This window comes from Pleurodeles waltl, chromosome 1_2, assembly GCF_031143425.1.
Source record: "Pleurodeles waltl isolate 20211129_DDA chromosome 1_2, aPleWal1.hap1.20221129, whole genome shotgun sequence".
NCBI classification, from domain to species: domain Eukaryota; kingdom Metazoa; phylum Chordata; class Amphibia; order Caudata; family Salamandridae; genus Pleurodeles; species Pleurodeles waltl.
In genome coordinates, this window is record NC_090437.1 from 1232691016 (window position 1) to 1232763104 (window position 72089).

Consider the following 72089-nt stretch of genomic DNA (forward strand, 5'->3'; position numbering starts at 1 on the left):
TATCCTAATGAGACTACTGGATTTTGAGCGGCCAGATCGTTCACAGTGTGGGGGACTAAGTCTGACCCATGGTGGAGGACCCTTGTCACTCTAAATCCGGGTTTTGCTCTGGCTAACTAGCAGTGCCTCATCTCTCCCGAATGGAAGAGACAATTGGGCAGCCGAGCGCATGACATCTTAGCACTTCCCAGGGAAGTCGTGGTCACTCAGGTCACAACCGGTTCTCTCATACACAGTACGGTCTCATATATAAATGACAGAGGTAGTTTAAGTTTTAAAGATTGGTTTAATAAAACGACTGCATTTTAGATATCAAAGCGTGAGCTACAATAACCAGAACTACACAACACAGTAGGATTAAAATAGTAAGGATGAGAGTGAAGCACAAGAATAAGGCTATCATAGTGCCGCTAGATTATTTTCTCTCAAAGTTATATTTTGAGCACAGCATATGAAGCTCTAAGCCTGCCTTTCAGGTTCCCCCGGGAGGACATCAACCCTCATACCTGAGCAAAGGCCTGTAATCTGCATCAGCATCTGCAACGGGGCAGTCAGCATCTAGTTGTAGGTTCGTGGCTGGAATCTCCCTCTGACCTGTACTAGGACTAGGAAGTGTTTTTATAACTAACACGCAGATGTTCTAAGAAAATGTCCTTACGTAAGGATGTGTATTTTCTATGAATACCGGAGACTAAACTTCTACCACGTTTACCGGCAATGTACCAGACTGTAGCCTTGACTGAAGCACAGGGCGATCAAGAATGCATTATTTGAGAACACAGCGCTGAACTAAGCTAAACAGTGTGATAGAAGAAATTAAAACAAGACCGTAAAACTGGTTATTGTAAAATAACAGTGCAAGGCTGAATAAAATGTATCTAGGGCAAAGTGCACAGCGGCCTAGTATGTTAAACTAATGTGCATGAAGCTATATTAAAAATGGCTACACTACAAAAGTACCTCACACCCTAAATAATGCAGATATTCAGACGTAATTTTTTTCTTTGCTTTGGACCACCAGGGAAAACCTCCCATGTGCCAGGGAGTGGGATTTTGTTTTTGTAAAATAAAAAAACTAAGGCTCATATTTATACTTTTTTAGCGCCGCATTTGCACCGCTTTTTGACGCAAAAACGGCACAAACTTCCAAGAATACAATTGCATTTTGTAAGTTTGTGCCGTTTTTGCGTCAATCAGACATACATTTTAGATAATATTTCTTAGTTACCCATCAAGATAAATCAATACCCGGAACATGACTTTGCGATGGCATTTTAGGACTACAGTTTATATGAAGTGTTAAAGAAGTGCACTTGCATAGAGTCAAACCTTGAATGATGGGCGGGAGAAGAAACAATGCGGTTATAATTTATTTGTCTCACACCACAAAGAAAACATAAGAGCATTCTTCAAAAAACACACACAAGGTTGAAAACAGGAAAACACTGGAATTCAAAAATCAGCAAGACAGTGGTGATTTGGGTTTTCCACTTTAAGCTGTGCAGTACAACACAAATAAAGGAACTCTGTGATGCACCTAGATTGGAACCATTTTCCTAGTGTAATATATCAATAATCTTTCAACTACACTGTAATTGCCTGCTGACGTGTCTGTGCCTCTATGTGTCAGTATATTATATATGTCTTTATTGTGGACAATTTTCACCCAAGTAAGGAATAACTGAGTTCCCTTTATGAATTTTGCACCATTACTTAATTTGTAAATAAAAACATGCCGATGCCCAAAGCTCTCCTCAGAAACACGCTGCTCCATTTAAATGTGCAAGCAGAAAATACTGAGGCAGCCTAATCCTGAAGCCATCTTGGGTTTCTTTAATCCATTTACAGCCACTCCCTGCCACTTCAGCTCACTCTTGCAGCTTTCTCCCTCTGTGACGCTTTTTTTTTTTCTTTTCTGTCGTCTATCTCATATGTGTCTTTTGCTCGCAGTAAATGCTTGAGGCAGAAAAATAAGCGCCAGCCCTCCAAAATAAGTGCTGGTGCCCCGCACCGGAAACTACCGGCTCAAATTAAGCACTGCTTTGCACGCTTTACGTAGCTTCCCCTGACTAAGTGGGGACAGTGGGTTTACTGTTACGAGCTCATGTCTTGATTAGCTATGCTCCTCTGGCACCATCCAGTAAGATTGAAACACGTGTCAGGGGTCGCTCTAGCCCATGTAGGCTCGGATTTTATTTGACTAGTCCTTAAGCTGAAAATAGTTTTCTTGGAATAGTATTCACTTAAGTTATTTGTCATTTTCTGACACCCCATGACTAGTATTTTACTTATTCAAATGCTGAAAATGAACTTGAGGTTAAAGCTTCACTGCCTTTATTCAAAGGTAATTCTTCTTGATGTGCGCCAACAAGAACGAAACACGTGTCAGGAGTTTCTGTGTTCTTGGTAGGCAGGGAAGGTATTTTGCCAATCTTGTTTTTTCAGAAGTGTTTGCTGTACCTTTCTAGCTAAATATGGGTAAAAGTTTACTAATCATATGTCGCAGACTCAGCTAGAATACATAGAATATATAATTGCTTGTAGATTTTAGAGTGATGTAGAGTGAATATTGGCGTGCTGTGAACACTCTCTACCTAAATTGGGAATTTGACTGGGCTGATTCCTTTGATTTATCCTAATGTGGTTAGGAGTTAGTGTCTAATACCCTCACTGAATCATTTACACCAGTGGTTCCCAACCTGTGGTCCGGGGAACGCTGGGGGCCTGTGATGCCTTCTCAGGGGGTCCGCGACTGCATAGAAAATTAAAAACTATTAACAGATTAGGTCCCCAACTTTCAATAATGACTCAGTGGGGGGTCCCCGCATTCCAATAATGATTCAGTGGGGGTCCCCGGGTTCCAGTAATGATAACGTGGGGGTCCAAAGAAGTCAAAAGGTTGGGAATCAATGGTTTCAACCATGGCTGAATTCATGCCAGGTTTCCAGGCTAATCATTGGCAATACATGTTAGTTTGATTAAGATAAACTGTGAGTTTTACTTTAGTGGATATCAACAAAATCTGCTATAGATCTTGTCCTCCTAGACTCATGTTGGTCAATTCTACTTCAAAATATGTCATTTTAACGTAGTAAATCCAAAAGGACTGTTTATTTCCTACAGAGGAGATGGCTTGTGCTCCTTCCGGTTATCACTTAAGCAAAGATTGGCTTTGTTTGAAGTTTAGAATTGACCCTTCCTTTGTACCATCCCTTTGAAAGATTTGCTAAAATCATCTCCTCATAGCCAGCATGTCACATGTGCTGTTCTTTGAAACTGATTCCAGAGCAGAGTCTGTCCCAGCAGGGGAGCGTGCATGCCCATGAATTTGTTGGGCTGTTCCCCTCTCAGGATTGCTATGAATGGCATGATGCCCATCTGTATCTTTTTTTCATGGATTTGATGTAATTTCCTAAGGTCATGCGGTTTGTAATGGGATAATGACACGGAATACCCAAATCACATAACATAAATATTTACATACACATTATACAGCTGATGTGTGATTTGCAATCAATGCATTACGGAAGCTTTAAGACTTTGCTGCCTTCCTTGAAAAGTATTGGAAATCTTCTAGGTTCCTGCTTCACGGAAGGTCTCCAGCTGTTGGCCATCTCTGTTCGCTTGAAGTCTTCATATTTGTCAGACATATCTGTTGGGAACGTTGGGTCTTGCGTTGTTCTCATTCATGGGTCTAAAATACAGAGAAGAGATAAGTGTATGATCTACCATGATCACAAGCACAATCAATCCATCATGTGATCCATGGAAAATTGAAAGGCGACCAGGCCGTAGTAGGAAGCACAAGAAGACCTTCAGGTTTGGCATTTCAAGCCCTATGCTAAGTTGAGCCAGCCTACTCAGTGCAAGGGTGGATTTGCCGGTGTGTCCCACCCCAAAGAATGTTTTGATGTAATGGTGAACATGATGCATCATACAGCACATCTTGCATGATAAATTGCCACTTTTTGTGGCTTAACGCCGCCTTGTAAACATGGGCCCCTCCAACGCCGTTTTCTGTGGCAGAGGTGCGTGCAATGGGTGTTGCTGTGGGTGTTCCACGATAACACCAATTGCTTTTGAGGCTGCCCCAGATTTACAAGAATATGTAAATATGTGGCATCACCAAAAACTAACACCACCCCAGGGGTGGCATTAGTAGGGTGCAACGAGGAAGAATACTTTTATTTCTCCTTGTTCTGCTTTTTCTATGTGTGCTGCATTCTGCACATATACAGAAAGCAAAAGGAAATTGCCATGAATAATTGTTTATGTGCAGGAAGGTGTTCCTTCCTGCACATAAACAATCATTCAATATTGACAGTTTGCTATGTCAATGCGTGCTGCATTTTGCAGCACACATAGAAGCATCAAATCTCCATTGTAGATTGTTTATGTGCAGGAAGTGGCACCTTCCTGCACATAAGTTATCATTCCTTTCACTGCAGACACGGATGCCTGCATTGGAGCTGGCAGCTAAATTTAGCACCAGCGCTAGGGGAAACACAGGGGTGCGCCGTATTTGTGTAAATAAGGTTCATTCCTGCGTTTCAGGAGCGCCATGCTGCGCCACTTCTGTGTAAATATGCCCCATAATTTGCCAAAAAATGACATCAGGGTTTTGGGAGTTAAGGAACATGACACAAGGACTTGAACAGTCAGGGAGGTTTTAGTGTAGAGGCATGGCACAAAGGATCAACTTATGGAATATTGAGCTATGTAATGTACTTTTGTACCAATATTTGTAACAACCACTGCAAAAAAAGATTGTTTAATATTGGTCAGTCACTGAAAATATCATCTTTGCATGGGCTGGTCACTGCAAATGTTAGTTTTGTACTGGTCAATCAGTAGAAAACTGTCCTACAGCAATGCAAACTTTCTGGTCATAGCCGGAAAGGATTGCTCAGCAAGAGAGGAGTATTGGGTAATCTGTTAGTGATTTTTATCATCCTTTGCAGCTGGTCAGAGGGGTTAGTGGTGCCTCTAGCCTCTGGACACAGAATATTAAGGCTGAATTCACCCCAGCCATTCTTATTCCTTATTTGTGAAAGGAGATCAGAGAATTGTGCCACCATCAACCCCTGGCCCAGTGCATAATTGCAGTGGGCGTGTTCCAGAGAAGATGGGACCAGTTTGACCGAGGAGAGCTGCCTACCCTGTGCACCTAGCTGTACATGTAAAGAACAGAAAGTACAATGGAAAGGCTCTGAGTCTAGGGGGTAGACCAGAAACAATGAAATGCAATCCAAACACCAACTACAACTCTACAATATTCTGGCCAGATTTACTAAGGTTTCTACAGTTGCAACATATTGGTATTTTCTTTCCAACACAAAAAGCATTATGTGCTGTTTTGCATTAAGGGGGTATTACTGGAGTGTTTCTTTGCAGGAGCAATGCAAACACCCACAGATTTTGAAACGAAACCTGATTTACTTAGATACCCACACCAACCCTTGCATCCATATTTTCAGTTCTCAAACAATCCACATGCTCCATGTGTGTTGAGGTGCACTGCACACCCCCATTGCATGAGATCCTTCTCAGATCTGTCTAGATGGAAGGGTGCACTGCGAGTTGGAATCCCGTGCTAGACAGAGCACGCTCGCCTCTGCCCCATGATGTGAGGCTGTGCATCACAGAAGGCAGCCTGCAGCATGTGCACAGGGGGTGACAGCAGAAGCAGCAGGACAGACTACGAGGATATGGCTCCGCACTGTGTTTGCCCCCATTGGTTGCTGTACTGCACTGCATGACAAATTAGTAAAACTCCCCCCAGTCACATTCCCAGTCACTCTGTCATTAAGAATGGAAAGGAGAAGTGCTTCAGCAATCTAAAGTGAAACAATATGTCAGTCGCATTACTTCTAAATAACTGAATGATCCTTATATCTGTAAACAATGTACAATTTCACTTTAATGCTATGCATGCAAAAGCAAGCTTCTACAATGTGTAATTTCTTTCCTTCATACACATTTAACCAGCATTGGCAAAGCCAATAGGTCTAGCCTGGATGGGGTGGAAAACAGGAAGCTCGTCTGTCACGGAAATAAACGGTGACAAGGGTGCATGGGAGGCGGAGAAGAAACAGGGACAATAGGGTGGGTGGTAGAAGAAACATGGATGGAGGGGGGGGTTAACAGGAAGAAGAAACATAGGTAAAAAAAAGTGCTATGATGCAGCCAGCGTAGACTGCGTCTTAGCACTTTTATTCAGAACAAGTAGTATGTGTGCCATAGCGCGAGCAGCTGATGGACAGCAGGGGGACACTAATCAAGCATAATTAACCTGTCCTTGGTCTCTGTGCCACGGAAAGAAAAGGAAGTGGTACATTGCAAGCGCTGCCGAATTAGAGGTCAGCAAAGAAGAATAACAATGATGCAAATACATGGCCAGCAATGGTTGGGTTCGAATCCCATTACTAAACACAAGAGTCTTCCAAGCAAGAGAGCATTTGCTAGCGCGTGCAGACCTAAAAACAGAGCAAAATCTGCTGGTACTGTGACTCATTTCTAAAGTATTTACATATGCGTACCTGCTTTGGAAATTTTTTAGTATATGCAGGCTGTTTGAGGCCCCCAAAGCTACAAAAAATGGCTTGTCCACAGGTAGTAGTTGTTTTTAATGTATATTGAATTAATAAACAGCTGTTGTTCTGCTCATCTCTAAATAATGCAAACAGTGCCACCATGTGGCAGCTGCCATAAGTGCCAGTGTTGACAATGAAGTGCGGTGCCGAAACACTATATACCCCAGCTCAGATTAAACACTCGCCCTGCAGCACTAGATTAGGGTGACTAGAATTTTAAAGTGAAAAACCTGGACATTTCACAAAAATAGAAGAAGGACTACAATTTTACTTCAGCCAAGTGCTCAGAATGACAGCGCTGATCAGCACAAAATTACAGAAGAACATAAAAAAAAAAAAAACATTTCAAGCTAGTATAAAGCCTGTTTATTAAATTGCTTTCTCATACCACCGGATAACTATCTCTACTTTATAAAACAAAACCAAAAAAACCTAACCACCGTTTACAGGCGACCCTCTCTAAAAACCAGCACATGAGCTAAATTTCCCAAATCTGCCGGGGTAGCTGGTGAAAAACCGGGACTGTCGTGGCAAGTCCGGGACGCCTGGTCACCCTACACTAGATGCCACTGAGTGGGGTAGGGGCTAAAGAGAATGACGGCTGCCTCAGGTATTTTAAAACCAGCGTACCAGCTTACTTGGGAAATGCCTAAAGCACCTTTTTCATCGCTGTCAATTGCACCCCTCTTACCATGCACAGGCAAACATGACAAGCAACTGCTTGAGCATTCTTTCTGCCAGGAATACAGTCCAAATCAAATCGAAAATCGAGAATCAAGCACCCTGGGCTCCACACGTGCTAAACAATTTGTGGTGTTGCACGTTTAATCAATGTGAGGCAATATTTAGGCCCATATTTATACTTTTTTAGCGCCGCATTTGCGTAATTTTTTGACACAAAAACGGCGCAAACTTGCAAAATGCAATTGTATTAGGTACGTTTGCGCCGTTTTTTCGTCAAAAAGCGGTGCAAATGCGGCGCTAAAGAGGTATAAATATGGGCCTTAGGGCCATATGTACGAACACATTTTCCCATAGACACAGAATGGGCAAAACTGCTTGCTACATCTGGCCCTTAGTGTGGTAATAATTCACAACTCTTCTAGTATCGAAATAAATGACTTGATGTGCACTACAGCCCCGTAGCTTCCCGTCAAGACTTTTCCTAAAGCAGAATATTGCCTTTTCGCCATGCACAAAATGTGGGACACAACCCCCAATTTGAACCCTCACTTACTACACAAACTCCTTACTAAATCATACTGAAACAACGATCCATTTTTAGACAAACTGTGCACTGTATTTTCTTCAGGACCGTTACAGATTCAGTCTTTGTGTCAAAATATCTGAGAAATGTGGCATAATATTAGTAGTGCATTTGACATTATTGTAATTGCTTTCTGATGGAAAACCCGTTCCACAGTAATGGTACATTCAAACAATACTTGATTTGATTAATTGTCAACACCGGCACTTAGTCTGCCACGTGGTGGCGCTGTATGTCAAATCTAGAGGCAAGCACACCAGTAATTGTTTTTTAATTCAATGTAAATTAAAAATGACTAAAACGTGGCGCCACAGCCATCCTTATAGCTTTAGGGGCCTGGAATAGTCAAAGTTGTCCCATTTACGGAGTGTGATGGTTAGTTGTTCTGTTGTTGCTGTAATTGGCAGAGCTGACAGCAGAAAAGGGCGGTTCAAGCGGAAATGGCCTCTTGACGAGGTCCCTGGCACTTACTATTTAGTTAGTAGCCTCGCTTTAGATTAAAAAACTCACATAATCAACCTGTACAGAAGGGTTATTACCCCGATATCTATTACAACACTTAATAGCTATAGAAAAAAACGTTATGAAACTATATTCCCCATAACACCTAGTGATATCATCACTTTATCAAAAATTGGAAAAACGTGTTGTATACTGACCTCTTTGCATAGTGATGTTTGCACCGTTTTCTTCTTATTAAAACTAAGTGAAAATTAAAACAAAAAAATGTGGTGAGTTACAGAATTACATATGTTGCAAACAGTGCTCACAAAGGGCCAAATGTACAAAGGGTTTTAGTGTTCACAAACCCTCTGTATGGGTAAATCAGAGGGTTTGCAAAGGTTAAAGCCCTCGTTCAAATATACTTTGTCCATTTAATGGTTCAGAAAATGTTTTTTGTATGTGTTAAATGGGTTTAGGAAACGATCCCAAGGCCCATATTTATACTTTTTAGCGCGCCATTTGCGCCGCTTTTTTAGGCAAAAGCAGCGCAAACGTACAAAACACAATTGTATTTTGTAAGTTTGCCCCGCTTTTCCGTCAAAAAGCGACGCAAATGCGGCACTAAAAAAATATAAATATGGGCCCAAATGTTTATTTGGAAGGGACCCTTTCCAAAATGCTGATTACTTATAGTATGTATTAATGTTTTGCGAACAAAATACATTTGCAGGGCATCAATATTTTACTGGCAGCTCAAAAAAGGTGGTAACACATTCGCAAACGGGAAGGGGTCACCAAGAAACCCCTTCAAATTTGAAAACATTGAAACAAACTTGTTCAAGGGAACGGTTATTATTTCTAAAAAAACGTTTCTGTATAAAAAACGGGCTGCTTTAAAAAAAAAAATAATACGATTGCTTAATTTAAAAGCAATCACAGATCTGGTGGTCTGCTGGCCTCAGCAGGCCACCATCCTTGTGATGGCAGTGAATTGTAGTGGGCATCGATTTACGCCCTGCCTCATTAGTATTTGTGAAGTTGGTTGAATTACGAATAGGTTGACCAGACGTCCCGGATTTCCCCGGACAGTCCCGGTTTTTAGAGGACTGTCTCGGTGTCCCAACGCTTTTCTTCATTTTAAATATATGTCCCAGTTTTGGGGACAAAGGTCAGTTTATTAAATAAATGTCCCTGTTTTTGGGACAAAGGTCAGATTATCTAGGTAAGCATAAGTTAAAGACGCCTACAAAGTATGAAATAATTAAAGTAATGTATCTGTTACTGTCAGGCAACACAGTCCCCTGACTGCTCCCGGAAGAGAGACAGAGTGGGGTGGGGAGCAGAGAGAGGTTGGTGGGGGTGGGTTGGGGGCGAGGGGGGATGTCAAGCCATAGCTAATTTTATATATGTAGTCTTGTAAATGTGTGTAAGTATGTGTGTGTTTATATAATATATGTATATATATATATATATATATATATACACACAATAAACACACATGTATAGGCACACATTCACAAAGCTACGCAAAAAAAGGTGACAGGCCAGATCTAAAAGTGAGTGTAAAGTCGTTAGTCCTTCTTTTATGCTTGACCTGTCCCGGTTTTTGTTCCTGAAAATCTGGTCACCCTAATTACGAACCACTACTATTCGGTATTTAGTGAACTGACCTGTTAATATGTAGGTCGGGTCACAAAACACCAATGCAGTTGGTAAAAGCTGATGTGCAAATTTTGACCATTTTTACCAAATGCATTCTGTATTGTATGACGAAGTGTGGCCCAAGTGACAGGTAACACAGGAATTGACATAAGCCCACAAAGTATTTTGAGAGGACAATTCATCCTACTTACTCTTACCTATCAATAATGACACCTTGAATCTTAAAGTGGCTTCAGCTTAATGTCTCTGCTTGACATTATTTGGTGTTCTGAGCCGTCATTCACACTGGTTTGGACTCTCAACTTCCTATTACAACGTTTACTCCTAAAGTCTTTTAAAGACCCCCTTTATTCATTTGACTTAACGATACAGAGTTATGTGCTGTTAGATAGCTCCTTCAGAGCAATCACCACAGGGGGGCTTACTGCAAGCTTAGGGGAGATTGGAAGAACCAAAGATGTAAGACAGAAAGGAACAAATGAGGCAGAAGCCAGTCATAATGCTTGGAGGTGGAGGAGACCATGAAACAGAGAATAAATTAGTCTATAACTATGGCTGAGCTAAGGATTACAGGCGATGCATTACACCATTCTGTTCTAAGAGTAGAAAATCTATAATCATGAGCACCTTGGACAACTGAAAAGGAGCAAAGGGGAACACACCAGTGCAAGAGGATTTAAGTATTCTGCCCGGATGCTTAATGGGCAATTAAAGATCTGAAGCCTTGTGTTAGTCTAGCAAAGCCATTTAAGCTTGATCCCATCTGCTACTTCAAAAGTATAGAATCAATAGAATTGATTGTGTCTGGCTGTGGTGAGGCAATCATGTGTACCCAACTCACCGGAGCAAACGGTGACACAGAGGTTGACAAGGCCGATGGTCAGGGCTGTATGTTCCTGACAGTGCCAATTGTATCAGTAATTTATTCAGATACTTTCATGGCTTGACATGAGTTGTGAATATGGACTAGCGAGCCGTGTCCGTCAGCAAAATCAAGACATCTGGGCAGCAAGTAGCTCATTTTTTAAATGCAATGGCTGGGCACAATCTTTTTTTCCTGATTTGATGATCCTGACAGATCTTTTTGTGTGATTGGAGGGCTTCATGGGGTCTTGTGGTTTAGATCCAGAGATCCACAGCATGGTGCCTTGGCTTTCATCTATCTGGAAGATTCAGCAGGCCAACCAAGTGCCACTCATTTTTTGGAATGATTCTATTAGATTTTGTGCTGTAGGCTGGGACAATAGATTATTCAGGATTATCTAACAGATTACATACTTCCTTTTCCTTTGTGGGATGTGCTAGGCTGAAAAAAGAAAATAAAAGAAGTAGGCTTATTCAGGAAGTCTGTTGTTTGATGTTGGGTTGACAGTGAAAAGTGTTCTTGACATATTTACACACTGTTTTGTTTTACAAATTTACATTCTAATAGTTCCAATTTTCATTTAATATGCATTTGTTTATTTTGTATATCAGTAATTTAAGTTGTCAGGAGATCAAGTTTCATTAACTATATTAGATCAAATTCCTATTTCGAATATACATTACATACAAAAAGTTCTAGCACTTTTGATAGAATGGACTCCACCAGAATGCCTTCGAGACGTCAGGGACTTCACACGCGTGATATGGCCCTGCCCACAGATCCAACGGGTCTTGGAAATGTCGTTCACACACTAGCGAACCCATGAATCAAAAACTCAGTAAAGACCCCAGGCTTACTCTGTCACATATAACTGCAAACCTATATGCTAACGGATAGGGAATGGCTCTAATTAATTATGGTGAAGAGGGACATAGCTAGAGCCTGGAGGAGCAGACATGCCCCAAGCCTTGAGTGTTGGTCAAGGATTGGACCTCAAAATGACACTGTAGCTACCCATCAACAAAGCTCAAGGGTGTGCCTACAAGCACTTAAAAACCTGGGGTAAATGCATGTGAAATAGAATCATAGTAGGGAATGACAGGTAAGCGTGATTAGTGTCTGACGTACTGGTGGTACGGATAACATTGATGTGGGATATGGGTGTACGGGCTGAAACATGGTGAAAAATGCTAAACACAGGCATCAAATGTTTCTGCGTTTGTCATAAGATGAAGATAAGTGATGAGAACTCAACAAAGTTGTTTTATTAAAGAAATGCTTCATTAGGTAGATTTTAGGATTTAGGTCTAGTCTCTTTAAGGGTTGTGGTTTTGTAGCTTTACATTTTCGCTTTTCTGTTATTTTTAATAATTGTCTTTTTCTTTCAATTTAAGTCTGTGTGTTTTTTGTTTGACTATGTCTTATGAGACTCAGAGGTGAGATTTGGAGTGGATTAAGTACTCCTTGTCCAGTGGCCATCAATTCAATCTTTAAAAATGCCAATGTAGGCCGTGCAGTGTTTCGGTGGTTAATTTAGATTTTAGTTTTAGTTTGTTTATGTGCAAGTTTACAATTCTTGTTGGGGATGGTTTTGTTTCCCATGCAAAAGAGAAACACAAAGATCCCCAACACCAGTGCATGATTTTGGACACATGGCAGTATACTCCAACCACTAAATGTGGGCTCAGAAACATGGCATCTTCCACTTTCTCATGCTACAGTGAGGCGTGGGGAGTTTCTTATAGCCATAGAACCCGCCGTAGCGGGCTCTACCGGCTATTAAAGGCCCGCTACCCTTGTTAAATGCCCTCGCCTTCGGCTCGGGCATTTAACGTGGGTAGCGGGCCTTTAATAGCCGGTAGAGCCCGCTACGGCGGGTTCTAAGGCTATTAGAACATTCTGCCACTCAGGGCAGAATGTTCTATTAAAAAAAAAGAAAATTCACGGAGCCCGAGGGGATTTAAATCCCCTCGGGCTCCGTGAGGCTTTGTTCACAGCTGTTGCTGTGAACAAAGCGAACATTGGAATGTTGGCGCTGCAGGCTTTTTACCGGCCAGTAAAAGCCCGCAGCACTCCATTGTTTTCAGTGGAGCCCCCAGCATTCCAATGTTCTAATTATGTATAAACAGTGGCTTTTCACCAATCCCCCCACTAGATCTGAATACAAGCAACAGTTAAAATAAAAGTGCAGCATGTGTGGCACTGCAGCTGCTCTCAATGGCTCATGTTAATGCTATTTTCTTTTACTTTTCCAGGGACCCATTAATCCTTCACAATTCCCTGCAGTTCTTCCATCACTTCGTATCTGAGTAGGGTAGCAGGGAAAACGGAGAAAAGTTGCCAAGGGCCTCAGGGTCTGAAGTTGGCTTTTTCAGTAAGAGAGTGGGAATAGACACCTTCCAGTGTACTGACACAGTGCCAGTATCTAGGGAGCAGTTGGACAGGTGTTATGGGAGCATCAACAGGTGCTAATGTCACTTCTTTCCTGAAACCTGTTGAGCAGGGGCACTGGAACCAGAAGGCCTTCATCATAAGCACCTTCTGGAAAGACAGGTGCGACCTTCACTAATTGAGGATGTAAATAGAGGTGGGTGAGCCACTGAAAGCTTGAGCCAGGCTAGAGCCTGAGGCCTGGCTTTGGCTCATCTCAAGGTCTTGCTGGAACTTCGAGACCATGATGAGCCAAGCCGAGCTTTCATGTGGCTTCTGCCTGCCTCCCTCCCTCTATCCAGGATGTGGGTTGCTGTCAGAGCTGCCAACTGTGGAACGTGAGAACCTTGTTAAAGTCTCGGCGTTCGATCAACATCCTGTGATTCTGGGCAAACCACTTAATCTCCCCATGCCTATAAACAATGCATGTGACCTTGTGTGATGTCATTGGTACTCATGTAAAGCATTTAGGCTTTGGTCGAGCTGGCATTATATTTAAAAACTACAGAAAAATGTACTGAGGTAACAACAAAGCTTTATCATAAGGAAAGACAAATAGATATTCATTTACTAGCTGATTTGTACAAAGTGAATTGGAACATTTGGATAAATCTCAGCTTCCCCGCGTAAATTCCATGGTCTTAAGCAAATAATTTATTTCACTAAACTCTTTCTTCTTTATTATCGTGTCTGCAAGCATTTTCAGATATTTTTAGGGCTCAGCTCATGCATGGGCTCTAAGGTCCGAGGCAGATCTTTGGCTCGGCTCTCCCTGTTACTTGGTTTGCTCGCCCACCTGTAGAATGGATGTGGTAACACAGGAACAGTAGGAAAATCCATTATATCAGGACTGTATTCTTCCTCCACTGAATCCCTGAAGTTAGCAAAGTTTTGCCAAAATGTTTAGGCATCATCATACCTTTCTTGTGGGAGTGGAGAAGGGACGGTGTACAGAAATTGTTAAATTCATTCAAAATCCTAAACATTTGTTAAGATACACCACCATTTCTTTAATTGTCTTTTCTAATTTTTGGGGTCTGGATGTTTAAGTCTCTTATGATGGTTTTATTGAGCATTTTTAGCCTAAAAGTAGGATCACTGATGGGAAGTGTTACCATTGTTAGCAGTGTTAGGTGGGGTGGACAGGATTTATTACATTTATACGCATCATTAAGAATTTTAATGTCAACATGCTTCCTAACTGGCTTAAGTTATGACTGACAAAGGATCATGAGTCAGTATGCTATTAACAGATGCCCTGCTCTTTGTGTAGATCTGTGTAGGAAAGTACCCTCTTTCTTGGCATGGTTACCCCCATTCTCTGCCTGTTGTCAGTGTGTTTGACTGTGTCTACTGGGATCCTGCTAACCAGGACCCCAGTAGATATGCTCTCTCCTGTAAACTGTACCTTTCATCTCCCACAATTGGCACACTTGTCCCCCCCATGTAAGTCCCTAGTATATGGTATCTAGGTACCCATGACATTTGGGTTCCAGGGGATCCCTATGGGCTGCACCAGTTATTCTGCCACCAATAGGGAGCCCATGCAAAGGGTTCTGCAGGCCTGCCATTGCAGCCTGCATGAAACGGGTGCATGCACACATTTTCACCACAGGTCACTGCACAAGGTCACTGTAAGTCACCCCTATGGTAGGCCCTCTCAGCCCAGAAGGCATGGTGCAGGTGCCTGTGCGTGAGGGCACCTGTGCACTAGCAGAGGTGCCTCACAAACTCCAGATCCATTTTCCTAGACTTTGTGAGTGTGGGGATGCCATTTTACGCGTGTACTGGACCTAGATCACTACCTATGTCCAGCTACATAATGGTAATTCCGAAACTGAGCATGTTTGGTAGCAAACATGTCAGAATCATACCCCAACACTGTTGCACGTATTGGAAGTATGATTCCATGCACTCTGGGGGCTCCTTAGACGACCCCAGCATTGCTACAACCAATCTTGCAGGGTTTTCTGGGCAGCCCAAGCTACTGCCACCTCTCGGACAGGTTTATGCCTTCCTGCTGCTTGATCTGATCAAACCCAGGAAGGCAGAACAAAGGATTTCCTTTGGGAGAGGGAGGTAACACCCTCTCCCTTTGGAAATAGGTGTGATTGGCTTGGGAGGGGTAGCCTCCCCAAGCCACTGGTATGGTTTGAAGAGCACATTTGGTGCCCTCCATGCATAAACCAGTTCACATGGGTTCAGGGACCCCCAGTCCCTGCTCTGGCGTGAAACTGGACAATGGAAAGGGGAGTGACCACTCCCCTGGCCATCATCACCACGGGGTGGAGCTCAGAGCTCCTTCAGAGGGTCCCTGGGTTCTTCCATCCTGTTTCCAAGGTTGGCAGGGAACTCTGGGAGCATCTGAGTGGCCAGGCCAGGCAGGTGATGTCAGAGCCCCCTCCTGATAGGTGCTTACCTGGCTAGGTGACCAATCCCCCTTTCAGGGCTATTTAGGGTCTCTTTCTTGGGTTGGTCCTCAGATTCGGCTTGCTAGACTCCAGCAGGATTCCTCTGAAACCTCCATTTCAACTTCTGGCTACTGGAACTGCGACTGGACCCTCCAGGAACCGACAACGCTGCAATCAACGAAGAAGACTCTTCTGCAACTTTGATTCCACGACTCCTGCCAGCTTTGCAACATTTCCCCGGCTGTGCATCCTCAGAAGATAGGAACTCTTCAGCCTGCACAAGAAGAAGAAAGAATCTCCCTTGGAGTGAAGGAGTTACTCTCCTGCAATCGCAGGCACCTACAGCAAATGATGACCGGCTGCTTGGATCTCCCCTCATCTTGAGCTGCGTGGATCCTGCACCACAGGTGGTGGTCCGGAGTAGTCCTCTTGATTCTCTCTGCCAGCTATCCACTTTTGGTGGTGGTAAGCCTTTGACTTCCCAAGCAGGACAGTACCCCCATGCACACCGTCTTTTGCAGCTGTCAAGGCTTGTTGGCATCTCCTCCAGGGGATCTTCAGGCTAAGTGCAACTCCAACCCCCATGACTTCTTCCTGCAAAGCACAGCCTTCTGCGTGGTTCTCCGGCGGCGTGGGATCCTCTTTTGTAGTGCTACATGGGCTCCTTCTGCGATTCCTGTGTCCCCATCTTGTGGGACTCCTGTGGGTGCTGCCTCTGCTCCTGTGGACTCTCTGTGATGCTGAGGGTCCCCTGTGACTCCCTCTCCTGGGCTGAGTCCTCCTGGGTCTTGATGGTCCCCGGCAATACCACTTTTCCATTAATTGTGAGTTTGCCTTTGCTAAGGCTTGTTGATGGAATTCCTGCACCGACACCCATCTGCAATTTTCACTCTAGTAAGGGACATCTTCTGCATCCATAAGGAACTCTTCTCCGGCTCCAGGGCTGCAGTGCTGACCTGTTCTTCATCACCGTCGACCAATTCCTGCAAGTAAAGCTGGGTGGGCAGTGGCTCCTACTCCTCCTGGACTCCACTGTGTCTCTTGGACTTGGTCCCCTCTCTTCACAGGTCTTCTGTCTTCAAGAATCCACCAGTGGTTTCTTGCAGTCTAGTCTGGGTGTCTTCTTTTTCTTCTTTTCTTCCTTTTGGGTGGTTTGGGGGGAAATCCAGTGATTTACTCCTGCTTTCCTGGTCGCTGAGGGGTACTGTGTTACTTATCTCTGTGGTTTTCTAGTACTCCCAGCTCCCCTCTACACATCCCACTTACCTAGGTGGAGGTCCTGTGTTCGCATTCCATTTTTTTAGTATATGGTTTGTGCTCCCCCTAGGGTCACTATTGGTTAATGCTTTTTCTACTATTTTCTAGCCTCTTCTGTGCCTATTTCTGATTCCTAGTGTATATATTTAGTGTATTACTTACCTCCTATTGGCAGGTTGCCCTACTAGTATTTTGTGGTATTGTTTTTAAAAAATAAAGTACCTTTATTTTTGTACAACTGAGTGTTTTCTTTCATGTGTGTAAGTGCTGTGTGACAACAGTGGTATTGCATGAGCTTTGCATGTCTCCTAGATAAGTCTTGGCTGCTCATCCACAGCTACCTCTAGAGAGCCTGGCTTCTAGACACTGCCTACACTTCACTAAGAAGGGATACCTGGACCTGGTATAAGGTGTAAGTACCTTAGGTACCCACCTCATACCAGGCTAGCTTCCTACAATCTCTGATTCTGCACAGGCAGCTTTATTGTTGACTTGTCTTTTAAGAAGTCTGTGGCTCATTCACGCGGTGCCAAGTCAAAGATTTAGATCCTTGAAAAGTATCACATGGTCTGAATGATTTGGCATAGCATGTCTGACAATTCTCTCAGTCTGGCGACTAGAGAGTCACTAGAACAAAGCCAAAAGGATGTTTGACAGCTCCTTTGCAAAATCTGGTGGAGATTCCTCGAAATAGATATGAAATGATTATTTTTGATAGCCGGTCTTCCTGCCCTACTCAATGCGGTCCGTCATGGTGGAAAACCTTGTATCCTTCTCATGCAAACTCTGAAACAACAGTCATGTTGTCAGCCATTTTTCTGTGAAGTAAAGAAGATCAGGAGAGAGTTGCTAAATTAAACCAGCAATCATATTGCAATGTTTGACCACTGCACTTGTGTTCAGCAACAGGACCTTTGAACCTTGTGTCTCGACTGTTAGCTTGGAAAACATAAGTCCTAATACAATAAGAAGGCAGGGGCAGAGGGTGAAATAGGTTGTCAGCTTTGAAAATTAGGATCTGATCCTTAGAAATGGTGTTCTCCCCATCATGGGACAAGAATTGTTTTTTGAAGGAATAATCAATATGGAAGTACATTTCTAGTACCAACATTTGTTATGGCAGTTCCTCTATGATGCCACGGCATGGTGGGCGCTACACCGTGAAGGTTTGTCTCCCAAAATGGCGCCCAAGTCAGTGTAAAGATTGGTTATCTAAAAAATATGCCTAATGTTCCACCGCATGTGTGGCACAAGTATTTTCTCAGCCTCACTAGTGGTTTGCCATGTTGATGTCTAAACCTTAAATTAGGTAATTAGTTTTTCTCCTGTAGACTCTATCTAATACACTTTTAATTGACATAAAAAATTCAATATTTTAAATTGAACGCTTTCCAAAATTTACAACCTACTTCTAAAAAGAATTCAACATTTCACTTACCTGGTGACCGTTTTCTTTTACTGAACAATAAAACAATGCTGACTTAGTCATATGCTGAATACAATACTAACATCCTTTTAAATTAGGATGAGACTGGCTATTTTGGTACTCTGGCATTTCCCATGTGGGTGGTAACGCAGAGAACTGGTTTCAAAATATATTTGAAAACTATGGTTTCACCTCTTGGAGCCATTTTCTTCTAAACATGTCTTTAAGAAAAGAAAAACATGCAGACCCCCTGACCCACACAACCCACGATTCAATACCACACACACCACAGGCACCACCCATGCCGTCTCCCTCACCTTCACCCAATCGGAGGCTAGTTTGAAAATTTTTGGCAGGGCTGCGTTGAGTTCCCAGTCCATCTCCACTCAAATTAGAGCAATAAATTAGATGGTGCAAAGCAACTCTGCCTGTAAATTTGTTCCTATTGGGAATCCTAGCTGAGCAAAGCAAAGCAACTAATTCTGTAAATTTGTTCCACAGTGAATTCTAGTTGACCCTTGAGAACGGCTTCAATACATCTTGGGGGTGGTATGGGTTTTTAGCTAGCTTCTGAAGTGCTATGGAGAAAATGTGAGTTGCAACTTATATTTGGCTGCTGATGGTGTCTAGCTGTTGCTATTTGTTATTTAGTGAGTTGGAACTGGAATGTACACAAAGGACTGCATTGACTAAGGAAAGAACTACTGGGACACCAGAAATCAAATAGTTAAGAAAGCCCACATATTTCAATTCAGCATAAATGCACACATTTGGATCTATTTGATCAGATCTTGGGTTCTACCTAGTACTGCAATTGACTGTATTGAGATGAGGAAGTGAGCATGGATGGCTTACTTTTGCAGAGGAAGTTGATGGTGACCAAAAATGCAATTAGAAAGATGAGGCTCACTGCTGCCAAAGGAACCAAGATGTACAAGGAACAGGAGAAGTCCAGTGATTCTTTTTTCAGGGGGTTAACTGCAAGACAAATGGCTCAGTGAGAGGAACAATCTCTAGGCACTTCATCAGATCAGTCATGGCAATACACAGAGCAAATGGTAACTGTGCAACATATGACCAATTTATTGAAATAAAATAAATAAATACATAATTCTTCTTGTTAAAAGTATTTACATGAACATGTTTCATTAATGCGCAGTGGAGCAAACCAAAAGTCAGAACAAATCAAAGTATTCTTCAACCATTGCTAGCATTCAAGTGAATGCTTTGATCCATCCATCATATGTCCTCTGCTGCACACTGGTGTATGATAATTTTAAGTGTTATAGTATTTTATATTTTACAATTAGTATTGTTATTTTCTCTGTTGTTACTTAATTTATTTTTGTGGCTGTTGGTATTATACGGTAACAGGATGAAAGTATTTTAAATCTCTTTTTAACAATTTTAATTGCTGCGTAATTATATATAATTTTATATATGGTTTATTTGTGTTACTTTCCTGTTTTTAGTTACAAATATTGGTACAAATATTTTTATATGTTTATGGAAATATAATTTGTTTATTTTTATTTATGTTTATTTTTTTATATTCATTTAGGATTAGGAACATTAAGCCTGAGCTTTCTAAGGTTTAACATTTTCCCTACTGTTGCTTACGTTGAAGAGGGAATACTAAACCTGACTCATTCAAATTCCAACACTTTTACTACTGTTGCTTATGTTGGAGTGGGAATAACAAATCGAACCTCCCCAAACTCCAACAATTTCCCTACTGTTGTTTACGTTGGTGTGGGAGTAATAAATCTGACCCCGCCAAAGTCCAACACTTTCCTTCCTGTTGCAAAGGTTGGAGTGTGAGTACTAAATGTGACCCCTCCAAGTCTAATTTTTCACCTGATTTTTAAAAATTGTTTTATTATATTATTTTGTTTTTATTTTAAAAGTTCGTTTAATGTAAATTATTTTTATAATTTGTAGTCATATATTTTTATTAATGTAATTTTTGTTATAATGCCGTTATTGTATTTGAAAGCAATTAATTGCTAGTGCGTGTAAATTCATTTTTTATAATTCATGTTAAAATAATTATATTTTTTACATATTATTTATTTTTTGCAATTATTTTGCAGTATACATTTTCATGTTATGTGTAGGTTATAATTTTTAGTTATGTTTTTAGAATAAAAGAATATGAATGTAACTTTTTTTTAAGTTAATTTATGTTTTAAGGTTAGTATAGTATATATAGTTAAGATTCACTGTACTTACCTCTTCTATATTTTTTGTTGCTGATAATTTTGACTTTACATACAAAGGGCCTGATTACAACTTTGGAGGAGGTGTTAATCCGTCCCAAATGTGACAGATATACCACCAGCCGTATTACGAGTTCCATAGGATATAATGGACTCGTAATACGGCTGGTGGTATATCCGTCACATTTGGGACGGATTAACACCTTCCTCCAAAGTTGTAATCAGGCCCAAAGTATATAAAGTCGATATTTGTGTTCTCTATATTTGTTTGCCAATATATTTGTTGCCAAATATTTTTGTCTGCAAAATTTTGTCATACAAACATCCATAGGATGTACTGCAAAGTAGCACATAAGTGTGCCCATGATAAAGAGTAGCGAGGTGAATTAGAGCATAGAGTGCACACCAGTGTGATCAGTTAGTGTTAGAAACCTGGTCGAAAGAGCTATAGTGCTTACAGTAAGATATAGATCAACTCCAATCAGAACCTTAGGACATCTCTTTCCACATGCATTAGTATTTGCACACGTCCCCTATGATTCTTCATGCATGATGCTGTAAGTCCTACGTTATGCTAGAGCACTGATATCTAAATCTTTTTTTCCGGCAGAGTTGAAATACAGAGACCTATAACAGAGATTCCTCTGCATAGGCTAAAGCAGCAATTATGGGTGCCTTCTCCACATACTCTTAATATTTCCACAACATCTTTATGTAGAAATATCGAATGCTTTGTTTAATTTGAAATTATTGAAAATATGCTAACTTTGCATGACACATGTTTTTGTTAACAGTTGAGAAAATACAGATTTCAATATCTGTTCACAATTTAACCCGGTTGGGCTTCAATAATATTAAGGCCCTTCAGGCTATGAACTTTAGGATGTACATTAGTTGATTAGTGACATCTATTTTGAAATATGTCAAGAAAAAGGCAATTGATATATTTTAGGAATTGTTTTGATTGCCAACTAATGCTGGTTTATAACAAAATATTGCAAACTGCCTGGTTACCAAGACAGTCTGTTCCTATGGCGAATGGCTAAACAAAGCATGTAAGCATGTCAACCAAAACAACATAAAGGGCAAAAGGCTATGCAACCGGTGATTACTAGAGTGCAAAGGTCACATTCCATATTATTGCCAGAATATCTTGTAAGTGACATGGGAAAACAACTAGTTACAGTCTTACTGATCAACTATTACAATGGCATCACACGAGAAATAACTCTGCTAAAAGTCCAGTGCTTAATTTGTTAATAAAAACGTGGCGGTGCCCAAAGATCAACCCTGAAACACGTGGCGCTGCAATTAAATGTGAGAGCACAGAATACCGAAACAGCGTAATCCTAAAGCCATCTCAGGCCTCTCTAATCCGTTTACAGCCACTCCCTGCCCCTTCAGCTCACTCTTGCAGCGTTCTGCTCCCTCTCTTTGTGGCGCTTTTTCATTTATTCTCTTCCTCCTTCTTCCCCTTATGTGTCTTTTGCTCGCAGTAAATGGTTGAGGTAGAAAAGTGCCCCCGACTGGAAACCACCTGCTCAAATTAAGCACTAAATAGTCACAATGTGATTTTACCTTGCTGCACAAATCCCTGTAGCCAGACTCTGGGTAAATAACTTTAAAAAAAAGAAAACATGTGAAAAGCGGCATAAACCAAATATGAAGATGTACTGAGTGTAGTACTTTATTTATCACTGTTGGTGAGGGGAAGTATCACGAGTAGAGTCACACTCAACAATAGTTGCACACAAATTATATACAAATTGTCTGCATAATAAAATATGTGAACAATTAAAAAAGACCCAGTGAAAGTAATCTAATTTTTAATGCAGACGAGCAGCATTTTGGCTCGATTTGATCGCTGTCCATTTTTGTAAAGCTACTCCAAGAAGTGGGAGGCCAAAACATTTTATAATGAAATATAGATAATGATGTACATAGAATTTCGTGATAGGAATTTCCCCATCCCCCTCCCTGCTTGTGAGTCAATACCAACTGAACACAGTACATAGAAAACCACAGTAGGCCAAAGGGGCAAAGACAGGGGCATATTTAAGAACCCCTAGCGCCACCTTAGCGCCACAATAGGGTCATTTTTGTACGCTGAGGAGGCACTAAAGTGGCTTTTCTGCCACACCATATTTACAAAGTGGCACAATACATCCATTGCACCACTTTGTAACCCCTTGCACCACATTATGCCTGCACCAGGCATAATGTATGCAAGGGAGGCTTTCCGGCGCTAGGAGACCCACAAAAATGGCACAGTAAAATTAAAAAGATTTCACTGTACCATTTTTGGCATCATTTGTAATGCCTGCTCAGAGCAGTTGTTAAAATGACGCTCCCATAGTAACCTATAGGCCCTCCTTGCACTTTGCTGCACTAGCATCAACATTTTTGCCGATTGTGTAGCAAAACACCACAATAGCGTCAAAAATGTTGACACTATTGTACTAACGACCGTCATGGCGTGCCGTCTTAGAAATACGGCACAACCATGGTGTAGTTAGGTGCCGGTAGGAGGGCGCAAGAAAAGTGGTGCATCATAGCTGATGTGCCACTTTTTCTTAAATATGGGCCAAAGTTTGAAACTTTGTTCAGCTGAAGTATGAATACTTAAGATATTGATGTATTTTATTGGACTAACTGGATATATTATGTTAAAAAGCTACTTTGCATAAGCATTTGGAGTCCTACAGAACCCAGAAATCAAATTAGCTACAAGAATAATTATTACACTTAGATAGGACCATGGGAATTACGCAATTCTAATGCTGTGGCATTTTCATAATAATGATGCATTTATCACACTGGTCCCATAATTCACCATCTGCTGCATAATTTGTAGATTTCAACAAAAAAGTTACTTTGAAGCTCAAAAAGATCAAAAATATACATAGTCACTGAAAAATATTACGGTTACAGGGATGTTATAGTTAAGTTATAGTTAGGAAATAGAATTTGAAAAAAACAGAGAAATTCAATTAAAAAACTAATGGTTACAGGGACATTATAGTTGGGCTCACATTTCACACATACAAAACCATAGAAATTCAGCAGTATTAGTTACCTCAGCTAACTATAACTTGTGCCCCCATAATGCACTGCTTATGACTTCACATGTTACATCACTCATGACATGGTCAGTGTCCCCCTTTCCCGACCAATTTTGGCACAGGTGACCACATCCCCCAGGGCCCAGCCTAATTTTTAACTTTTTTTTGGTGGGGGGCGTGTGGCCCCTCCCTGGGGCTGATCTTGGACCTGGGAACCCCATCTCCTGGGGCCTGGCCTAATTATTAAAAACACATTTTTGAGGCGAAGGAGGCCACATGGCCCCCCCTCCCCTGGGCCGATCTCGACCCCGGGGCCAGGTCTAATTATTAATTATTTTTGGGGGGAGAGGCGCTGTGTGGCCCACCTCCCCAGGGCTGATCGCGGCTACGGGGACTCCATCCCCTGGGGCCTGGCCTAATTAATAATAATTTTTTGGGGGAGGGGGGCTGCATGGCCTTCCTCCCAAGGGCCAATCTTGGCCCCGGGTACCCCATCCCCTAGGGCCCGGCCCAATTATAAATTTTTTGGGGGGAGAGGGGCCACGTGGCCCTCCTCCCCATGGTCGATCTTGGCCCCAGAGACGCCATCTCCCGGGGCCTGGCCATGTGACCTGAGTACCCCCCAGGGTCCCAGCCGGCTCCCCACCTCCTGTGGGCACCAGCATTGCTGTCGCAGAGAGGGAGTTGCTAAAGCAGCTCCCTCTCTCTGACAGCAGTTTCATCTGTTTCCCTGCCTGCATCTAGTGGAAGACACCTCTACTCTGGGAAAGCGGCTGTTTGACAGCTCTTGCTTACTCAGAGCGGAGTATTTGCTCTGACTTGGTGGGAGCTGTCAAACAGCTATGTCCCAGGGGTGGGCACCCTGAGGCATAGCACGAGCCGTCCTTGACGACGGGTGGCTGTCCCCAGGGCCATCAGTGGCTCCTCAAGGGGGGCCACACAGCCCTCCTCTAACCTTAAATAGCCCCAGGGAGGTGGTGGTCCCCTGGGTCCAGGGGTTCACAATGGACCCCCTATGTCTTTTAAAATTAGCCCCAGGTGGGGCCCGCCACATTTGATTTCTTTGATGTCCTGGGGAGGTGGTGGTCCCCGGGGCTGCATGGAGCCCAGACGGCCCCCCCAACATTACATTTTTTGAGGCCTCAGGGAGGTGGTGGTCCCTGGGGCTTTTGGGGGGCCTGGTGGCCCCCGTGTTTCTTCAGTTAAAAGCTCGAAGGAAGGTGCCGGTCCCCGGGGCTGCAGGGATGCCACGCGCCCCCTGCATTATTTTAAACTCCAGTCTTTGGCAGTCTTCCCTTCACAGCGGCAGTCCTCTCTTCGCAGTGGCATCCATACCTTCACAGTGACAGGCATTTCCATTTACTCAGTTCACAGCATGTGAGGAATAATACTGTGGCATGTTTACAGATATTTGCACTTTATTATCAAGTGGATGAAATGGTATACCTTTTTATGCAGCCACATGCTTTAATTGTGATCTTTATACTGTGCTCTTTGGGGAATGTTGTATTATTTTGCAATGATGTTTGTTGAAAGGGTGCATTTCTGTATCCTTTATGTGGACCTCATTTAAATTCCAAAACATAAATAAACAAAAAATTATTTTATTTGAATTGAATTGCTCTTCCTTGGCAAATGTGCAAAAACTTGACATACAAAAGTAACCTAGGTCTACTAAATCCAGGCAGATTCATAAAAAGAAACAAAGTTATAGAGAAAGCAAACAAGAAAACAATAAACACATCTAAAAATCTCTATGTATTATATATTTTTATATAACATGTTTATTCTGGGTCATTTAGCGTGAAACAAATTATATCTTTAACCACAAACAGTAAGTTAAATACTGTGCTATATTGTTTGGTTGTCTGCAATTCAAAGAAAGAAACATTTTTATAGACGTTCGAGTATGAAGATATCCAGTGAAAACATTATTATTACTATTTGATATATTGAGAATCGCATTTATCTGAGAAGAGATTTTGAAGCTGCGCATTCTAATAATCTGCCGCAAAGAGTCCCGATTGCAATTAGAATGTTACAGCTTAATTTACATCTCCGGGCAGAAAACTGATTGGACAAAGGACATTAAACAGCTGAGCAGGGTGTGATGAGGCATCTTTTATCCAAGTTGTCAAATTCTGGTTGAGCTAAATCTACAATTCAGATAAATTACGAAATATCCACGAGTTATGAAAAATATTTCACAGGTCTGACATCATTTTCATGTGACTTGGATTATACCCACTGCTTTTTGTGCAACAAAAGGAGCGAAATATCACAAATGTATATACATATATTTAAATGTATAAACACATGCACATGTAAACGTATCATGGAGCATATTTAATATCTGACATGTTTTTATTTTGTGCATTTTTTGCTGATAGCCACACATATGCATTTATGTAAATAATGCATGCACTTATTTGTTTACTGTATTGACCTTTGTTGGTCTTTGGAATTTGTCACAGAGATACAATGGAGGACACTCTTCAGTAAATTGATAACAAAAAGAGAAAGGAATGCCGGTAGGCCGGCTCCAGTACTCAGCACGAGGGCACTTTTTGCACAATTACCTGTGGCCGGGGCAGTGGGACAAGTACAGTTGCCCGAACTCTTGACAGCAACATTGCGATTGGAAGTGGTGGTGGCAGGCGTGGTAGCTGCAAGTAGAAAAAAGGAGAACATGGTGACTAACCTAATGTATACACCGCTCTTACGTCTACTAGTAGCGCTACTCCCGCCCTTCCACAACGAATAATGTTAACCTCATTTTATGCGATCCTGCGAGCTGCCATTTTGTATTTTCATAGTTCTTTAAATAGCATCCGTTATCATTAGCAGGAGTTACCGTGGCACCGTTTAATAGAGTACATAGGGGCTGATTTTGGTAGTACGGATACTCTGTTGCGAAGGCGACAGAGTATCCGTACTGCCAAGATAATGGTCCGCCCATCCGATTTTTATGCAGGTGGACCATTGGTGTAACCATGGCGAAGAGAACTCTGTTAGACCACTCAGACGGCCCGATGGAGAAAGGGTTGTCGGAAAGTTGGCTATCTGTCCACTCGGCCAATTAGGATGGGCGGACATGTAGCTGTTTTTTTACTGTCCGTTACGCTAGGCAAATCTTGGTGGTGAGGGACAGTAAGAAAGAAATAATTCCCCTCTTCCAGGGAGCATTATCTTTTTTAATTTCAAAAAGAAAATCCTGTTTCCAGATTTTCTTTTCGAAAATAAAAAAAAGGAAAACAGTTTGGGGCAAGGCTCTGTCAAGTTGACGGAGTCCTACACCAAACAATGAAATGCACTGACAGGTCCTGGCAATGATTTTTAAGTAACCACCAGCTTGGCTGTCATTTATAAACCGGGCAGTCGTGACCTCCACTAGTCCACTAAGGAATTTGCTCTCTCGCCCTGGTGGAACAGCGACCCAACCGCTAGTAACTAAACCCGCCCCTTAATTCCTTGACTGGCATATCAGTCATAATATTATCATTATAACTACAACTACTGCTAAAATAATATAAAAAATAGAAACAATATTACTACTAATATTATCAGCAACATGATTAAATTACATTTTATTGTAGTACAATTTGATAAATAGTATGATTAAAAACATATCAAGCAACAATCCAGCCATCAATGGCAACATGTTAGTTAAGTCGTTCCTTTTTTTCCCCCCGTCAACCTAAGGTTCTGAAAACGTGGCGTGCAGAGCTCAAGATCCCCAGATTGACAGGGGGTGAAGTAAAACGTGTGCATGTCGAATGAACCGGCGCCTTCTTCCCCTCCAGACATGCACAGTTTGTATGGTTATGACTGCTGCTGCAAAGAACTCTGTGGGACTTAGATTCGTGGTCTGCAAATAGTGGTGACGTGCAGGGCTCACAGTAGCAGTGCCATTAACACCTCAGAAACCTCAGGCCCACTGCTGCCATTCACACACAAGAGTGATGCGGGGACCGCCATGTATGCGGAACTAATGGCTGTTAAATCTGTAGGGGCGTAGGGAAGGTGCAAGCCGCCTGAGCCAGTCTGGTGAACCAGTCAGCACAACACAGGCGTTACAAAACTTAGGCCCGTATTTATACTTGTTTAGCACTGCATTTGCGTCATTTTTTGACGCAAAAGCGGCGCAAACTTACAAAATACAATTAAATTTTGTACGTTTGCGCCGCTTTTGCATCAAAAAGTGGAGCAAATGCGGCGCTAAAAAAGTATAAATATGGGCCTTCGTCCGTTATACGCAAGCACATCTAGAATGGGCACACACTCTTGTTCATTGGTGGGTAATCCACGGAAATCTAAAAGATAGCATGGTTCCTATTTTAGATCATTCTGAAGATTCAGTCCCCGGGAGACATTATTCACTACAAGACAAGTAGAAGATTTACATAACGCTACCTGGGGAGACACACCACAAGACTGAAATTTAGTGGACACTAAGGATCAGGGTGAGTCTAAAAATAACATTTAATTTATTTAGAATAAATGCTGAGTCATTCGAATAGTCAACCAATAGATGATACCCTTATATAATTATTTTGAATAGGGGATCAAGTCTATTGAAGGCTTTGAATTAAAGACACTATGAATGAAGAAATATGACATACCCGAACATCGCTTGCTACTCGGGGTAAGTTCTCTGGAGGTGATATTTTCTAACCCCTATGTTAAAAGATGTCCTCATATATGAGGAGTCTGACAATTATCTTTTTGGTCTATTTTAGGTGCTACCTATAACAAAGACTTCCGTCCTGATGATGACCTTGCAATGATTGGTTCTTATCTGTGGGGTCGAAATGTCGACAAAATTCATTGTGGATTATTGTTTGCTATGGATAGTGACTTCAGGACACCCGGATTGAAGGGGTCTTCTTTGAAGATGACTATTTTTAACCACAATTCTGTATATATTGTACATAACACCATGGCAGTTTTTTCACATGATTCACATTCACTGCGCTGGCACTTTTGGATCACCTAAAACATTTTTTATATAATTTGAGATATCCTTATTCTTGATTTCACCATATCCTAAATAAAATTACTACATTGTTATTAAACAGGATATAGAGATAAAGGCCCTAATTATGACTTTGGTCGATGGAAAAACCCATCCGCAGAAGTCCCGGTGGGTAGTTTGCAGCCAGTATGGCAGCCTCCCTGCCGGACCCATTACGAGTTTCCCGCTCGACCAGCCTACAGCATTGTCTCAGGCTCGTACTAGAGCCGGCGGCAAGGCTGTAGTGTTTAGGGTGCACCAGCACCCGTCGCAATGACCACAGACTGCAAAGCAGACAGTGAACTTCATGATGGGGCTCCCTGCACCCGGTCTCTGCCAGCCTTTTCAGGGCGGTGCTACTGCCATGAAAACGCTGGCAGAGAAGAGGGTCGTAATCCTCAAATCGGCGCTGCTTGGAGCGCTGCACTGGCGGATTAGGACCACCAGCACCTCCAGACCGACGTGAAGTCGTAATCTGGCGGTGCTGGTGGTTGTAATATGGCACTCGGACCGCCACCGCGAACCTGGCGGTCATTAGATTGTCAGGATCGTAATGAGAGCCAACGTTTTTATACCATGGAAGTCAAGGGTCACACTTCCCCCTTGGGGCCAAAAAATATTTTTTACTATATTTATATACCCGGGCCCGGGGGTTACTGGGTTTGCCTCATTTGTATCATACAAATGTTGGTTCTGGCATAATAGCAGTTAATCTTGTCATATAGATGGCCTTCATGGAATGATAAGATCCACCACTGGTACTACCGTCCCTGGCATAATGGTGCCAATTACAGGCATATTGTTGGCATCCATGGCTTGATGGTGTCCACCATCCCACTTGAAATATTACTGTCCCTGGCATAATAGTGATAATTGTTTGCTTATTGTGGGTATACATGGTATGATATTGCCCTCTCATGGTTTAATGCTGTCCATGGGATTATATTGGTAGTTCCAGGAGCGGATTGCGGTGCTTGGAGTAGGCGGGGTGGCGCGCGAGGGTGGGAGTGTGGAGGCGGGCGCGAGAAATAAAAATTAAAATAAATATTTTTAAAAACCACTTACCTCGTTCCTCGCCATGCCCGCGCTGCTCCTCTCCCATTTTGCTGCTGCAGGCACAGGCCCCCAACCTGCCCTCCAGCCAATCCTGACGCTGCTCAAATCAGCATCAGGATTGGCTGGGAGCACCCAGCCAGGGCGCTCCCAGGCAGACTATGAGCCTGTGCAGGCTCTCTCCAGCCCAGCAACACAATTGCCGGGCTGGAGACAGACTTCTGCGCATATATGTTTGGCCGGCCTGAGACGGCCAGCCAAATATACATGCGCTGTGAGGGGGAGTGAGTACTCCCTCTCGCCTGCTCGTCACTCCCGTGGCCCCACCCCTTCAAAACAGAGTTTATTATCCTTTTCTTTCAACGGTTTGCAGCTGCCGCTGCTGGTGGGGGGCAACGCTCCTCCGCCCTAAAGAAGGATCCGCCACTGGGTAATTCCTTGCATACAGTGGATATCCATGGCGTGAGACTGTAATAGAATGCATACACTGTCTATGTGGCAGTAGCACCTGTCCAGTACGTGGCGAAATGTAGTTTATTTTTACCAAAAAAAAAGGCTTGTATTTTAAGGGTTGTAGTTCCATAACATGACAAACTGATGTTCAGTTACAAAATTAATTCATTGCCAAATATATAAATTTGAAGCTGCTCTTTCAGTGAACGTTACTGCTACTGCTGAGACCCTGATGATTAAAGCTGGTATAGCCTATCTGCTGTTTGAACCTATCGTATCTCCATAACCTGAGTGATTGCACTGCCGTATGAGCCAGTAAAAATTTGTCTACCTCTTCTGTGTACTACTTGTGACTGTAAGAAGTGTAACTTTATCCATCATGCTTCTTCCAAGGAGATTGTCAGTCATGCATAAAATTACTATAAATTCATTGGATGCGGCAGGATGGAAAAGTGAAATTTAAAATGTAGACACATGCTATGAACAAGCATTGACAACACCAATAGGCCTGATATCGGTGTTTTACTTTGCCATGGTTTTTATAAAACATTGTTATTGGGGAAACTGCTTCGTCCTCTTTGAACTAAAAAAAAAATGTTTTTGGTTTCATAAAGCATACATTGCCATTGTAGTCCTTGTTACTGAAGGCAACTACTTTGTGTATCAATGTGTTCCTTGTGAAAGACCCGAATGCCATCACTCACAGTGAAGTTAGCCAACAGCTAAAGTGGACTTATCCCATGCTTCTTGCTAGATGCTGTGGTGGGTGGATAGAAAATAGAATAACAGACCAATGGATGAAGAGGACTGTATCGAAGTTCCGATAAGTAACTATATTGTGCATATCATTTTGGTAAAAATCAAACAGTCTTGGCTAACACCAAACCTAAAAATGATGGGTTGTCTGGAACTGCATTTTCACATACAGCTTTTGAGATGTTTTAAGTTAAATTGTACTGACAAATACTTCATTGTGCCACCCTGTGCTTTAAAGCTTCATAGGCAAGGTAACTTTCCATCACTACTGAAGAGTCAGGCTTGTCTGGTACACCATGTAGCATTTCAAGAGTGACAAGACCTGATGAGAATTTTGTGATATAAAAAACTTTATTTTTCAGAATTTCCAAGAGGAGAGCCACCCTATCCTGGAAAGTTCATGGAGGAGGTGGGGGTGCACTTACTTAACTCACTTTAATTTGAGGTGGTTTATGCCCCACCACATTCAAAGATCACCATCCTTTACTGCTTCGTGCAGAGAGGGAGAATAATATACAGTTCACAAAATCAGGTACAGGTGCATTAAGTACCGTTTATTCCATATCTCGCACTAGGAAATGAGGCATAACATACAGAGTCAGCATTAAAAGCACCAAATTTGGGTTTTCCATGACTGAATCCAGGATAGAGCCATGCACTTCATGTCAGGTCCTGGGATGTTTTTTCGTAATGAAAATAATTGCATCCATGCTACAGTTCGAGTTTTCGTTGCCACTGACAGGTGTTAGCATTAACAAGGATTGAATCCCAGATGATGCCAGGTATTTGCTGGCTCTGCTTGGGTTCCCTTTGATGTAGATATACAGCTTCCACCTACTACACAGCACCTTGTGGAGAAGGGGGTCCTGATGGGAGAAGCAGGGCACTGGAGGCAAGAAGCTTGGGCGCGGTGTGCAGCCCCCTGATGAAGTAAAAAAGATGGAAGGAAGGCGCGTCTGCTTGCACAATGTATATATCTTTTCTATCCCAGCTCGTTGATACATCCAACCAAAAAAGTGGGGCGGGCTGTATACTGTCAATCACTCAGTACCAATAAGCATGCATGTCTTTCTGTCTGTCTGTCTGTCTGTCTGTCTGTCTATCTATCTATCTATCTATCTACCTATCTATCTATCTATCTATCTATCTATCTATCTATCTATCTATCTATCTATCTATCTATCTATCTTAAAATGGATTAACTAACTTAATTCAGTGTTTAAAAAATACATTTGATGTAAGTGAAATATAATATTATTGTAATTTAAAAAAATTAAACAGTACGTTAAAATTAATAATTAGATTAACTTTTTGAAATTTACATATATAAATCTATAAATAATATTCAAAAACATACCTGCAAAGTAAAGACACCACAGATGTAAAACACTGCAATGTAAAGGAACTTCTGATATACTTATCTTGATTTAGTGACCCTCGATGTAATGGTTGACAATGTAAAGACTGACCGGACTGTGGGCAGGAATGTAGAGAGTGGAATTAGCAAAGGGGAGCCAAGAAGCTTAAAAACGCTTCTACATGCATGCCTCACCAGCTGTGATCATTTGTTTATCAGGGTGTGTAAGCAGAGGCACTTTATCGAGTCAAGCTATTGTGTTACAACTGCAGCTCGGCCTAAAGCCCTTTATGTCACACGCATGCCACTGCTATTCTTCTCTGGCAGAAGCACACATGGGAGGAGGTCAGGAGGACTGTGCTGCTGTACTGTAGTCCCTGCCCCTCACAAGCCCATACATCTTTAAACTAGGAATTACAAAGAAAAAGAACTCCATTCTCTGGAGAAGTGCAGGGTTAGGGCATCTCTGAAGTTGACGGAAACGGAAGGCAGGGGGCACTATGGTGCAATGGTGCCTGCATTGCAGCGAGGCAGCATGTATTAAGTCAGAGCAATGAGGGAGCAGGAATACACCATTGCTTGGAAATTATGGCACATTCCTTCTCTCTCCATTTGAAGCAGTGCAGCAGGGCATCCTGCTGTGTTGCGCTGCTTTCATCATAGATTAACCCACAGTAAGGTGTGTCGACGTTTCGACCCCACAAGAAGAACCAATCATAAAGGGGTCATCATCAGGACAGAAATTATATTTTCAGGTAGGCGCCTAAGAACACGAGATGTTTTTACTTAAGTATGACTTTCTTTCCACTATGTGACTTCAGGACAGCTGGACTGAAGGGGTCCTCTATGAAGATCGCTTTAATTTTTAACCACAATTCTGTACATATTGTATATATCACCTGGCACAAATTTGTCACATTGTTCACGTTCACTGCGCCGTTACTATAAGGAGCATCTGAATAGACTGACTAATGATTGTATTGTGAGAAATATTATTTAAATAAAAGGAACATGTATTAGATCAACCTTGGTGATAAAGGTAATAAATTCTTGCTGTGGAGGTTAAGGGTTATATCTCCCCCTTGGGACCTTAAAATCTCTTTCTATATTTACTCACCCGGGTCCTAGGGTTACTGGGTTTGCCTCATTTTTTTAAACAAACTACATCTAAATCAGGCTGTCGGACCATTATATTTGCAGTAAGCGTACGCCGTTGATGCTGTGATGCAGGTTGATTACCCAATTGGCATCCCAGTGCAGGGAAAAAGTAGTAAAGAAAGGACTGCTTTCTTTTGGGAAGGAATATAGGGCATAAAGAATTGAAAGTGGCAAACAGCGTGATGATTGCCGCCGTGATTACTGAGCATATTTTTCAGACTGAAAATAATGTCTCATGCATTTCAATGAAAGAACTTCCTAGAAGGTGGAGTGATACCCCAGGCAAAAGCATGAAGAGAGAGAAATTGGTAACAACAGGGCATGCCGACAGATGTGGTTTCAATCCAGACCTAAATAGAAGAGCAAGTTGAGCGTGAAGCTGGAGATCCAAAGACACACACACACACACCGCCCCCCTTACGTCCGTGGGAGCGTTACCTGGTGGGTAGTACAGTGGGGCTGTGACGCTAAAGTGCATCTCACTGTTTATGATGACAAGGCAGTAGTAATCTCCCTGGTCCTCCTCTCGAAAGGTTTTGATTTCAAGGGTGAAGCTCCCAAAATCCTTGTTAATCTTGAATTTGTTCTCGTCAAAGCCTTCGGCCCATTTCGCTTTGAGATTGAAATGCAGAAAGAACTGGGGCGCTTTTGTGTTTCTCAGCTGGCGGAACCAGTAGACCCCGTGGTCCATGAAGTCTCGATTCGGTGGGACGCACTGGAGTTTGAGCGGGTCAGGGTCTCCCCTTTTAGGGGAAGGTGAGGCCAACCTCAGATCAACTTGTTTCCCCTGGGAAGAGTCTGCGGAAAGAGGAGAAGCAAACACAGGGCGCGTGAATATCATTCATGCTCAGGGAAGGGAGGCCGCAGGCGAATACAGGACATTTTTAAACACACAAGACATATTCATCCACAAAAATATAAACCTTTTCTATTAACAGGAGAGCACAGAATCTTTACAAATACACCGGATGTAGCAGGGCTTTCTAAATCTGAGGGCCTTTACAAGCAGAACAGATAGCTGCAAGTGTTTACTACACCCTCACCCCACGCAGTGCAGCAGCCAAAAATGTATCGCTGCGTGACGGGGGGAGCTTGTGATGGAGCAGAATTTTGTTGCAGAGCGCACCACACACACACCTCTTTGGGCCACAGTGCAAGGGTGGTTGTGTGAGTCTGGCACAGGCTTTGTACTGGAAGGCGTCACTTCAAGTGCACAATTCAATGTCTGAACACATTTTAAAACGTGTCCTACTTTGCGTATATGATATACAGTGCAGCACACATGCAAAGTTGGAAAAGAAAGAAGAAATTAAAACATTTCTCCTTTTAAGGCCTGCTTTTGAATGGAGTTAATTTTTGACACAAAACCCTGTCTCACATTTTTGGTAGATACATTTTTGAATAAAAAAGCATGGGTATTGGCATGCCAAGTGCCATGTAACGCCCCCTTATGCTTTGCACTACTTTTAGGCAATTTCCAGCGCAAACCAAGTAAAAAAACATTTTGAGATGGTTTGCGTTATTTTTGCAACGCAAACACAGTGCAAAATGCCGGTAAATGTACCCTGTCAACTTTTTATATAGCTCTTCATGCAATATCTCCCCTGCTTCTAAAAATCATAATAACAAATGATCCTATTAACCAGTATAAATATGCATAATTTATCACCTATGGAAGAATGGTAGGCTGAGTTGGCCCTACCAGGATCTTAATCTGTAATCTACATGTTACGCAGAGATATGGACCGCAGGCACTCAACTAACTGTGCTTAATTACTGATTTGTAAAAGCCCTGTCCCTTCCAACTTCTTCTGTACTCTGTTAAACAGAAATTGTGATTCAGGCTTTTATCCTTCCTAGGTTCAGAAGTACCATTGAGCTGGGAACGTTAGCATATGATGGTAAAGCACCTAGATGTCCCTACGGGGGATGAAACACTACACAAATTGAAGTCCTTGTTATTAGTGCTCTCACTGGAATGTTGGCAGTGGGAGTAACAACCAATCCGATCTCTCAGAATGCAGTCAATACCGAATACTGATGCGCAGCCCCCAAAACACAAACATTAGGGGAGTTCTGTCAAGTACATTGTTGAGGCTTGCACATTGAGGGCCATATTTATACTTTTTGACGCAAAACTGCGCCAACGCAGTTTTGCGTCAAAAAAATTAGCGCCGGCTAACGCCATTCTGAAGCGCCATGCGGGCGCCGTATTTATTGAATGGCGTTAGCCGGCGCTATCAGACCGGCGCCGCCTGGTGTGCGTGGAAAAAAACCACGTACACCAGGCAGCGCCGGCGTAGGGGGAAAATGGCGTTAGGGCGTCTTAAAATGGGGCAAGTCAGGTAGAGGCAAAAAAATCGTCTTAACCTGATTTGCGCCATTTTTTACGACGCCCAGACGCCATTTACATGACTCCTGTCTTAGTAAAGACAGGAGTCATGCCCCCTTGCCCAATGGCCATGCCCAGGGGACTTAGGTCCCCTGGGCATGGTCATTGGGCATTGTGGCATGTAGGGGGGCACAAATCAGGCCCCCCATGGCAAAAAAAAATATATATATACTTACCTGAACTTACCTTTACTTCCATGGGATGGGTCCCTCCATCCTTGGGTGTCCTCCTGGGGTGGGCAAGGGTGGCAGGGGGGGTCCCTGGGGGCAGGGGAGGGCAGCTGTGGGCTCATTTTGAGCCCACAGGTCCCTTAACGCCTGCCCTGACCCAGGCGTTAAAAAGAGGCGCAAATGCGGGGTTTTTTGCCCCGCCCACTCCCGGGCGTGATTTTTGCCCGGGAGTATAAATACGACGCATTTGCGTCGCAGTCATTTTTTTAGACGGAAACGCCTACCTTGCATCTAATTAACGCAAGGAAGGCGTTCACGCAAAAAAATGACGCTCATTCCTCATACTTTGGCGCTAGACGCGTCTAACGCCAAAGTATAAATATGGCGTTAGTTTTGCGCCGAATTTGCGTCGAAAAAAACGACGCAAATTTGGCGCAAACGGAGTATAAATATTCCCCTGGATCTATTAGCAAGATCTAAAAAGAGGAGGCTCTGCTCCAAATTTTTTCACTTGGCCTTAGTGCTTGAAAGCAGATCATTGCGATGCTTTGGAGAGCCCCAGAGGGACCCCCACGGATGCACATCGAATGAAGAAATCAAAATATAGGCACAAGCAGAGGGCATCGTTCTGCAAAATGAAGAACGACTGGGGCAACACAAGTACCCTAATGCAGACCTACGCAGACCCTTGGTGGGACGTAGTAGAGTTGTTTATTGACAGCCACGGCTGAACAAGGTACATGCAAGTGCCATATGGAATGGGGTTACACAAAGGAGGTGTACACGTTGACACTACAGCTTCTCACAACCACAAGCAAGAAATGTTCTGTTCTCGCCTCCCCAGATTTCACAAACTAATGCGCTCCTTAGTATTTTCAATCGGCTAAGTGGCAACGTGTTGTATGACATATATAACCCCAAAAAATGTTAAAGATGTGATCTGGATAACTGTATGCACTCAAGATTGCGCTGATTGTAACCTTTTGGGATATTACAGCATGTACTGGCAGAACAATACAAACTTTAAAACTAATAAACTTATATTTAAAAAAGTGTAGGGCTCTTACCAAATGTCCTGCATTGAGGGACAGTTTTTAATAATTTACTTTCCAGTGCAAAACTTGTTTTTGTTGGAAAGTAGTCTGAGAGTAACGCAAACCAGAGTGAAGCACTGCTGTGCGTTACTTAGCATCAAGGGGGTGGCACATGGGTGGCACATGGGCGCTCCCATGCAACTCCCGTGGCGTTCAATGCAAGGCCCTATCTAATAACAATAGAGGACAGGGTTTTACGTACAAAATGAACACCTCTATGTGTATCAAACAACGTTACACATATAAATGCCTTACATTCAGTAGGTTCGTTTAGTGTAGACTCCGTAACTGTTTCTGAGCTGTTATTTCGATGGAACTATGATGTGGTTTATGTTGTAATATCAATCATTGAAGGAATAATGCTGCTTGTTAAGACATGTCTTCACATACGTGCCATAAACTCTGTCTGAGTGCTCTCTAGACACTGTTCATACGCAATGAATGACTGTTTGCATAAACAGTTACATCTATGGGTAGCAAGGTGGATGGATGGTGGAGCATCGTTTACCTAATTATTGTTACCAGCCTAGCGTGTTAATATACACAATCTTACAAGCTTTTCTTTACTTCAAAGACCAATTTTTGGATGTGCAGCCATATCCCATTTGCTACCATAGTAAAAGAAGAAAAATATACTTAAATAAGTAGCTAAGAATGCAGAATTTTAGAAACAGCACCCTTTGTTTTGATAAGAGCACAATTAAAATTGGAATATTCATATTTTGTTTACCTTTCATGACTAAAATCAGGGCCGGCTTTAGCGCTTGTGGCGCCCAGTGCGGCAATCTTTTTTGGTGCCCCCCCCATGACTGCTTCCTCAGATTCCCTCACTACCACTGGGCAAAGGTGCCCCTCATCTCTCCATAGCCCCTCTTTCACATACATTTCATTTGTTTAAGGCTGTCTTTACTAATAGGAAGGTATATCTACCCAAACTAACCCATTTTAGAAACTTTAGAAATATATAATGAAAGATTGGGGAAAAACATAATGTACTAACCTATTTTATGCATTTTGCATGCATCTCTTTGATGACAGTTCGTAACAGTAGCTGTTCTATATTAAGGTGGTATATTTTGAACTGCAGTGACAGAAGGATCTCTGTGACAAAAGCAGTGATCCACTCAGCTATCCTCATAAAATACAGATCTGGGATCTGCATGATACACATTATTTGCAGCAGACATATTAACCCTCTGCGCTACTTTATGGTGAATCAAAACTGCCTTTGGACAAAACTATCACTATATATAGTTCTGTCTAAAATAGGAGTCCCGTGCTCTATTTTAAATATTATCAGGGATCTTTACACTGGCAACTATGGTAGAATTAGATGGGGCCCACAAGGTGAATTAACAGAAAAATTCCTTACTGCCCGAGGTGTAAGACAAGGTTGTGTTCTTGCCCCTACCTTATTCCTTCTCTTCATAAACGCATGCATCCCTTATCTTATGGAGTGCTCTAACGACTCGCCTAAAATAGGAGGGCAGAAGATCCCCTGCCTTCTTTTTGCCGATGACACCCTGCTGGTTTCTCAAACAGCCACAGGCCTTTCAACCCTGCTCTCAAGATTCATTGACTATTGCAATGATTATGGGCTCGAAATCAACCGATTAAAAACCAAGTGCATGGTGTTTGGCGATAGGAAAGGCAGAATGAGACGACCTATCTATTTAGAGGGTGCCGTGCTGGAAAGAGTCAGCGATTTTGATTATTTAGGCCTGAAACTAGAAGACTCGCACAAGTGGCAGCGCCACATCCAGAAGGCAACTTTACGATTGCAACAGCGAGCGAGTGGCATTGCAAGATTTGCAGCTAGATCTCCTAGCTTTGCCATGACGCCCGCAGTAGAAATTTATAAACTACAAGCAAGAGGGGGAGCAATCTATGGAGCTGAACTGTGGGGCCACTGTTGCCTGGATGATTTGATAAAAGTGGAGAACTCTTTCTTAAGGTCATTGCTAAGAGTTCCTTCCAGTACCCCAATGCTCCCAATACGCATGGACCTAAATCTCCCTTCTATCAGCCAGATCGTTGCACTCAAGCCCATGTTGTACTGGATTCGCCTATGGTCATCAGATTCTCTTGTCCATTATAGATGTGCGCTAGCTAACTTGATGGCCAACAACACTAGCTCCAAAATCAAGTGGTGTGCATATGTAGAAAGGACCCTCTCGCTTCTTGGTTTGGGGTCCTATTGGAAGGAACCATTATCTATCCCTAAGAACGCAACCCAGACTCTAAAGGATGCTTTCTGGCTCCACGTTCAACTTTCCCAACTGTCCGCTGTCTCGTCATCATCCATGACGGGAAACTTTTTATATTTTAAATGTCATTATGAATTTGCACAATATATGGATATAGTATCTTCCCCGTTTGCTCGTTCATTATACATTAGATTCAGGGTGGGCTCTCTTCCTTTGCGTTCCCTCACTTATAAATGGTCTAATTTTAGTTGTTCTTCTAAGATGTGTCCGATGGGCTGTGCCAGAGAAGAATCAGTAACTCATATTCTCTTCCAATGCCCCGCATACTCCAAACAAAGAGCCCGTTGGATTATTCCTCTGTGCAGAAGTAAGGGTTTTAAAAACTGCTTGCTAGCTTTGAGAATTTTTAAATCTGATTCATCGGTTTTAGTGGTTTGTTGTTTGTCAAAATATTTAGACTCAATCTGGCGTATCAGACTGAACACGCTTAAAAAAGCAGAGGGAAATTTAACAATGAATGTGGTAAACAACAATTGATGGATTTATCATTGCATGCACATATCACTTTTATTGGTTCAGATGCATTCCCTACCTGCTGTTTTTATTTTTCTTAGATATTTTTTAAATTGAAATGTCCTTTTTATCTGATATGGTTTGCCAGGCTTGTATCTTATTCTTTTACCTATAATGCGTTTTTACATAACTATAAGGTGCGATTTTCCATGAGGGAACTGCTTATGTGTAAATATTTCTCTTTTCTTTTTTTTTCTCCTTTTCAATCTTTTATGACTTAAATTGTTTATCATGTAGCTTGCCGTTCCTTTTTTGTGTGATGCGCTTTTATGGTATTTATATTTACCGAAATAAAGCTAATGAATGAAGTCTATATATATATATATATCTCATAGTCATCACAAGAGTTATCTTGCCAATTTTAATGCTGCCTGAAAGCTCAACCCACAAAGAACTCTGCATCAGTTTTTTTTAAATTGTAAGTTATTGCTAAATACAGCCCCGCCCCCCCTCCCTCCCCAGGTCAGCAGCCAGTGCGGCCGCACCACTTGCGCTGCCCTAATGCCGGCCTTAACTAAATATTGATTAAACAACTGCCAATGACATAGAGTCTGTTGGAACTGAAATTATGAGGATAAAACCTGTAGTTCGCAGGACCCCATAAAATATCTTCCATATTTCTGGGTCCCCTTTATACTACGCCGAAGTTTGTGCAATAAAAGATCTAAAGCACCCAAACATGCATTTCTATAACTGTGACTGCTGAGTCCTGTATTTTGTCTTGCTCTGTTGTTTGCTATGTTCTACTAAAACCATAAAATTAATCTATTCCAAGTGAGTACAGAAATATTCCTCTGATCTAAGTATGTGTTGCGATATGTGTTTCTGTGTGTGATCTCATGTGGCAGTAAATAGGCCTGAAAGTGTGTTATATACATGGACTTCATTTAGGGGTTGCCAGGTGGGCACAGCTGCGACCCCTGGCTTGCCACCTGCGACCCCTGGCACTGCCTGTGCAACCCCTGGCTTCAGACGTGGCACACTCAGTGCCACGAACACAGTGGCAGCTCAGTTGGGGCTCCATTCTCCTTGCTTTCTGACAATTTTTATGGCACTAATAGTGAGAAATGACATATTATTCACTGTTACTGAAAAAACGGGGGATAATTAGCTGGACTATACCCTTCCATGGCAGCTGAGGTAAGTAAAATTCTTTTAAATGTGTGTTGTGTGCGTGCTTGCGGGTGAGAGTGTATTTATGTAAGCAAATGTGTATGTAAGTGTGAATTTGTGTGGATGAGTAAGTATGTGTGTGTGAGTGAAAGTGGAGGTCAAAGGGCGCATGATGTCACTTCCGCTACCCCTGACATTTTGGTGAATTGGCGACCATGGTTATGTAGATCACTGCAGTAAAAGTGTAAGCCAAGTTCTTTTAGCAGTGGTGGTCAACCTTTCACCTGCAAATAGATTGGCCAGTCTGTTCATACATCTGTGTGCAGAGAGGGCACGAGTTAAAACATTGTGCTGCTCTTTAATATTCTAAGACTAGTTAACCCTTCCAAATCTGTGAATTATCTCAGTTACCTTTTAACCTAATCATTTAAAAGGTTGCTGCGCAGTGCTTAATTTGTGACAGAATAAGTGAGGCCCAAAGTTTTGCTCAGAAGCCCGCAGCTGGCACTGTGGATATCAAGGGTTCCAAACCCCTTGGGTGTCTAGTATTAACTCCACTTCACACTTCTTTAACCCACCACCAGACACCCCCTGCCCCTTTATCTCACTCCTTCAGGTTCTTTCTCATCCCTGCTTTCTTTCTTTGTTCCTGTGTTTCGGTCTTTTTCTTCCTCCTCATTAGCTCATTTTCTATTTTTCTCTCTCCATCTTAGGTCAAAGTTTGATGTGGAAAAATAAGTTTTGGTCTCCAAAAATGAGAGCCGGTGGGCCCCACCCGCAACCACTGGTTCACATCAAGCACTGCAGCAGAATAATGAAAACATTGATTTAATAACTCTGATGGCAGTTCTGTGCTTCACTTTTTTACAGACGGGTCTGGTGGGTTAGTGGACTAATGCTTCCACTGTAGGGGCCTGTGCTGGACCTCATGGTCATGGGTTCAAATCCCGGCGGGTCCACTCAGCCTGTTATCCAAGTTCTGAGGTCGATAAAATGAGTACCATTGAGTTGGGTATCAATAAACATCTGTTATTCAGTGCCGAGATGCCTTGGGTATCAATAAACATCTGTTATTCAGTGCCGAGATGCCTATGGGTGAACGTGCGCTTTACAAATACTTATGTTACAGCAGATATTTGAACACAAAGCCAAATCTGCGCTTTTGTCCTGAAGTCCCTAGGTGGAAAAAGTAGTACTTTATCAGCTACTCTAATGCCTCCCAAAGCAAATGAGAACACAAAAATCCAAGTACAGCAATTTTTGGAAAAGTGTGTACAATCTGTGTTCAGCAAGAAGGTTGCCTAGTATTTTTAGTTCTAATCCCCAATGCGCTCTCTTTTTTTGCACACAAGTTGTCATGTGATGAGGGATAGATCTAAAAATGAACGTACAGTATAAAGTAATGATGTAAATCTATGCAACATTGTTCCAAAGCATTGAGTCCTCATTTGCGTAGGCGCCTTCTGTCTTTGTGCGGTAGTGCAGGGCAGTTAAACTATCCTGCTTTGTATGACATCTTGCACCTATAGGCTGCTACATTGCCCCCCCTCCACCCCACAAAAACATCCTGCGCCCCTACGTTTTACAGAGGTGCAAAAAGTGTCCTGTGTGAGCACAAATGGCGCAACCAGGTTCTAGCGCTGGTTCATATCTGCACCCGCAAAGGGGATTCAAAGACGTAACACAGGCCCCTCCAGCCCCTGTTGTGGAGGGGGGAACCCAGCGCTTCAGTGGACCACCATTCAACCCAAGACCAATGAATAACTGTGAGATATTGAAGACTCTGGGGCTTCTCACTACATTCTGTAGGGGTTGCCCCTCATTTTGCATTAGGCCACTGCATGGAATATCCACAGGTAGCATGTGATCATCATGCTTCAAATGTAGGGTCACAGTTGGAACCATCAGTGTTTCCATGAAAAATTGCATAGGATAGTCATTGGAAATGTGACCTACACCTACAAAGCTGCAACTTTATCAATATTGACTAACGTTCCCTGTAGCATTTCACGCCCAGTTTACACTCCCGCGCTTCATGGCACACATCTCCTGAATAATGGACCAAACTAAGTCTGAAAAGTTTCCTTTCATTCCTTTTTCAGGGGGTGCAGGAGAGAGGATTGCAACACATGAAATAATGTTTCCAATTTGGAGGAGGAAAAAAGTGCACTTGTATCTTAAGCTTCTAGGTAAATTTGCTGATTATCCTCGGATGAAAATCCATCAGTTTACGGTTATGCATAACCACAGAAATCTATAGACATCTTGGTGACTTAATCTAGGGATAGCAATAACTCAGTGTAAAAATCATCATTTAAGGCTTGAACTAATATGATTATGACTTTTTGTTAATTGGTTCCCGTGTTGTTATTGAACTATATGATTTGCTCTTCCAGTACCCCAAACTCTTTACTTTCTATCTGTATCAGTGCCAGCTAGTTCTTCAATACCTGATAGTGTCTATTTGTGGTGAAACTGTTCTTGTGGTTGTATGAAAGAGAATGGTTCTGCCCATGGTGTAAATTCCATGAATGAGACACAAATGGTCTACACTCTTTCCATTTACTGGCATGTGATTATTTTGACATGTAGTAAAGTACCATGGATTCAATTCTAGTTGCTTCCATTTGCATCGCAAGACTGATCATTTGCCTCTGATTTATTGGCCTCTCCTATTTTCTATTAGTTTGAGTTGATATTTGTAATTAACCAATAAAATTGGCTTTGTTTGCCCACTTGCAATCCATAGTACAATCTTTAAAAACTGTCATAAATAGATTGAGTAGGATCCCTTAGTATTTCTCCGTCGCAATCCAGTTTTGCTTAATTATGTGTTCTTATCTCCCCTCTTACCATTTGTTTACGCATTTAGGGGCAGATTTAAGGAAATTGGCTCTGCACCCAGTTCAGCTCCACTTTCCTTGCGCCCCTTAGCTCCCCCCTACCGCAACCATGTGTGCGCCGTATTTAGAATACGGAGGACCATGGCACAGGGTAGAGGGCAATAGCGTCATTTTTTTGACGCTATTAATGTACTCTACAGGAGTAGTGCCAACATTTTGGCGCTACTCCTGCAGAGTACATAGGGGTCCATTACAAATTATAGTATGCCACCTTCTGGCGCTACTTCAAATGAATAGGACATTTGTTGGGATCAACATGGACCTTTTTCTGCCAATCACAATTAATTCATTTGTCTAATATGAAGAGGAATCAAATGACACATTTTATAAAAAAAAGAGAAGAACAAATAAATTAGAAAGATGACTAATAAGAGAATATAACAGACATTGTGAACCTCCTCTGTTGGGTTTGTTTAAGTTGACAGATTACGACATCAATTGAAGATCATCTTGTTGTGTTATTCCTGGAGATACCAGTTATTGTTATATCATGTAGCCCTTTAGACTAAATCCTTTGTTGGCCCTATTGCATTTAGTTGAGTCCTTGTCATTTACACTTTTTAATAGGGTATGAGTGAATTGAGTATGATTGTGATTTTTGTGTTTTAGCATTTACTTGTTTTCTAGGGTTTACACTGTGGTTGCTTATCAGAGTGCTATTTATCTATTATACTTTTTTGACTTTAGTTGAGTTTGAGTATATCTATAATATTTAAATACATTTATCATTGTGTACTTTCATCTGATATATTTTTATGTTTTTTCATATATCTGGTCTGTATCTCTGAGATCTCCTCTTTGGATACCTGGGATTCCCTGATTCGGTACCCAGAGTGTCCTTGGGACATTTCTAGTTTATTTTTGGTTGCCACCTTTTAACACCTGCTATGAGCAGGTGTTAAAAGTGACAAAAAAATGGCGCAAGGAAATCTCTTAAATTTCCTTGCGTCACTTTTTCACCCTACTTAACGGGGGAACACCCCCTTTGCATTCATTAAGCCTGGCGCGGGCATAATGTGGCGCAAGGGTTTACAAAGTGCCACAATGCAAATATGGTGCGGGGAAAATGCCACTTTAGCGCTGCCTTGGCGTCAAAAACATGACGCTGTGGCGGCGCTAAGGTGGCCTTAGGGGATCTTAAATATGCCCCTTATTGTCCTCATGACTGTGACTTTGCTTTTGAATACGGCCTACCACACTGTATCATTCCTTCCTTTCTGATTCCTGTAATGCGCTATGTCACCTATACAGGCCTTGTTCGCGCCATATAAAACTCTTAAAATAAATAAATCTATATATTTGTATTATTTGGTCTGGAGAGAGGCGCAGATCTCGCAAGGCTGAGGGTATAAGAGAGTAATGTGTGGGATCATACATGTGTGTTCCTCTCTTGGAGTCACTGATGGATCTCTTATTATGTTCCTCTGCGCTTGAGGAAACTTACTAAATGGAGCAATACACTCAATATAATACATTTACACTTACTAAATTGGTGTAATCCACTCTTGCACTGAATCACCTTTAAATTCCCAGGGTCCTAGTGACTGGCTTAGTTCCTCAATTCCAGGAGAAAAACAGGACTACAACTGGCTTACCACTGCCTTACTCCTTGAATTTAGCATTACGTCAGTAGAACTACAGTAAGTCACAACTACTACAGCACAATTTTTTATGAATCGGGCCCCCAATTTGCCAAACTAAAACCTTAAGTATATATAATATGTTGTACTTGTTTGCCAACCTCTATGGAACATTTAGCAATTAGGGTGTATAGGAGTGGGTATTTTTTGTAAAACACTCAGGACCAGGTTCACCAAACTGTCACCCAACGCAGAAAAGCCACCTAAAATGCTGCACTGCGTAACAGAGAGAGATCAGGAGAGCGCCACATCTACAGAGATATATCTCTCTACTCCCCTCTTCCTGGCTCCGGGACAGAATTTTGCTGCCGAGCGCCACACACACACCTTTGCCCCATAGTGCATATATTTTCTACTGGAAGGGTTACCTTCCAGTAGAAAATACTGTACGTAGACAAATTTAAAAACTTTTCCCACTTTGTATTTGTGCTGTACAGTGCAGGAAACATGCAAAGTCGAAAAGAAAGGAGAAAGTTAAACATTTCTCCTTTTAGTATCTGGTTTCAAGTGGCTTTGGGCTTATGAGACTTAGGGTTCCTTGGCTCAAAAACATCACATCTATAGCTCTTGGTCCTGTAATATACTTTCTTCAACCTGCTATGATCCCTGATCTTCTCAAATGCTTCTTTGATACATGACTTTGATTGTTAAATGGTAACTGTTTTTACGGCCTTGAAAAAGCCTGTTGGACGAAACACGTGTTGGCTGTTTGAGTGCTTCTATCACACTGTTCATATTTTTCTTCTCATTAATATTAATAGCGAAATACTATACACCAAGTGTTTCACTATCTGTTTTCCAAAAGCATTTCTCTGTTTGAAAAAAGAACACCCTTTTCAAGCTTACCACTCCCACAATAAACAAGTGATATCAAAAATGCATCAAGGGCAACATATAAGAGCAAAGGTGCAATGGGCCCTAATGTATGCAAGAAAATTGCCCCCTTCCCATCCCTTGATTTGATAGTAAAAAGCAAACATTAATTGGGGCAAAGTTGGCCCCTCACATCCCTGGACCATGGTGCTAGTGAACAGGCTACACTATTGATATCTTCGCCCCATTATTTAATATGGTCATAAAATGCAATTTCAGGGTTTTACAAAGCACTCGGGTTGGTTTATTTTGTGAACAGAACCACCCCTCAACAGCAACATAGGACAATATTATATGGTTACCTGTTATATATGTGTGTGTGTACATGTGTGTGTATGCATTCTCTCCAATAGTTTTTACACGCACACACGTGCACCCCACAATACCCCCACACCCCTCCTCCAGCGCCCCACACTTACTCAAGGCCAGGCTCAGGAGAATGATTCCCAGAAGCAGGTTGTCCATTTCCACGAAGATGGCTTCTCGTCCTGTATCTCAGAAGGTGCAGCGAGGGATGAGAGGGCTGTACGCGGACTGCCTCAGCCCCCCAGGCTTTCAGAGAGGATATGATGTCAGCAGTGCCTGCAGAGGGACCAGTGCAAGAAGATTAAGTGATGTGCTCAAGGAGCGCGCAACACACATTTAACTTATTATTAACAATAATGTTACTTTATTTTGTATGATCTTCTATTATTGCAGCTCTTTTGGAAACTACATCTTCACCCATAGAGCTGGGCCTTTAATTTTAATGGCAGAAATCAACTACATATGTCCTGTTCCTTTTGTATAGCGCTGAGAAATATTTTAAGAGCATCCCTTTATGCGAGATAGAAGAACTGAGGTGCCTGCACACATTTTCGAGTGAGGAAGCTGGGATGAAAGCTCTGGTTTGTTAGTACCAGACATAAAAAATGTAATCATAAGAATATAGTACAGCTTTGCACCCCAAAAAATGATGGCATTTTCTTCAAATTAAGTGGGCACCTTTTGCTATGATGATAAAACTGTTGTCTGGCTGCCAACGTTAACGAAATAATTCACTCATTAAGTATATGCAAATTAAAGTCATGGTCCAATAGTTAGACAAAGTTTCATCTATTTTTTAGATTCACCCTAGAAAAAAAATCTGACTGTCTACAAGATCAACTGTGAAGTTAATTCACCTAGTGTTATTAAACTGTGAATTAGTAACTCAAGTTATTTATAGAACAATAAAACTGGTAACACGCGAGACGGGAAAGGGGGATTATCAATTTCATAAAATGTAAAATAAGCCCCATTTTTGCCTTCTGTTAGACCCAACAGAATACTTCTTTATAAACCACCAAAGGAAAAAACACAGTCCCAACAGTTGCCCTGCTTCTCGCTGTGCAGTCTATGCACAGGTGAGGGTGTGCAGCTGCCACCAGGCAGGTGCTGTGTTTCTTCACAGGCTCTTCGCACCCACCAGCCCTGGTGAACCACCTGGAGAGTCTGCGAGAAACCCACCAGGGTGGGGGTCCCGTGGCCCAGAGACCACAAGCATCTTCTGTATAGGAGGTGTGCTCCTTTCCTAACCACAGCGCGACTTCCTCCCTCAGAGCGTTTTTGTTGGCAGGCGCGGATGCTGAAGCAGGGCTTCACCGTCTATAACACTATAAGAAATACACCTGATACATTTTAAGATACAATGATTCTGTGTGTAAACTCTGGCGGCGTCGTCATTTGCACTTATGAAACTGACCTCCTATATATGACCCTTATAGATTGCCTGCGCCTGTTGGTGCACACCACCCCTGTTTCCCCGCCAAGATCAGGCACTGATATTCATCAAAAACAGAACAAAGAAAGGCTAGTAGCAAAGAGTCGCTGGCCAAACATAATCCTTCCTTGTAGAAGTAATGTTCAAACTGAGCATCCTCACTGTGTCCAACACATTAGTGTGATAACTCACAGGTAATGCTGTGCAAAAGCACTACATGCTTCAATGGCCAACCCAAGCACTGACATGGACAACTCTCCATCATCGCCTTGGGTGAGTTATGTTTGTCCATTCAAGGGTGACCTTGACCCTGGAGGGTTGGGATGGATAACTACCATTGTCCACCAGGTTCTATGATGTTGTATCTGGTGGTTGCTTTAGTCTGACAGGGTGTTGACCCTTCCCCTATTGATTGGACTCTATCAGGCGATCAACGATGAAGGCAAGCTGGACTGGTATTGACTCTTCTTCAAGCATAGGACTGGTATTGAAGAAAAGCAGCACTGTGTTGCGTCAACGACAGACAACTGCACAGCACCAGATTTACAGAGTGTTGTCTGCTGATTACGTCATCAGTGGTGGCCATGAGGAAAATGGTTATTTAGCACAATGCACAGGCTTGGGCTGTGGTGCAAAGGCACACCAGCAGTGTTGCACAAAGGACTTGCACCCAAAGCAACACTCTTCAGTACAGTTTTCTACACTTCGAAAGGGCAAGCATGCTAAATGTGTGCTTATATATAAAGCACATATCTTGAAATGTGTAGGTGTCCTACACAAACAATTGGTTGCCCTCTTGTGCCTGGTTTCACTTGTCATTAGGTTTTGACGCAAAGCCAGGTCACTCTATTTTAGTTGAGTGGGTTTACATCAAAACGCTTTCTGCTTGTGCTGTGTTGACCCAAACATGGGCCCTTTGCGTTGATTACTATAGGGTTGATACTGTAGAAGGGTCAACTTTGCAGGCTAAAATAGCATTAGCTCACAAATCTTGATTGAATTTGCAATTCAAAAAAAGCTGCAATTTCACCGCTTTACTTTGCACATGTGCCCAGTCACCACATAATAAATCTGCCTCTGAACCTAGACCAATGGGAATAATATATTTTCGCAGATTTACAGAGAGGATGAACAATCTTAAATGTAGCAGATATAGAAAGACGCTGGTCTGGTCAGTGTTGTACAGTTTTTTTTTAATTATTGAAAATAGAATGATAAGACACTTCCCAAAAGAAGCTTGAAATCAAGTGTGGTATACATCTACCATGCATCCTCAGGACCATGCTTTAGATCAAAATTCAACTGATACTGCCTGGAAGCATTAACATTCTGTGGCCTGAGGTTTCCACTTGCTATGGTGATGTCAGTGGGTTGCTCTTCTGATCAACTTTCTATGGTGCTGAGTTGTGCCTGTCTGGTCAGACTGCGTTGGTTTGAGCTGTTTCCCAAGACAATACAGCCTGGCCCCTGCCTTTGCTACTATAATAGTGCAATTTGAAATTAATTACCCACAAGAAGCAGGGTGAAAACTAATCTGCAATCAACAGTTTACTGCTCAAAACAGATTTGGTCAGAAATGAAACTTCAAGGTAATGAACTAGTCAAGCTGCCCAAACAACTGCCCAACAGAGTGGAGTAGAATTATATAATGTAGTCTCTCCACCCTGTTTACCATTAGAGAGGAAATACATTCTGACCACCCTCAAGTGCAGGATTTAGTATGTAATCAGACCCTTGAGTCCCAGTCTAAGACTGAAAGATACGGGCCTGGCTGCACCACTAGTAAACACATAGGCCCATATTTATGGGCATAAGGCAGCGCCGCAAGTCTTCTTTCTGTGCTGCCATACGCCAATGTCAAACAGCAGGAATACACTGCATTTATGAAATACGGTGCATTCCTGTCCTTTCCCCTTGAGCCGGCGCACAATGTGCTGCCTAGCGCCAACGCAGGCCTCCTTGCACTATGGTGCAAGGGTGTCTGCATTGCATGCAGGATTGTTTTTGTGCAGGAAGGGGCACCTTACTCTACAAATACAATCCAAGGAGATGTTTTCCTCTTTCTACATGAATGCAGCCCACATGGAAAGATACTCATTAAGTAAATGTGTGGCAGCGTCTAAATCTATGGGTGTTGCATGGGAAAACCCACCGCAACGCCCATGGAATGCCCCCTGGCACAGAGTAAGGCAATGCAGCAATTTGCACCACTTTGCCTTGCTCCAAATCTATGAGGCCACCAATGTCATATCTATTGGCTTGTCTATTGCCAATGCTTATTTATTTTCATGTTTCCCATAATCTTGTTGAGACTGGTTGTGCTGATTTTCCGTTATGAATATTTTTTGGGAGTACTACCGTGCATCAAAAACATTTTAGTAGATGATGCTTCAAAGAAATGGCACCTAAAATTTCACATTAGTTTAGCAAAACATTATTTTGTAGTTCCATTTTTTGTGAACATTTAATTTGAAGTAAGGACTTATAAATCTTGCTTTCAAACTTCTGCAAATATTTGCATCTAATCAGAGAGCATAATACATAGCCTCATATTGTTAATCTTTGGAAATGTGTGTACACATTTTTGTACTGGGACCACTGTCAGCAGATCAGTCCGAGCTTACAACATTTCCTTAGAGCTCAATAATAAACAAAAATCATAAAATACCACAGCACTCATAAAAAAAGGTCAAATCCTTAGTGAGCATATGTAGATGCATAGATTTGAGTCCATAGATTTATGTATCCAAGATACAAGAGTTTATTCTGTAGCAGTGCAATCATTCATGTATTTCCAGATGCTGTATGACAATAGAAAAAGGCACAGTTGCACAGAGTACCATTCTTTTTTTTTAGGTACGGGCAAAGTAAGTGATTAAACTAGAGTCACAGGATGTTGAGCTGATGCAGAGACTGGAACTCAGTTCAGCTTTGGCCATAATACCTTTCTCCTGCCCGAGGACTGAGCTCATCGTCATCTATACCATCCTCTAGTGAGCAATTTGTGTGCAAATGTACTTTGGACCTGGAGTTGTTTGCTGCCCAGTCACTGCGAACAAAAGAAGTTTCTGAGAGTAGCCTGTGTTTGTAAGGGGATATCAATGATGAAAATGTAAATTAATGGGAAGTGGAGTGGGGCCCTAAATCACCAGGGGAAGGCAAGCAGCCCCAAAGCCTCAATGTCAGGAGGGCATGTTTGCCATTCATTCTATTCTTGATGAGTCTGATCCTCCTCCTTCCAGGGGTGTAGCTTGGTCAGTACGATGGGGGGGGGGGGGGAATGTGTGAAGACGTGTACATTTTCTTCATTTGTGTGTGGTTTTGTTTTTGGTAATGTGCTACATGTGAACTTACTAGTACAGTTTTTGGCTGTGTAGGAGGCTGGCCTGGTGTGTGGTGGGTACCTATGGTACTAACATCTTATACCAGGTCCAGGTATCCCTTATTAGTGTAGTGTAGTCAGTGTCTAGAAGCAAGGCTCTCTAGAGGTAGCTGTGGACAAGCAGCCAAGGCTTATCTAGGAGACATGCAAAACTCATACAATACAACTGTAGTCACACTTAGTACTTACACACATGAAAGAAAACACTCAGTGTTACAAAAATAAAGGTACTTTATTTTGGTGACCCAAATACCAAAAATACTATAGAGACTATGCTCCCTTTGGAGATAAGCAATACACAAATTATATACACTAGTATGCAGAAATAGGCATAAAAACAGTTAGAAAACTACAATTAGTGAAAATCACAATAGTTAGAAATGGGCATGGGAGAGCACAAACCATATACTAAGAAAGTGGAATGCGAAAGTCGGTCACCCACCTAGGCAATTGTAGTGTGTAGAGGGGAGCTGGGAGCACTAGAAAATCCCAAAGGTAAGTACCACAACCCACCCCAGAGACCAGGAAAGCAGGAGTAAATCACAGTAACTTTCCAAGAACACACACATAATGAGAAGAATTACGCAAAGCCCAGAAGAGACTGCAAGACACCAAAAGTGGATTCCTGGACAAGAAGACCTGTGAAGAAGGGGACCAAGTGCAAGAAGCACAGAATAGTCCAGGAAGGGCAGGAGCCCCTACCAACCCAGATGAAGGTGCAAAAGGTGAACCACCGGTGAAGAAGTCAGAATTTAGAACAGGTGCAGAGCACATGGCCTGTTTGAGTTCCTCAAAAGCTTTTTGACAGCTGGGTTTTTAGGCATTTTCTTGGAGGTGAGGTCATTAAGAGGGGCAACAATGGAGCCATAGTTCTTAATTAATCTCCTGTAATACCCAGTGAGACCTAAGAAGGTTCTGACCTGGGTCTGTGTAGCAGGGGGAGTCCAATCCAAAATGGGTTGTATCTTCCCCTGTAGTTGTTGAATCTGTTCCCCACCTACTAGGTGTCCCAGATACACCACTTTCCCCTGCATTTTGAAGCCTTGATATTAAGGCCTGCATTCTGCAGCACCTCCAAAACTTTCCAAAGGTGGACCAGGACCAGGAGGTCATCCCAGGTGGAGCTAAAGACAGCTATATCATCTATATATGCTGCACTGAAGGCTTCCAGACCTTAGAGGACTGTATTCACCAACCTCTGAAAAGTGGCAGGTGCATTCTTCAGACCAAAGGGCATTACTGTGAATTGGTAGTGCCCTCCAATGGTAGAAAATGCAATTTTAGGTTTAGCATCTTCTGACAACCTAATCTGCCAATAGCCTGCAGTAAGGACAAAAGTGCTAAGATACTTGGCAGATGTCAGTGTATCAATGAGCTCATCTGCCTTAGGGAGAGGATGAGCATCTGTTTTAGTTACTGTATTGAGCCCTGTTGATGCTAATGCACACATGGACAGGATGACAAAAGGAGGGGGGGGGGAGCAAAAAAAAGGGAGCACAGGGTCCATCACAGCACCAGCAGCAGTGGGTCCTCTGCCGGCTATGGACCCCCAGGGTCCGCACATTCTTGGCGATGGCACGCCACAACCCTTTCTTCTGATGTGCGCTGACCTGCAGAGGAAACACAGACAGAAGGACACCATGAACCATACAATCCAGCCTGTCACACAAATGGCCTACATACTGCATTTGCCCCTCATCAAGCACACACGGCCCATACCTCTGCATTCACATTGCCTGCAGCCATATCCCCAACCCAAGTGACGCACTGCTAGCAAACACATACATCTACATGCAGCCATGTTGCATGCAACGCACCCATGATGTACCCACCTGTTGGTCTGGAGGCTCATACAACTGCCCATACAGGGGTAGGACCCCATCCACAAACCTCTCCAACTCCTCCGACATGAAGGCTGGGGCCCTTTCCCCTGTTGCACAGGCCATAGCAGGTTCTAGACACAGGTCACAGCAGCACATCCAGTGGAGATGTCGTTGAATGGAAAGTCAGGAATCAAGTGAAGTGGTAGAAAGAAAATGGCGGTCACGGCCGCGGCGGTGAACACCGTCACCGCCAGCGTTGATCATCACTGGTACTTGTACTCCATAGAGCCCCATCTTAGCCAATGAGGAATTACACGGTGGTGCAGACCGCCTTCCGCCATGATGCCTAACGCCGGTGGCGTGAGGTCACTTCTACCTGTCCCTACATACAGGACAGGCAGTTGCCATTTTCTACTGCTAGTACTCATGTATCAAATTAAAATGTGCGTAATTGGTAGCGACTATACACACCGAGACAATTCTAGTGTCCTACATACACACATGCTCTGTGTACTCTGATGTTGTGTGTCCATAGGTCTTGTTGCCACACCCATTTTAGTTTTGGCTCACTTAGATACCAACCACTGTGGAGGAATAGGAGGAGGAGGCAAGCAGCCGTGTACAGACCCCTTGTGGGCTTGGCTACACTGGAGGACAGGCACATCATACTCACCTATCGTCTGGACAGGGCCACAATCACAGAGTTGTGTGCACAACAGGAGCCTGATCTGCTACCTGCTATCCGTTGCACCACAGTCATTTCCCCTCTAGTGCAGGTACTATCAGTGCTTCATTTCCTGGCAACTGGTTCTTTCCAGGTCACTGTGGGCTTGGCTGCAGGAATGTCACAGCCAATTATCTCGATTGTGCTTGGAAGGGTTTTGGCTGCCTTGCTCAAATACATGTGCAGCTACATCGCATTCCCCCAGGTTGATGATTTTCCCACTGTGAAGGCTGGATTCTACGCAAAAGGACACATACCACATGTGATCGGGGCTATTGACGGGACTCATATTGCCTTAGTCCCTCCCAGGGCCAATGAACAGGTGTACAGGAATAGGAAGAGTTTCCACTCTCTCAATGTCCAGATGGTGTACCTTGCTGACCACTACATCTCCCACGTCACTGCTACATATCCTGGATCTGTTCATAATGCCTTTGTCCTGAGGAATAGCAGCTTCCCACAGGTGATGGCATGACTACAGCGGCACAGAGTGTGGCTTATAGGTGAGCTTGAGTCCCCACCCAATGTATGTCAGTGTGTGCCACTGGAGTCATTTACCATGCCATTGTGCATGGCTAATGTGTGTCCCTCACTTCTTCCAGGTGACTCCGGCTACCCAAACATTTTCTAGCTGTTGACCCCTGGTAGGAATCTGAGAACAGGGGCTAAAAACCAGTACAATGATGCTCACGGGTGGATCAGGAGGATTGTGGAACGCACCTTTGGTCTCCTGGAAGCCAGATTCAGGTGCATCCATTTGACAACTGCATCCTTATGCTACTCCCCTGAGAAGGTCTGCCAGATTGTGGTGGTCTGCTGCATGCTGCACGATTTGGCCCTCAGACACCATGTACCCTATCTGCAGGAGGAGGGGGGGTGACAATGCACCTGTGGCAGTAGTGGATACTGATGACAGTGAGGAGGAGGAAGGGGAGGAGGATGTGGACAACAGGACACATATCATTCAGCAGTACTTCCAATGACACTCAGGTAAGACTGTTGATCTTTACATTTATCTATATACATGATGTGCTGTGTGGCTGTAGTAATATGCCAGTCACTACCTTTGGCTACCAATTGACTGTCACCTATGCTTTCCCTTATTGCAGATGTTGGTGTGGTTACAACAGTGTACTGATGTGATGTTTACAGACTGCTGAGACACATTTGTTGGATAGATTCACACATTACAGGACATTTGCACAGGATCATGAGGTTCCATACAGTTCAATACATTGCACATTTCTTTCTGATAAAGCACTATTACTCAAGGTGAGTTCAAGGGTGTTTATCTGTAAATAAGATATTCAATGCAAAGTGCAATAGAGTGGGGTGATGGTTGGGAAAAGTCCAGTGAAGTGGGCCAGTCTGTTTGTAGCACAGGTCCAGTGTCCAAGGGGCCATAGGAAGAGGAGCAATGGCAGTCCAAAGTGAACAAGGTGACTCAGTGGAACACAAGGGGGACATTCTAGAGAGGCTCATTTCCTGGCAGTGGTCTTGGTCTTGGCAACTGTCTCTGGTGTCTGTCTGGGTCGTATGGAATGTTTGCAGGGTGGTTCACCTTCTGCAGGGTGGGGGGGGGGGTGCGTGGCCTGTGAGTCCTGTGTCAGGGCCTCCTGTCCACTAGCTGCAGCAAACGTGGAGTGCTGGTCAGTACACTGGCTAGTGGTAGGGGCCCGATGGTGTGCTGGGTACTCTTGCATGATGTTCACCATGTCACCCAGCACCCCTGCAATGGAGGCAATGGTAGTAGTCAGACCTGCAATTCTTGCTTGACCTCCTGGTGGTGTTCCCCCTGCAGCCACTGGTTCTCCTGCATGATGTTGAACACCAGATCCATCCTGTCCTATGATTGGTAGTATGCCCCCACGACATTTGTGACTGCCTGCTGGCAAGTTGGTTCCCTGGGCCTGTCCTCCCCCTGGCACACAGCTGTCCTACGACTGTCCCTGGTCCCCTGAATGGTGTGCCCACTCCCACTTACAACAGGACCCTCATAGTCTTGCCTGTGTGGAGGTTTGGGGGTATTGGCTGGCTGCTGTGGTGTTTGAGTATGAGGGGGCGGCCCTGTGGTAGACTGACTGTGGGATGTGGTAGCCGACAGACCAGTGGTCCCAGATGGGCCAGGGAGTTCATCCAGATCGAGACCTCCAGAGTTGCTGTTATCACTGAGGGCATATTCTGGTGGGGGACTGACTTGCCATGGCACCTCCTCACCGCTGACATTGGCTGGGCACAAGTGGGGATGTAAGTGATGTGTTAGGGTAATTGTCTGTGACGTATTCCGCATTTCTAGCTTTCCCAATGATATTGGTGTTGCCCTCCCACCTTTGGTAGGGTATGGTGATGTATTGTGGGATTGGTAGTTCTCTATGCTGTCCAAGCATTGGTGGTGGGTGTGCATGCAGAGCTGGGAGGGATGTGCTTGCAGTGGGTATGACATGCAGGAGTTGACATTTAGGTGTGGTAATTGGGGTAGTGCACTGTGTGAGATGGAGTGGGATGAAGGGAGTCAGGGTGAGGGGGTGAGATGGCATGCGGGTATGGGGTGGTGGTAGGTTGTTAATGGTGACTCACCAGTGTCCAGTTCTTCGGCTACTCCAGTGAGTCCCTCAGGATGCAGTATTACCAAGACTTGCTCCTCCCATGCTGTCAGCTGTGGAGGAGGAGGTGGGGGTCCACCGCCAGTCCTCCTGATTGCGAGCTGGTGCCTTGCTGCTGTGGAACGCACCTTCCCCTGTAGGTTGTTCCACCTCTTCTGAATGTCATCCCTTGTGCGTGGATGTTGTCCCACGGCATTCACCCTGTCCATGATTCTCCGCCATAGCTCCATCTTCCTGTCCTTCAAAAAGCTGTGGCTCTATCCTGACTATTTCCTCCACCATGACCCGCAACTCCTCATCAGTGAAATGGGGGTGCCTTTGTGGGGACATGGGTGTTGTGTGGTGTGTGTGTGGTGTGCAGAGGGTGATGAGTGATGTGGTGGGGTGTGTGGTGCAGGGTGGAAATATGGGTAGTTGTAGTATGTGTGTGCAGTTGTCTCTGGGATTGGCGTGGCAAGGTGTAGCAGTCTTCTCGTGATTGCAACGGTTTCTGGGTGTTGTGGGGGGGTGTTTTATAGTGCTGTTGGTGGGTGTGTGCAAGGTTTGTTTTTTTGTTCTGGCCAATGTTGTCTTGTTTTGTTTTTGGGTGGCAATTTCCGCCATGGCGGTGTGCACCGCCAATGGTGTACTGCCGTTGAATGTCCGCTGTGATGATTCGTGGGTCATTATTTGGAGGGCATTGTTTTGGTGGCATAAAGGTATGGCTGCTAGTTCCGACAGTTTATTATGTTCGTTGGGTCTGGCGGATTTGTGGTTGTGGCTGGTTACTGTCAGTTTTGTGTGTATGTCATAATCTGGTGGATGGATGTTCGCCTCCGCAGTAGTATGTTGGCGGCAGTCACCGCGGCGGTATTCGGAATTTACAGCCAATATCATAATGAGGGCCTCAGTGTTACAAAAATAAAGGTAGTTTATTTTGATGACACAAATACCAAAAAATACCATACAGACTATACTCCCTTGGGAGGTAAGTAATACGTAAATTATATACACTAGTATGCAGAAATAGGCATAACAACAGTTAGAAAACAGTGCAATTAGTGAAAATTACAATAGTTAGAAATGGCCCGAGCATCACTACAACAGAGGCTCCCACGCCGCCGGAGAACCACTCAGGAAGCTGAGTGTCGCAGGATAGAGTGCTGGGGGTTGGAGCTTCAAGATGTATGATGATCTTGGAGGAAGGATGCCAACAAGCTTTGGCAGCTGCAAAGGACGCGGTGTACAGGAGTACTGTCTTGCGTGGGTAGGCAAGATCTTACCTCCACCAAAGTTGGACATCTAGAAGTGAGACCATCGGGACCACTTCAGTCCACCACCCTTGATGCAGGATCCATGCAGCTTAGCAGGAGAGGGGATCCACGCAGCCGGTTGTTGTTGCAGTTGGTGCCTGCAGAAGCAGGGGAGTGACTCCTTCACCCCAAGGGAGATTCCTTCTTTCTTCTGATGCAGGCTGAAGACGGGCTGTGTGAGAAAGTAGCCTCTTTCTAGCCTTGTTACCCCCACTTTTGGCCTGTTTGTGAGTGTATGTCAGGGTGTTTTCACTGTCTCACTGGGATCCTGCTAGCCAGGGCCCAGTGCTCATAGTGAAAACCCTATGTTTTCAGTATGTTTGTTATGTGTCACTGGGACCCTGCTAGTCAGGACCCCAGTGCTCATAAGTTTGTGGCCTATATGTATGTGTTCCCTGTGTGGTGCCTAACTGTCTCACTGAGGCTCTGCTAACCAGAACCTCAGTGGTTATGCTCTCTCATTTCTTTTCAAATTGTCACTAACAGGCTAGTGACCAATTTTACCAATTTACATTGGCCTACTGGAACACCCTTATAATTCCCTAGTATATGGTACTGAGGTGCCCAGGGTATTGGGGTCCCAGGAGATCCCTATGGGCTGCAGCATTTCTTTTGCCACCCATAGGGAGCTCTGATAATTCTTACACAGGCCTGCCACTGCAGCCTGAGTGAAATAAGGTCCACGTTATTTCACAGCCATTTTACACTGCACTTAAGTAACTTATAAGTCACCTATATGTCTAACCTTTACCTGGTAAAGGTTAGGTGCAAAGTTACTTAGTGTGAGGGCACCCTGGCACTAGCCAAGGTGCCCCCACATTGTTCAGAGCCAATTCCCTGAACTTTGTGAGTGCGGGGACACCATTACACGCGTGCACTACATATAGGTCACTACCTATATGTAGCTTCACAATGGTAACTCCGAATATGGCCATGTAACATGTCTAAGATCATGGAATTGCCCCCTCTATGCCATCCTGGCATTGTTGGCACAATTCCATGATCCCAGTGGTCTGTAGCACAGACCCTGGTACTGCCAAACTGCCCTTCCTGGGATTTCACTGCAGCTGCTGCTGCTGCCAACCCCTCAGACAGGCATCTGCCCTCCTGGTGTCCAGCCAGGCCTGGCCCAGGATGGCAGAACAAAGAACTTCCTCTGAGAGAAGGGTGTGACACCCTCTCCCTTTGGAAAATGGTGTGAAGGCAGGGGAGGAGTAGCCTCCCCCAGCCTCTGGAAATGCTTTGTTGGGCACAGATGTGCCCAATTCTGCATAGGCCAGTCTACACCGGTTCAGGGGACCCCTTAGCCCTGCTCTGGCGCGAAACTGGACAAAGGAAAGGGGAGTGACCACTCCCCTGACCTGCACCTCCCCTGGGAGGTGTCCAGAGCTCCTCCAGTGTGCTCCAGACCTCTGCCATCTTGGAAACAGAGGTGCTGCTGGCACAGTGGACTGCTCTGAGTGGCCAGTGCCACCAGGTGACGTCAGAGACTCCTTGTGATAGGCTCCTTCAGGTGTTGCTAGCCTATCCTCTCTCCTAAGTAGCCAAACCCTCTTTTCTGGCTATTTAGGGTCTCTGTCTCTGGGGAAACTTTAGATAACAAATGCAAGAGCTCATCCGAGTTCCTCTGCATCTCTCTCTTCACCTTCTGCCAAGGAATAGACTGCTGACCGCGCTGGAAGCCTGCAAACCTGCAACATAGTAGCAAAGACGACTACTGCAACTCTGTAACGCTGATCCTGCCGCCTTCTCGACTGTTTTCCTGCTTGTGCATGCTGTGGGGGTAGTCTGCCTCCTCTCTGCACCAGAAGCTCCGAAGAAATCTCCCGTGGGTCGACGGAATCTTCCCCCTGCAACCGCAGGCACCAAAAAGCTGCATTACCGGTCCCTTGGGTCTCCTCTCAGCACGACGAGCGAGGTCCCTCGAATCCAGCAACTCTGTCCAAGTGACCCCCACAGTCCAGTGACTCTTCAGTCCAAGTTTGGTGGAGGTAAGTCCTTGCCTCACCTCGCTGGGCTGCATTGCTGGGAACCGTGACTTTTGCAGCTACTCCGGCCCCTGTGCACTTCCGGCGGAAATCCTTTGTGCGCAGCCAAGCCTGGGTCCACGGCACTCTAACCTGCATTGCACGACTTTCTAAGTTGGTCTCCGGCGACGTGGGACTCCTTTGTGCGACTTTGGGTGAGCACTGTTTCACGCATCCTCGTAGTGCCTGTTTCTGGCACTTCTCCAGGTGCTACCTGCTGCTGAGAGGGTTTCTTGTCTTGCTGGACGTCCCTTCTCTCTCCTGGTCCAATTTGCGACCTCCTGGTCCCTCCAGGGCCACAGCAGCGCCCGAAAACGCTAACCGCACGATTTGCAGCTAGCAAGGCTTGTTGGCGTTCTTTCGGCGGGAAAACACTTCTGCACAACTCTCCACGGCGAGAGGGATCCGTCCACCAAAGGGGAAGTCTCTAGCCCTTTTCGTTCCTGCAGAAACCTCAGCTTCTTCTGTCCAGTAGAAGCTTCTTTGCACCCGCAGCTGGCATTTCCTGGGCATCTGCCCATCTCCGACTTGCTTGTGACTTTTGGACTTGGTCCCCTTGTTCCACAGGTACCCTAGATTGGAAATCCACAGTTGTTGCATTGTTGGTTTGTGTCTTTCCTGCATTATTCCTCTAACACGACTTCTTTGTCCTTAGGGGAACTTTAGTGCACTTTGAACTCACTTTTCAGGGTCTTGGGGAGGGTTATTTTTCTAACTCTCACTATTTTCTAATAGTCCCAGCGACCCTCTACAAGGTCACATAGGTTTGGGGTCCATTCGTGGTTCGCATTCCACTTTTGGAGTATATGGTTTGTGTTGCCCCTATCCCTATGTTTCCCCATTGCATCCTATTGTAACTATACATTGTTTGCACTGTTTTCTAAGACTATACTGCATATTTTTGCTATTGTGTATATATATCTTGTGTATATTTCCTATCCTCTCACTGAGGGTACACTCTAAGATACTTTGGCATATTGTCATAAAAATAAAGTACCTTTATTTTTAGTATAACTGTGTATTGTGTTTTCTTATGATATTGTGCATATGACACTAAGTGGTACTGTAGTAGCTTCACACGTCTCCTAGTTCAGCCTAAGCTGCTCTGCTAAGCTACCATTATCTATCAGCCTAAGCTGCTAGACACCCTATACACTAATAAGGGATAACTGGGCCTGGTGCAAGGTGCAAGTACCCCTTGGTACTCACTACAAGCCAGTCCAGCCTCCTACATTGGTTGTGCAGTGGTGGGATAAGTGCTTTGAGACTACTTACCACTCTTATCATTGTACTTTTCATAAGAGAAAAATATACAAAACAAGGTCAGTGTATATACACATAGCCAAAAAGTTTTGCATTTCCTCTTTTCACTCTTTTCTAAGTGCTGAAAAGTACTTCTAACTTTCTAAAAAAGTTCTAAAAAGTTTTAAAAGTTTTTTTCTCAGTCTTTCTAAAAGCTCTGACAAACTTTTTCTCCTTTTCTATCACTTTAACTCTCTCTAAAAATGTCTGGCACAGGCCAAAATGTTGATCTGTCCAAACTTGCATATGATCACCTTAGCTGGAAAGGAGCAAGGAGTCTCTGCATAGAGAGAGGTTTGAGTGTAGGGAAGAATCCTTCCTTGGAACTGTTACTTAACATGCTTAGAGAACAGGATAAGGCTAGAAGTGCCCCATCTGTCGAAAAAGTAGCTAATGGTTCTCAATCTGATCCAGGGACTCCCCCAGGAAAAGATTCAGGAAAGAAACGTCCTAGCCTGCCCATTACTAGACAGTCTAGCATAGTTGGTAATGATGATGAACCACACCATATAAATAGTGTTGTCTCACATCATAGCAAAAGCATTTATTCTCACCATACTGGTAGTGATGTTTCTGTTAGCCAAGCTGTTAGGGTGGCCTCTGTAAGGGACAGGTCTCCTTCTGTCCATTCTCACCATACTTCTGTTTCAAGGCATGTCCCTCCCACCCACCCTGATGACAGATTGTTAGAAAGGGAGCTCAATAGATTGAGAGTGGAACAAACCAGACTGAAGCTCAAGAAGCAACAGCTGGATTTGGATAGACAGACTTTAGAAGTAGAGAAGGAGAGACAGAAACTGGGTTTAGAAACCCATGGTGGCAGCAGCAGTATTCCCCATAGTCATCCTGCAAAAGAGCATGATTCCAGGAATCTGCACAAGATAGTTCCCCCTTATAAGGAGGGGGATGACATTAACAAGTGGTTTGCTGCACTTGAGAGGGCCTGTGTTGTACAGGATGTCCCTCAAAGGCAGTGGGCTGCTATCCTATGGCTATCATTTAGTGGAAAAGGTAGGGATAGGCTCCTTACTGTGAAAGAAAATGAAGCTAATGATTACAAAGTTCTTAAGAATGCACTCCTGGATGGTTATGGCTTAACCACTGAACAATACAGGATAAAGTTCAGAGAGACCAAAAAGGAGTCTTCACAAGACTGGGTTGATTTCATTGACCATTCAGTGAAGGCCTTGGAGGGGTGGTTACATGGCAGTAAAGTTACTGATTATGACAGCCTGTATAACTTGATCCTGAGAGAGCATATTCTTAATAATTGTGTGTCTGATTTGTTGCACCAGTACCTGGTAGACTCTGATCTGACCTCTCCCCAAGAATTGGGAAAGAAGGCAGACAAATGGGTCAGAACAAGGGTGAACAGAAAAGTTCATACAGGGGGTGACAAAGAGAACACTAAGAAGAAAGATGGTGAAAAATCTCAAGATAAGCATGGGGACAAGGGTAAAACCAAAGATCCCACTTCAAATCTTAAACACTCTTCAGGGGGTGGGGATAAAACAAATTCTTCCTCTTCTTCTCAACCTACACAATTTAAAAAGCCTTGGTGCTTTGTGTGTAAAAACAGAGGCCATAGGCCAGGGGATAAGTCCTGTCCAGGTAAACCCCCTGAGCCTAACACCACTAATACATCAAGCTCTAGTGCCCCTAGCAGTAGTGGTACTAGTGGTGGGACTGCTGGCAACAGTCAAGCAAAGGGTGTAGTTGGGTTCACTTATGGGTCCATCATAGAAACTGGGGTAGTCAGTCCCAAGACAGTTTCTGCACACCTAGTGGCATTGGCCTTGCCACACTGGCTGCTTGTCCCCTTACAATGGATAAGTACAGGCAGACAGTTTCAATAAATGGTGTTGAGGCCTTGGCCTACAGGGACACAGGTGCCAGTATCACTTTGGTGACTGAAAACCTAGTGCACCCTGATCAACACATCATTGGACAACAGTATAAGATTATTGATGTCCATAACTCTACTAAGTTTCTTCCCTTAGCTATAATTCAGTTTAGTTGGGGTGGAGTTACTGGCCCTAAGCAGGTGGTGGTATAACCTAGCTTACCTGTAGACTGTCTCTTAGGTAATGACCTAGAGGCCTCAGGTTGGGCTGAGGTAGAGTTTTATGCCCATGCAGCCATGCTGGGCATCCCAGAGGAATTGTTCCCTCTCATTTCTACTGAAATGAAAAAGCAAAGGAGAGAAGGCCTGAAAACTCAGGATCCCTCTCCATCAACAGGTAAAAAGGGTATCACAGTATCCCCTAACCACCCTACCATTCAGGATACCATTCCTGTGGTGGGAGAAACCTCTCCTGGGGTGGCACCTGTTCCAAGGGAATCATCAGCTGGCAAAGCTGTACTCCCTGAGGTAGAAGTACCTCTCTGTGGGATAACTAACATTGGTGAGAAAAAGAGCACCATTTTAGTTAACATGGAGCATCCCTCCAACCCTCCCAGAGAAACTTTAGTGCAGAAACTCTGCACTGCCTCACAACACTTAGGACAGCATCCCTGCCCTAGTGTGGAGCTGATAGGACAGCATCCCTGCCCTGCTCCAACCCAAGAGAAACTGCATCCCTGTTCTCTCTTCCAGCCATATGGACAAAGTTTTTGCCCAGCTATGGCTTTTCTGAGACAGCATCCCTGTCTGGCATTTCCATCACTACAAATAGGTTCAGTGGACAATTCGCACTGCTCTAAACTAAAACTTACTGATAGAACCTCTGAAAATACATCTTCACATTGTTGCTTAGCTAAAAAACTTCAAACAGGGTGGTTTACATCCCCACAGGGAAGTAACCATATAGTGGATGATAAAGGGAGTAACCAGTCTATTGCAGAGCTACTCTCTACTTATCACCACTTAGACAATAAAGTCTCAACTGGCCAAGGTTAGCCTTATTGTCCTTCGTTTGGGGGGGGGGGGTTGTGTGAGAAAGTAGCCTCTTTCTAGCCTTGTTACCCCCACTTTTGGCCTGTTTGTGAGTGTATGTCAGGGTGTTTTCACTGTCTCACTGGGATCCTGCTAGCCAGGGCCCAGTGCTCATAGTGAAAACCCTATGTTTTCAGTATGTTTGTTATGTGTCACTGGGACCCTGCTAGTCAGGACCCCAGTGCTCATAAGTTTGTGGCCTATATGTATGTGTTCCCTGTGTGGTGCCTAACTGTCACACTGAGGCTCTGCTAACCAGAACCTCAGTGGTTATGCTCTCTCATTTCTTTTCAAATTGTCACTAACAGGCTAGTGACCAATTTTACCAATTTACATTGGCCTACTGGAACACCCTTATAATTCCCTAGTATATGGTACTGAGGTACCCAGGGTATTGGGGTCCCAGGAGATCCCTATGGGCTGCAGCATTTCTTTTGCCACCCATAGGGAGCTCTGACAGTTCTTACACAGGCCTGCCACTGCAGCCTGAGTGAAATAAGGTCCACGTTATTTCACAGCCATTTTACACTGCACTTAAGTAACTTATAAGTCACCTATATGTCTAACCTTTACCTAGTAAAGGTTAGGTGCAAAGTTACTTAGTGTGAGGGCACCCTGGCACTAGCCAAGGTGCCCCCACATTGTTTAGAGCCAATTCCCTGAACTTTGTGAGTGCGGGGACACCATTACACGCGTGCACTACATATAGGTCACTACCTATATGTAGCTTCACAATGGTAACTCCGAATATGGCCATGTAACATGTCTAAGATCATGGAATTGCACCCTCTATGCCATCCTGGCATTGTTGGCACAATTCCATGATCCCAGTGGTCTGTAGCACAGACCCTGGTACTGCCAAACTGCCCTTCCTGGGGTTTCACTGCAGCTGCTGCTGCTGCCAACCCCTCAGACAGGCATCTGCCCTCCTGGGGTCCAGCCAGGCCTGGCCCAGGATGGCAGAACAAATAACTTCCTCTGAGAGAAGGGTGTGACACCCTCTCCCTTTGGAAAATGGTGTGAAGGCAGGGGAGGAGTAGCCTCCCCCAGCCTCTGGAAATGCTTTGTTGGGCACAGATGTGCCCAATTCTGCATAAGCCAGTCTACACCGGTTCAGGGGACCCCTTAGCCCTGCTCTGGCGCGAAACTGGACAAAGGAAAGGGGAGTGACCACTCCCCTGCACCTCCCCTGGGAGGTGTCCAGAGCTCCTCCAGTGTGCTCCAGACCTCTGCCATCTTGGAAACAGAGGTGCTGCTGGCACACTGGACTGCTCTGAGTGGCCAGTGCCACCAGGTGACGTCAGAGACTCCTTGTGATAGGCTCCTTCAGGTGTTGCTAGCCTATCCTCTCTCCTAAGTAGCCAAACCCTCTTTTCTGGCTATTTAGGGTCTCTGTCTCTGGGGAAACTTTAGATAACGAATGCAAGAGCTCATCCGAGTTCCTCTGCATCTCTCTCTTCACCTTCTGCCAAGGAATCGACTGCTGACCGCGCTGGAAGCCTGCAAACCTGCAACATAGTAGCAAAGACGACTACTGCAACTCTGTAACGCTGATCCTGCCGCCTTCTCGACTGTTTTCCTGCTTGTGCATGCTGTGGGGGTAGTCTGCCTCCTCTCTGCACCAGAAGCTCCGAAGAAATCTCCCGTGGGTCGACGGAATCTTCCCCCTGCAACCGCAGGCACCAAAAAGCTGCATTACCGGTCCCTTGGGTCTCCTCTCAGCACGACGAGCGAGGTCCCTCGAATCCAGCGACTCTGTCCAAGTGACCCCCACAGTCCAGTGACTCTTCAGTCCAAGTTTGGTGGAGGTAAGTCCTTGCCTCACCTCGCTGGGCTGCATTGCTGGGAACTGCGACTTTTGCAGCTACTCCGGCCTCTGTGCACTTCCGGTGGAAATCCTTTGTGCACAGCCAAGCCTGGGTCCACGGCACTCTAACCTGCATTGCACGACTTTCTAAGTTGGTCTCCGGCGACGTGGGACTCCTTTGTGCGACTTCGGGTGAGCACCGTTTCACACATCCTTGTAGTGCCTGTTTCTGGCACTTCTCTGGGTGCTACCTGCTGCTGAGAGGGCTCCTTGTCTTGCTCGACGTCCCCTCTCTCTCCTGGTCCAATTTGCGACCTCATGGTTTCTCCAGGGCCACAGCAGCGTCCAAAAACGCTAACCGCACAATTTGCAGCTAGCAAGGCTTGTTGGCATTCTTTTGGCGGGAAAACACTTCTGCACAACTCTCCACGGCGAGCGGGATCCGTCCACCAAAGGGAAAGTCTCTAGCCCTTTTCGTTCCTGCAGAAACCTCAGCTTCTTCTGTCCAGTAGAAGCTTCTTTGCACCCACAGCTGGCATTTCCTGGGCATCTGCCCATCTCCGACTTGCTTGTGACTTTTGGACTTGGTCCCCTTGTTCCACAGGTACCCTAGATTGGAAATCCACAGTTGTTGCATTGTTGGTTTGTGTCTTTCCTGCATTATTCCTCTAACACGACTTCTTTGTCCTTAGGGGAACTTTAGTGCACTTTGCACTCACTTTTCAGGGTCTTGGGGAGGGTTATTTTTCTAACTCTCACTATTTTCTAATAGTCCCAGCGACCCTCTACAAGGTCACATAGGTTTGGGGTCCATTCGTGGTTCGCATTCCACTTTTGGAGTATATGGTTTGTGTTGCCCCTATCCCTATGTTTCCCCATTGCATCCTATTGTAACTATACATAGTTTGCACTGTTTTCTAAGACTATACTGCATATTTTTGCTATTGTGTATATATATCTTGTGTATATTTCCTATCCTCTCACTGAGGGTACACTCTAAGATACTTTGGCATATTGTCATAAAAATAAAGTACCTTTATTTTTAGTATAACTGTGTATTGTGTTTTCTTATGATATTGTGCATATGACACTAAGTGGTACTGTAGTAGCTTCACACGTCTCCTAGTTCAGCCTAAGCTGCTCTGCTAAGCTACCATTATCTATCAGCCTAAGCTGCTAGACACCCTATACACTAATAAGGGATAACTGGGCCTGGTGCAAGGTGCAAGTACCCCTTGGTACTCACTACAAGCCAGTCCAGCCTCCTACAGGCTGTCCTCAGAGGATGCATGACCGGGGAATTGTTGCAGCTGCTCGAAGGAGCCGGAGATACAATGTTGAAGGAGACGTCTTGCTACTTTGTTGCAGATTGTAGGGTCCTGAAGAATCCAGACGCAGTTTTTTTGGTCAGAAGTCAGAGTTGAGGAATCAGAGGATTCCTGCTGGAGTCTTGCAATCTGAATCTAAGGAACCACCCAAAGGAGAGACCCTAAATAGCCCTGAAAGGGGGATTGGTCACCTAACCAGGCAAGCACCTATCAGGGGAGGGCTCTGATGTCACCTGCTGGCACTGGCCACTCAGATGCTCCCAGAGTTCCCTGCCAACCTTGAATTCAGAATGGCCAAACACATGGACCCTCTGGAGGAGCTCTGAGCACCACCCCTGGGGTGGTGATGGACAGGGGAGTGGTCACTCTCCTTTCCTTTGTCCAGTTTAGCACCAGAGCAGGGACTGGGGGTCGATGAACCGGTGTAGACTGGTTTATGCAAGGAGGGCACCAAATGTGCCCTTCAAAGCATTTCCAGGGCTTGGGGAGGCTACTACTCCCAAGCCTTTAACACCTATTTCCAAAGAGAGAGGGTGTAACACCCCTCTCCCAAAGGAAATTCTTTGTTCTGCCTTCCTGGGCCTGAGCTTCTCAAGCAACAGGAGGGCAGAACACCTTACACATTAGTAGTAGTAATCCACTGCTAAAACGGCTCTCAGAATAAGTTCAACCATGAGATTGGTTTGAAGCGACCCGGAAGTTTTAGAATTATGGACAAATGACATCCGCTAAAAGATCAACAACGGACGACGGATATTGGGTTGAATATACGGACGGTTCATCCCTGAAGAAGTCCTTTTATAAGGACGAAACACGTTGGCTGTTATGTTTCTACACTCAAGGATATTATAATAAAGAGAAGTCATTTTTGCTATAATATGGACTAAGTGGATTTAATGACTCTGTTCTTTGTGGTGCACGTTCAAAATTTCTAGTTTTGAACTCTTTTGAGGCAGTACCTTGGTGGCAGGTACTTTGTTCAGTGCACACAGCCAATCATTAATACTTTCTGCTCACAAAGACTATATACAAGCTGGCGATAGTAATAGGAGCATCTTCTTTTTGAACCCGCTGCCAATTTTGTCTTTTTCTCAACAGGAGGGCAGAAACCTGTTAGGGAGGTGGCAGCAGCTTGGGCTGCCTGGAAACCCTCAGAAGGCTGTAATGGCAATACTGGGGGTCCTCTAAGGAGCCCCAGAGTGCATGGAATCATACAACCAATGCTTCCAAAAGCCGTGGGGTATGATCCCAACATGTTTGATACCACACAAGCCTATGTTCGGAGTTACCATTATGTAGCTGGACATAGGTAGCGACCTATGTCCAGATCATGCGTAAAATGGCGTCCTGCACTCACGAAGTCTGGCAAAATGGCCCTGGAGTTCGTGGGGGCACCTCTGCTAGTGCAGGGTTGCCCTCACATGCAAGTACTTTGCACCCTGCCCTCTGGGTTGGAAGGCCTGCTGTAAGGGTGACTGATAAGCGAGCTGGTGTAGTGAAAAATGGCAGTGAAAGGATGCTTGCACCTTTTCACACAGGCTGCAATGGAAGTCCTGCAGAAGCCTTGCATGGGCTCCCTATGGGTGGCAAAATATATGCGGCAGCCCATAGGGATCTCCTGGGCACCTAGGGACCATGTACTAGGGACTTATAAGGGGGCACCAGTATGCCAATTGTGGGTGAAATACAGAGTTTTGGGAGAGAGCGCATAATCACTGGGATCCTGGTTAGCAGGATCCCAGTGAACACAGTCAAGCACACTGACATCAGGCAGAAAAAGGGAGTAACCATGCCAAGAAAGAGGGTACTTTCCTACAGTTGCCGCCGCCAAGCTTTGGAATAGCCTACCTACTCACATTGAACGTTTAACCTCGCATGCTGCTTTTCCTAATCAGTTGAAAACCTGGCTTTTCTCTCTTCCATGATGGACGGGCCTAATCTCCTCTTTGTAATCCCTAAATTAGCTCTCTCACTTTGCTCGTGCTTTGACACCTGTGGGTATATTTTGCTCTAATCATTTTCAAATACAAATTATATGTCAATCTGAAACAGGTTTGGATTTTATGATAGACAAAATCAGTTAAAGCCCTTTGTTATTGCAGTTAGGGTTTGGGGCTGCCCGAAGGAAGCTTTACTAGGGAGATCCCATCAGATTTTTTTTGCATTGAACAACACCTTTGCCATTCCTTGACTTGCATATTTTAAATCTGTTTTTAACATCGTGGGGGCCCCTGAGCTCTTTGCTAACCCTGATAGTATCAAAGCAGACTCTAAAAGTCTGGTTAAAACTTTAGGGGCAAATTTACAAGAAGCTTGCGCCGCCAATGCATCAAAATGTTTGACGCATTGGTGGTGCAGACAATGGCCCTCATTTTAACATTGGCGGTATTGACCACCTAATGCCGCAGCGACGGCTGCCAAAAGACCGTCACGGTGGCTACCAGCCATCCTCCATATTATGACCACAGACAGATTTCCACCACAAGAATGGCGGAAATCCAGCTGTGGTCATGCCAGCAGATGGCGGTAAGGTGGCGCTGCTACTACCGGCACCGCCACGCCAGTAGACCGCCGCCAGCCGTATTATGACAAATAATACAGCCTGGCGGTGTTCTGCTGGCGGAGGACCCCCTGGATCCAGTTAAGTCAGGTCCCGACAGGGGAGGGGTGTTGTGTGTGTGTTTGTGTGTGGGGGGTTGTGTGTATGTATGTGTGTGAGTGAATGCGGGTGTGTGTTGAGTGTTGAATGCGTGTGAGCGTTGCTAACGCCACGAAAACCATGGCAGTAGGCGGGGTCATAATCCAGCCGGTGGCACAATGGCGGCCGCCGGGCTGGAGATGGTTATCTCCAGCCCGGCATCTTTTACCGCCGTGGTGGTCGGTGTGGTACATTGGCGGTTTGGCTTCAGCCAACCTGCCAATGTCATAATGTGGCTGTAAGTACCGCCAGGCTGTTGGTGGTACTACCGCCACATTATCGCCGACCGTCGGGGTCATAATGAACACCAGTGTTCCATATTTACAAGGTGACGCATCTAAGCAGATGCGTCACTTTTAATCATTCTGTGTGGAAAGTGGTCTGCTCCTGATCCTGCAGCGTCGCATAAGTATTAATGTATGCAGGGTAGGCGTTCCTGTGTACGTTTTACTGTAAAACTGTTGCATGGATATTTACAAGGAAAATGAAAAGTGACACATAGGATTGGATTTTACTGAAAGTGTACAACTGTGTGTCCAAAATTTCTGAGCATCGATAACCCAGGTGTAGGAAATGATGCATTTGCAGTGGAGCATAAAGAGAACACAGACAGAACAGTCTGGTAAGACCAGTGACAACACGGAGCTCCTCATCTAGCTGATGGGAGTTGCATGGAGAAGATCACAACTTGTGCCATCCCAACCACATGCACCTCCACCCATCCCCTCACCACAAAGCATGCGCAGGAGACAGGAGCGTGTATATCGACAGTGGGTTAGCCTCCTTAACCTAAGAGAAGATGAGGTCATCATCCACTACCGGCTACGGAGGCAATCAATTGTCCAATTGTTACACCAGATATCACCTAGAGTCCAAACAAGAACTGCCTGGGTCACCAACATCCCACCACAGGTGAAGCTCATGTCCATGCTCCACATGTTGGCTTCAAGGTCGTTCCAGACCACCACAGCCAGAGTGGCTGGTATCTCCCAGCCATCATTCTCCGCATACCTCAATACCGTCCTGGATGCCATCATATCCTTGACACCACAGTACCTCATCTTCCCCAGCACACAACAAATGCAGCTGCAGGTAAAACAAGGATTCTACGCCGTTGCTGCCTTACCACATGTGCTGGGTGACATGGACTGCACACATGTGCAACTTGTTCCTCCAGCAGCTACGGCACACATATACGCAATAGGAAGCACAGCCCCTCCATGAACGTCTAGGCCATGGTGGATCATCATAGCCTATTTACCAAAGTCCTGGCCAAATATCCAGGGAGTGTGCATGATGCATACATCTTCCGCCACTCAATCATCAACAAGAGATTTCAGAATGGACAAAATAGGAATGACCTACTGGTTTGTAAGTACATAGCAAGTAACAACAGCAAATGTGGAATGACCCAATGGACACATCTGTGACTGATAACCCACACAAGGCCTCATACCCAACATAGTTTGTGCAGTGCAGTGCTGCAGGGTCTAATGCAGTGCTACCCTGCCTTCAAAATTAAGAACAGGAATGCGCTGCATCAGTTACTTACGGTGCAGTCCTGTCCCTACTACATGTGTAGCTGCACAAATTGGTACTTAGTGCCAGCACAGGCACATGTGCTCTATGGTGCAATGGTGTCTGCATTGTTGGTACGATTGTCTATGTGCAGGAAGGGACAACGTCCTACACAAAAACATCTAATTGAGGTCCCATCATCTTTCTATGTGTGCTGCAGAATGTGGCACACATTGAAAGAGGTTAAAACAAGGGGTAACACAGATAGTCTTCTACATTTCGTCTTTCCTGAGGGGCCACAAGATACAGAGGCTTACCCTGGTCTACAGATGACTGCAAATCAGGCAATGCATCAAGAACCATGGGTGTTGAATGGGGAAAAACCCTGCAACACACATGGAAGGTCACGTCTGATGAAGAGTAAGCCAACGTAGCAACTTGAGGTTCCAAGCCATACTCCATAAACACAAGTTCAGGAAAAGCCATCTAAGTGGATTAGCATGGCCATGTACACATG

At 44.1% G+C, this 72089-nt stretch overlaps 1 protein-coding gene across 1 annotated transcript; it reads right to left on the bottom strand.

Annotated features, from left to right (window-relative positions):
* Positions 1-1917: 1917 nt before the first annotated feature.
* CD8A (CD8 subunit alpha) lies at positions 1918-46913 on the bottom strand. The gene is made up of 6 exons (XM_069204452.1): positions 46812-46913; positions 33866-34225; positions 26216-26302; positions 19211-19333; positions 8520-8562; positions 1918-3694 (listed from the first exon to the last, which is right to left on the bottom strand). The coding sequence occupies exons 1-6, from the start codon at positions 46855-46857 to the stop codon at positions 3643-3645; spliced, it is 711 nt and encodes a 236-aa protein (XP_069060553.1). The 5' UTR covers positions 46858-46913; the 3' UTR covers positions 1918-3642.
* Positions 46914-72089: the final 25176 nt, after the last annotated feature.

Bases quoted from the DNA above. Each gene is read 5' to 3' on its own strand.
- CD8A (XM_069204452.1), bottom strand. From the start codon at position 46,857: ATGGACAACCTGCTTCTGGGAATCATTCTCCTGAGCCTGGCCTTGA. The intron at 19,334-26,215 runs GTAATTGTGCAA...TTTGTCTTGCAG, and splicing joins TCCCACTGCCCCGGCCACAG to TTAACCCCCTGAAAAAAGAA. The intron at 8,563-19,210 runs GTAAGCCATCCA...ATTTTCACTTAG, and splicing joins CATCAACTTCCTCTGCAAAA to TTTTAATAAGAAGAAAACGG.